General features: G+C 45.5%; 2 protein-coding genes across 4 annotated transcripts; both read left to right on the plus strand.

The window, feature by feature from the left end:
* The first annotated feature begins 7,631 nt into the window (after window positions 1–7,631).
* On the plus strand, window positions 7,632–19,500 carry LOC115200248 (RGM domain family member B-like). Of its 2 annotated transcripts, none has more exons than XM_029763153.1 (3): window positions 7,632–8,423; window positions 14,219–14,736; window positions 18,430–19,500. In XM_029763153.1, the coding sequence occupies exons 1-3, from the start codon at window positions 8,303–8,305 to the stop codon at window positions 19,168–19,170; spliced, it is 1,380 nt and encodes a 459-aa protein (XP_029619013.1). In that variant the 5' UTR covers window positions 7,632–8,302; the 3' UTR covers window positions 19,171–19,500. The 2 variants fall into 2 exon arrangements, with proteins under 2 accessions (XP_029619013.1, XP_029619014.1); XM_029763154.1 differs by having other exon boundaries at window positions 7,638–8,420.
* An 11,841-nt stretch (window positions 19,501–31,341) lies between these two features.
* On the plus strand, window positions 31,342–50,006 carry erap2 (endoplasmic reticulum aminopeptidase 2). Of its 2 annotated transcripts, XM_029763156.1 has the most exons (21): window positions 31,342–31,417; window positions 32,844–33,401; window positions 33,544–33,713; window positions 33,960–34,098; window positions 42,959–43,093; window positions 43,239–43,359; window positions 45,120–45,274; window positions 45,587–45,700; window positions 45,828–45,959; window positions 46,111–46,242; window positions 46,333–46,401; window positions 46,549–46,724; window positions 46,826–46,905; window positions 47,401–47,584; window positions 47,728–47,884; window positions 48,305–48,489; window positions 48,650–48,811; window positions 49,005–49,145; window positions 49,405–49,486; window positions 49,637–49,782; window positions 49,813–50,006. In XM_029763156.1, the coding sequence occupies exons 2-21, from the start codon at window positions 33,048–33,050 to the stop codon at window positions 49,829–49,831; spliced, it is 2,853 nt and encodes a 950-aa protein (XP_029619016.1). In that variant the 5' UTR covers window positions 31,342–31,417; window positions 32,844–33,047; the 3' UTR covers window positions 49,832–50,006. The 2 variants fall into 2 exon arrangements, with proteins under 2 accessions (XP_029619016.1, XP_029619015.1); XM_029763155.1 differs by having other exon boundaries at window positions 49,637–50,006.
* The last annotated feature ends 2,993 nt before the right edge of the window (window positions 50,007–52,999 follow it).

Consider the following 52,999-nt stretch of genomic DNA (forward strand, 5'->3'; position numbering starts at 1 on the left):
CACCAGCATTCAAAAGTGACCAAAACATCAGCCAGGAAGCATAGGAACTGAGAAGTGGTCTGTGGTTACCACCTGCAGAACCACTCCTTTATTGGGGGTGTCTTGCTAATTGCCCATAATTTCCACCTGTTGTCTATTCTATTTGCACAACAGCATGTGAAATTTATTGTCAATCAGTGTTGCTTCCTAAGTGGACAGTTTGATTTCACAGAAGTGTGATTGACTTGGAGTTACATTGTGTTGTTTAAGTGTTCCCTTTATTTTTTTGAGCAGTGTATAACACACACCAACCTATAACACACACCAAACTATAACACACACCAACCTACAACACACACCAAACTATAACACACACCAACCTATAACACACACCAACCTATAACACACACCAAACTATAACACACACCAACCTATAACACACACCAACCTATAACACACACCAACCTATAACACACACCAACCTATAACACACACCAAACTATAACACACACCAACCTATAACACACACCAAACTATAACACACACCAACCTATAACACACACCAACCTATAACACTCACCAACCTAAATCACACCAACCTATAACAGACACCAACCCTAAAGCACACCAACCTAAATCACACACCAACCTAAAGCACACCAACCTATAACACTCACCAACCTAAAGCACACCAACCTATAACAGACACCAACCCTAAAGCACACCAACCTAAATCACACACCAACCTATAACACACACCGACCTATAACACACACCGACCTATAACACACACCAACCTATAACACACACCAACCTATAACACTCACCAACCTAAAACACACCATCCTATAACACACACAAAACATAACACACACCAACCTATAACACACACCAACCTATAACACACACCAACCTATAACACACACCAACCTAAAGCACACCAACCTATAACACACACCAACCTATAACACACACCAACCTAAAGCACACCAATCTATAACACTCACCAACCTATAACACACACCAACCTAAAGCACACCAACCTATAACACACACCAACCTATAACACACACCAACCTATAACACTCACCAACCTATAACACACACCAACCTATAACACACACCAACCTATAACACACACCAACCTATAACACACACCAACCTATAACACACACCAACCTATAACACACACCAACCTATAACACACACCAACCTAAATCACACCAACCTAAATCACACCAACCTAAAGCACACCAACTGTCACGTCCTGGCCAGTATATAAGGTTAATTGTTTTGTAGTTTGGTCAGGGCGTGACAGAGGGTATTTGTTTTATGTGGTTCGGGGTGGTGTGTTTGTGTAAAGGGTGTTTGATTTAGTATGTCCGGGTTTTGGTTTATGTCTAGGTAGTTCTATGTGGAGTCTAGTATGTCTGTTTCTATGTCTGGTGAATTGGTGTTGGGACTCTCAGTTGAAGGCAGGTGTTTTCTATCTGCCTTTGATTGAGAGTCTCATAAATGAGGGTGTGTTTGTGTTTGTGTTTTGGTGGGTGATTGTTCTGTGTTCAGCCCTAGGCTTTGCCAGACTGTTTAGTTGTTCGTTCGTTTTCGTGGTTTGTTGTTTTGGAGTGCTCTTTTTTGGATAATTTAAATAAAAGTCAAAATGAGCATACACGTACCTGCTGCGTATTGGTCTACATTTTCAGACGACGATTTCGTTATATCGTCGGAAGACGAAGACGACAATCGTGACAGAATCACCCACCTCAAAAGGACCAAGCAGCAGAGGAAGGAGCAGACGGCGTTCGAGTTGGACTGGCGGGAGAAGTGGACTTGGGAGGAAGTTCTGAACGGGGCCGGACCTTGGCATCAGGCTGGGGAGTATCGCCGCCCGCAGTGGGAAATAGAAGCAGCCAAGGCAGAGAGGCGGTGGTACGAGGCCAGAGTGGACGCGCTGAAGGAGATGCACGAGAGGCACCCCCAAGAAAATTTTGGGGGGGGGCACACGGGTAGTTTGGCTAGGCGAAGGAAGAGCCGGAAGCCAGCTACCCGTGGTTATATGGAGGAGCGTATGAGGTTGGGAGCGCCATGTTTCGCTGAGAAGCGCAATATCTCACCCATACGCACGCACAGTCCGGTGCGAGTTATTCCAGCCCCTCGCAGGTGCCGTGCTAGAGCGGGCATCCAGCCTGGTAGGAGGATGCCTGCGCAGCGCATCTGGTCGCCGGTACGCCTCCGAGGACCAGGCTACCCAACTCCCGCTCTACGCACGGCTACCATCAAGCCCCTGCACAGCCCAGTCTGCCCTGTACGAGCACTCGCTCGTGCAGGGCTACTCGTTCCATCGAAGCCAAGGCTGGGGGTTGTGCAGGGGGTAAGATCTAGACCGGCTGTGCGCCTCCATAGCCCTGGGTTTCCAGCTCCTGTCTCTCGTGCGGACCCGGAAGTGCGTCCACCCAGTCCGACTCGTCCTGTTCCCGCTCCCCGCACTAAACGGCAAGTGCGTAAACCCAGCCTCGCCAGTCAACAGTCGTCGGAGCTGCCCGCCAGTCAACAGTCGTCGGAGCTGCCCGCCAGTCAACAGTCGTCGGAGCTGCCCGCCAGTCAACAGTCGTCGGAGCTGCCCGCCAGTCAACAGTCGTCGGAGCTGCCCGTCAGTCAACAGTCGTCGGAGCTGCCCGTCAGTCAACAGTCGTCGGAGCTGCCCGTCAGTCAACAGTCGTCGGAGCTGCCCGTCAGTCAACAGTCGTCGGAGCTGCCCGTCAGTCAACAGTCGTCGGAGCTGCCCGTCAGTCAACAGTCGTCGGAGCTGCCCGTCAGTCAACAGTCGTCGGAGCTGCCCGTCAGTCAACAGTCGTCGGAGCTGCCCGTCAGTCAACAGTCGTCGGAGCTGCCCGTCAGTCAACAGTCGTCGGAGCTGCCGTCAGTCAACAGTCGTCGGAGCTGCCCGTCAGTCAACAGTCGTCGGAGCTGCCCGTCAGTCAACAGTCGTCGGAGCTGCCCGTCAGTCAACAGTCGTCGGAGCTGCCCGTCAGTCAAACAGTCGTCGAGAGCTGCCCGTCAGTCAACAGTCGTCGGAGCTGCCCGTCAGTCAACAGTCGTCGGAGCGCCGCAGTCAACAGTCGTCGGAGCTGCCCGCCAGTCAACAGTCGTCGGAGCTGCCCGCCAGTCAACAGTCGTCGGAGCTGCCCGCCAGTCAACAGTCGTCGGAGCTGCCCGCCAGTTCAACAGTCGTCGGAGCTGCCCGCCAGTCAACAGTCGTCGGAGCTGCCCGCCAGTCAACAGTCGTCGGAGCTGCCCGCCAGTCAACAGTCGTCGGAGCTGCCCGTCAGTCAACAGTCGCCGGAGTGGTCAGACTGCACTGAACTGCCGGAGTGGCCAGACTGCGCTGAACTGCCGGAGTGGCCAGACTGCGCTGAACTGCCGGAGTGGCCAGACTGCGCTGAACTGCCGGAGTGGCCAGACTGCGCTGAACTGCCGGAGTGGCCAGACTGCGCTGAACTGCCGGAGTGGCCAGACTGCGCTGAACTGCCGGAGTGGCCAGACTGCGCTGAACTGCCGGAGTGGCCAGACTGCGCTGAACTGCCGGAGTGGCCAGACTGCGCTGAACTGCCGGAGTGGCCAGACTGCCCTGAACTGCCGGAGTGGCCAGACTGCCCTGAACTGCCGGAGTGGCCAGACTGCCCTGAACTGCCGGAGTGGCCAGACTGCGCTGAACTGCCGGAGTGGCCAGACTGCGCTGAACTGCCGGAGTGGCCAGACTGCCCTGAACTGCCGGAGTGGCCAGACTGCCCTGAACTGCCGGAGTGGCCAGACTGCCCTGAACTGCCGGAGTGGCCAGACTGCCCTGACCTGCCGGAGTGGCCAGACTGCCCTGACCTGCCGGAGTGGCCAGACTGCCCTGACCTGCCGGAGTGGCCAGTCAGCCCTGACCTGCCGGAGTGGCCAGTCTGCCCTGCCCTGCCCGAGTGGCCAGTCTGCCCTGCCCTGCCCGAGTGGCCAGTCTGCCCTGACCTGCCCGAGTGGCCAGTCTGCCCTGACCTGCCCGAGTGGCCAGTCTGCCCTGACCTGCCCGAGTGGCCAGTCTGCCCTGACCTGCCCGAGTGGCCAGTCTGCCCTGACCTGCCCGAGTGGCCAGACTGCCCTGACCTGCCCGAGTGGCCAGACTGCCCTGACCGTCCTGAGTGGCCAGACTGCGCTGAACTGCCGGAGTGGCCAGACTGCGCTGAACTGCCGGAGTGGCCAGACTGCGCTGAACTGCCGGAGTGGCCAGACTGCCCTGAACTGCCGGAGTGGCCAGACTGCCCTGAACTGCCGGAGTGGCCAGACTGCCCTGAACTGCCGGAGTGGCCAGACTGCCCTGAACTGCCGGAGTGGCCAGACTGCCCTGAACTGCCGGAGTGGCCAGACTGCCCTGAACTGCCGGAGTGGCCAGACTGCCCTGAACTGCCGGAGTGGCCAGACTGCGCTGAACTGCCGGAGTGGCCAGACTGCGCTGAACTGCCGGAGTGGCCAGACTGCGCTGAACTGCCGGAGTGGCCAGACTGCGCTGAACTGCCGGAGTGGCCAGACTGCGCTGAACTGCCGGAGTGGCCAGACTGCGCTGAACTGCCGGAGTGGCCAGACTGCGCTGAACTGCCGGAGTGGCCAGTCTGCCCTGAACTGCCGGAGTGGCCAGACTGCCCAGACTGCCCCGAGCTGACAGACTGCCCAGACTGCCCCGAGCTGACAGACTGCCCTGACCTGCCGGAGTTGCCAGACTGCCCTGACCTGCCGGAGTGGCCAGACTGCCCTGAACTGCCGGAGTGGCCAGACTGCCCAGACTGCCCCGAGCTGACAGACTGCCCAGACTGCCCCGAGCTGACAGACTGCCCTGACCTGCCCGAGTTGCCAGACTGCCCTGACCTGCCCGAGTTGCCAGACTGCCCTGACCGTCCCGAGCTGCCAGACTGCCCAGACAGCCTGGAACGGCCTGAGCCGGAGCCGCCTCCAATATAGGTGGGTTGGGGAGGGGGGGTGTAGCACAGTGCCGTCGTTGACGGCAGCCACCCTCCCTTCCCTCCCTTTAGTAAGGGGGAATTTTCTTTTGGGTATTGTTTGGGGGTAATTTTTTTTGTGTTAAGGTGCTTCTGGGGTAGCACCTTTAAGGGGGGGGGTACTGTCACGTCCTGGCCAGTATATAAGGTTAATTGTTTTGTAGTTTGGTCAGGGCGTGACAGAGGGTATTTGTTTTATGTGGTTCGGGGTGGTGTGTTTGTGTAAAGGGTGTTTGATTTAGTATGTCCGGGTTTTGGTTTATGTCTAGGTAGTTCTATGTGGAGTCTAGTATGTCTGTTTCTATGTCTGGTGAATTGGTGTTGGGACTCTCAGTTGAAGGCAGGTGTTTTCTATCTGCCTTTGATTGAGAGTCTCATAAATGAGGGTGTGTTTGTGTTTGTGTTTTGGTGGGTGATTGTTCTGTGTTCAGCCCTAGGCTTTGCCAGACTGTTTAGTTGTTCGTTCGTTTTCGTGGTTTGTTGTTTTGGAGTGCTCTTTTTGGATAATTTAAATAAAAGTCAAAATGAGCATACACGTACCTGCTGCGTATTGGTCTACATTTTCAGACGACGATTTCGTTATATCGTCGGAAGACGAAGACGACAATCGTGACACCAACCTATAACACACACCAACCTATAACACACACCAAACTATAACACACACCAACCTAAAGCACACCAACCTATAGCACTCACCAACCTATAACACTCACCAACCTATAACACTCACCAACCTATAACACACACCAACCTATAACAATCACCAACCTGAAGCACACTGCCCTATAACACTCACCAACCTATAACACACACCAACCTAAAGCACACCATCCTATAACACTCACTAACCTAAAGCACACCAACCGATAACACACACCAACCTAAAGCACACCAACCTATAGCACACACCAACCTATAACACACACCAACCTAAAGCACACCAACCTATAACACTCACCAACCTATAACACACACCAACCTAAAAAACACCAACCTATAGCAATCACCAACCTAAAGCACACCAACCTATAACACACACCAACCTAAAGCACACCAACGTATAACACTCACCAACCTATAACACACACCAACCTATAACACACACCAACCTATAACACACACCAACCTATAACACACACCAACCTAAAGCACACCAACGTATAACACTCACCAACCTATAACACACACCAACCTATAACACACACCAACCTATAACACACACCAACCTATAACACACACCAACCTATAACACACACCAACCTATAACACACACCAACCTAAAGCACACCAACCTATAACACTCACCAACCTATAACACACACCAATCTAAAGCACACCAACCTATAACACACACCAACCTAAAGCACACCAACTTAAAGCACATCAACCACTGAGCAGCTTTTCCATACTCTGGCAAACACAGGCACACACTTACACCCATACGCATACATATACACACACACACACACACACACACACACACACACACACACACACACACACACACACACACACACACACACACACACACACACACACACACAGCGTGACCACACTGACCAGCAGTGATGTTAATGTGAACAGAGATTCCCACTGGTGTCTAACTGTTCCAAACACCTGGCACATTCTGGCTGGACTAAGGGAGAGGATTAACACCCACACACACACATGCAAACACACACACACACCCTAGAAGAGTAGGAGAGAGAGAGAGAGAGAGAGAGAGAGAGAGAGAAGGGATGACAGAAAAAGAGAGGTGAGAGGGAGAATCATAAAGCAGAGAGGAACAGTTGGAGGGAATTCTATTTTTTCAAAAGATGTTTCATATGCAGGCTCAGCATTCCAGACATCAACAATGGAAATGAGATGCTGTGAAGGTGTGTAATATTCTCCTCTGAGCTAGTCTCCATAACAAATCTGTTTGGGTCTCAGTGGGACTCCAACACCCACGATGCCTCTGTCTCACCTGTCAGGAGATGAAAGACATTGTACACCTTGCTGTGGCATAAATCGGTTTGAGCATGTTTAATAGTGTCATCATAATCATGACCATTAGGGCTTGTAAAACTTCACTTTGTCTGTAGGTCTTTGTCTTACTTCTGGAAATGTATTGCATCAATAAATAATGTTTTTAAAATAACATGCACTATTCCTCTCCCTCTCCCTCTTTCTCTTTCTCCCGCTCTCATTCCCTCCCTGTTTCTCTTTCTCCAGGGAAGCCAAGGGGCTCTATTAGAGGCAGGTTTTGCGTCAATGGTATGGTTCATTCGCTAAGCGAACAGAGGAAGCAAAATCTGTTTCTCCAGCAGGTGGCGATTTTTATTTTATTTTTTCGCTCACCAAGCGAAGAGTTTGTGTATGGGAGGTGATGAAGAGTGTCGAATTTGGTTAACGAAACTTTGAATGTATTATTTGATACGTGAGGCTTATTTAATCAAATAGAATATCGCAATACTTAGCTTATTACGAGTTTACTGATATAAGTAGGACACGTGACATCCCGGCAACTTTGATTTAAAAAAAAACGCACTTTATATCGGAGTTGTGCCCGTTTTCACACACGTATCTGTCCTCTCATTGGCTAGAATGTTTCCAACTGATCTTGCCTCCTCCCGACTGCCTTCTATTTTAAATACGTTTGTTTTCATTGTTAGAGGGGCCACTTGAGTATCTGGTCAACAATGGATCATTTGTGGTATCCATCTGGGAAAAGGCTATATGGTCACTCCTGACCTGCAAATTGATATTTAATTTCAGAATCGGTTAAAATTTGGTTATGGTTAGGGTTAAGGGTTTGGTTAAAGTAAGGGTCAGTTTTAGATTTTAGTTAGTCGTTTGCAGGTCAGCAGTGCCCTTAAGTCTCTCCCATAGATCTGACGAACAGAGGAGAGGGGCAGGATTCTGAGGTGAGGTAGAGAGAGACAGAGAGGGGAGCTGAGGTTGATCGCTACAACAAGACTCAACTCAGTCAGGACAGAATACGCTGCTAGAGACACACTGCGGGGTCTGGGAAGGAAATCAGTCGCAGGGGACGAAGAAGGAGTGAAAGTGTTTATGTTGCTGGATGGACTTGTATTTTTATATCGCAACTTAGTTTTTCCTCTCCTTTCCTTTCCACCGCCCTAACGGATCGCATTCCGCGGAGCAGCTGCGCTTAATGCCCCTGCGCACTCGAGGAGGAGAAGGAGAGAAGAGGCCTGACTTCTCGGAAACCGCTCCGCCGCCCCTCACGCCTCTCCCCCGTGGCTGTCTGTCCCCTCTTCCCTCCTGGCCCTGTATGGACCGGGATGGGGAGAGCCGGATGTTGTTACCGCGGGGCTGAGCGCCTCGCATCCCCACCGAGGGTGCCCCGCCTGCGCCCGTTGCTGGTGCTGCTCCTTGCTCTCTGCTACGGGGCTCACAGAGGTGGTAACTATATAACTTCGGATGTTGTTCATTCTCGGTAGCCTAAATCGAGACCTAGTACCCTGTACGCCGTTCACTTCAGCGCGAGCGCTGCGAATGTGCCATAACAGTTATAGGCTAATGAAGAATGAATAACCAGTTAATAATGATACAACTAAGAATGTCCCACTGGGCACAGACGTAAATTTATCCTCTATTCCACGTTGGTTCAAACCATGTTGATTCAACCAGTGTGTGCCTAGTGGGGTGGGATTGGAATGAGTCTTCCATGTGGCTTAAGGGGAGTCTAATGGTGTGTATATCCTATAGGACTGTAGCCTATGGGAGTGTATTGCAATTGGACCTCCTGTCCTCTTCGTGTTATTGTTTGGTGCCTCTCTCTTTCTCTCTCCTGCGGACCGCAGTAACGCAGCAGTTAAAAGGTCTCCCGTGTTTCTCCAGAGTTTCTCCCGCGGTGTCTCTGCCGTGGGACGCTAATGGCTGATAGAGAAAGGAAGGGTGGCTGTGCAGATATCTTGGTGGAAGGTCCTCAGCAGCCAGGCTAACAGATTATTGTTGACACGTTTTAAAATAATAGAGGTGTATAATAATAATATTTGGAATGTAAATTATAATTGTGTACAGTTATGTCACAGAATTATACGCTTTACTTTTACTTTTAATACACAAAGGAAATAGTAGAATATAATAGGACCACATGGAGACTCTAGAATAGAATAGAACAGAACCTTATTGTGACAGTGTAAATAATCATTTGTTATTAATTTAATTACTTATATCAATAAAGGTAAAAAGAAATAAATATAACTATATAATCTAGAATAGAATATAACAGAATACAATCATACAGAAACTCTAGGATATAGAGAAATATAATAGAATCAAAATGATGTAATAAAGTAGAATAGACAGAGGAAAGCTCTTTGGGTGCTGGTAGGCTAGGCTACTTGAAGCCGTTGTGCCCATACAGAGAGCCATGTTCTGGGCTGGCACTGCGACAGCCCACCACCCCTCTGGATTTCCCCCAGACCCCAGGCCCTGCTGTGCAACTCGTGCTCAATGACTGTGTGTGTGGTGTGAGTGTGTGCAGCAGGTAATTAGTTTAACACGGTCCCAGACAGCTGGACATGACACTGTCTGTGTACAGTTCTCTGCAGTAGGAGGATGAGGACTGGTTAAGAAGCATGAAAAGCACTGTGATGCTCCCTGCCAATAAGAATTACAATTTAAAATAATCGAATCTATTTAGAAGGTCCTATTTCACTTTTGTAAGTTTGTTCATGACACCATAAAACACCATTGATAGTATAATTCCATTTAACTGATTCAACTTTTAATTGATCAGCATGTCCTGTCTCATTGGGGATGTCAGATGTTGCAACGAGGAGATATATACAAAAACAAAACAACAATTCTTGTGAAGAAACAGTGACTTGGTGTGTTTTATGGTGTTGTTGGTGTGTGTAGCTAGCTTGTAACAAAACTTGGTCCGTGGGTTATTGGGCTGATGGTGTGTGGTCTGTGACTGTGTGTTGATGGTGTGTGTAGCTAGCTTGTAACAAAACTTGGTCCGTGGGTTATTGGGCTGATGGTGTGTGGTCTGTGACTGTGTGTTGATGGTGTGTGTAGCTAGCTGGTCTGTGTGTTATTGTGTTGATAGTGTGGTGTGTGTCTTGCTTACTGGTAACAAGGCTCCACAGCTGTCTCATGGTGCTCATGACCAGCGGATGCAGCAGACCAGCCAGGGAGCTATGACTTCTGATCCTGATATTATGTTGCAGCGTCATTACCGCCAGCCGTCCACACTATTTACCGTTATTCAGCCCTGTGTGTGTGAGCGAGAGAGGGGACTGAAACGGAAGTGTGTGTCTCTGAAGCGGAGGCCAGAGCAGCTGTGTATTGTGCCACAGTCAGTCACAGTTATCAGTATGTTCAGACCAGACTCACTGCACAAAGACCTGTGTGATCAGAAAGACCTGTGTGATCAGAAATACCTGTGTGATCAGAAAGACCTGTGTGATCAGAAAGACCTGTGTGATCAGAAAGACCTGTGTGATCAGAAAGACCTGGAGACTTACAGTACATGTGTTTGGCATAGAGGTTTAATCTCAAGATTCAGCCTGAGAATGAAACTGTTTAGTTGTTCACTGTATCTGTGAGTAACTCTCGTGTGTGTGTGTGTGTGTGTGTTTGTGTGTGTGTGTGTGTGTGTGTGTGTGTGTGTGTTTGCTGCAGGGGTTTGAACCAGAACAGAACATTGAAAGTGTGTGTGTGTGTGTGTGTGTGTGTGTGTGTGTGTGTGTGTGTGTGTGTGTGTGTGTGTGTGTGTGTGTGTGTGTTTGCTGAGGAATCGTGTTAGTATTTAACACAATGAAGGGAGATTCTCATCCGGAGTGTGAGTTGGAGGTGTTATGTTGTGGACCCCCCTCTAATACTCAGCACACTGCTGCCACCACCTGGTTGGCCCGGGTACTGACACACACACACACACACACACACACACACACACACACACACACACACACACACACAACCCTCTCACCACACAGCCTTGAGAGAGTGAGAGTGTTGGTTTTATGCAAACATTCTTCTTTCTGTTATCCCTTCATCTTATGGTTCAGGGCAATCATACCAGTATAACCATGGATGTGTTTGCTTTACCTCTGTATGCACCATGGGAACTGGGCATATTGTTAGCATAAGTTCTGTATGACGTGTGTGTGAATAGGCCTATATTGTGTGTGTGTGTTTGCTGCAGGGGTTTGAACCAGAACAGAACATTGAAAGTGTGTGTGTGTGTGTGTGTGTGTGTGTGTGTGTGTGTGTGTGTGTGTGTGTGTGTGTGTGTGTGTGTGTGTGTGTGTGTGCTGCAGGGGTTTGAACCAGAACAGAACATTGAAAGTGATCTCTAGTGGTTCAGAACAGAACATTGAAAGTGATCTCTAGTGGTTCAGAACAGAACATTGAAAGTGATCTCTAGTGGTTCAGAACAGAACATTGAAAGTGATCTCTAGTGGTTCAGAACAGAACATTGAAAGTGATCTCTAGTGGTTCAGAACAGAACATTGAAAGTGATCTATAGTGGTTCAGAACAGAACATTGAAAGTGATCTCTAGTGGTTCAGAACAGAACATTGAAAGTGATCTCTAGTGGTTCAGAACAGAACATTGAAAGTGATCTCTAGTGGTTCAGAACAGAACATTGAAAGTGATCTCTAGTGGTTCAGAACAGAACATTGAAAGTGATCTCTAGTGGTTCAGAACAGAACTGTTCAAATCTTGAGAAACGGTAAATAATTGTATTTTTTGTTCCAAAAAATATTCCTGGTGTCTAGTATATCATTGTGTAGATGATTGGAGTTATGATGATAGTAATAGCCTAAACACATTCCAACCCATCATCATGCTCAGTGCTTCAAGACAAACCCCCTCCATGTCCACCGCTTTCTCCTGCTCTCTCCCCACCCGTGGAATTTCAATCACATCTCTGCCTGCACTTATCTGTCCATCATACATGTAAACAACTAGCTTACCCGTTCCATAGCAAGATGCTCTATCCATGCTAATTGGTGGGTGGTAAATGAATGAGCTAAATGTAGAAACTATGTTGATTTCCCAGGGAACAGTGAACAGTTACTTTTGTTTGGTTGGAAACGGTTCAGAACTTTGTAATGCTGGTTAGAACACTGGAACGGTACAAAATAAATAGGGGTTCTACTCAGAACGGAATGATTCCAACCCCTGGTGTACTGGTGTCTGTTAGTAAATCATGCCGTAATCAGGTGAGCTCTGACAGTGTGTGTTGTTGGCAGCGGAAGCAGAGACAGTATTCTCTCAGAGATAGGTATAAGTGTGTGTGTGTGTGTGTGTACGCATTAGAGAGCCTCTGCCCTAATCTAATAGTTGCTCTCTGTGTCTGATGCATTAGGCCTGGCATCTTCTCCTCGTATCTCTTCTTTTCCTCTCTCTCCCTCTTCTCTAAGCCTTAACAGGCCTCTCTTTTCCAAGCCTATATGAACTACTGCTGCAGTGCATTGACCAAAATGCTGCACTATGTAGGAAAACATTATCGCTGGCTGAACCATCTCTAGATGGCCTTTACTGCTGTTTAGATGTAATCAGTGAATCATTCCAACGTGTTTTCTTTTCCTCCGTTGGCTAGAGGCCGGGGGCAGAGGTCACTGCAGACTCCAGCCTGACACTGAGAGCTCTGAAGAACTTCTAGGTCATAGAGTTGGCTAACACACTGCAGACTCCAGCCTGACACTGAGAGCTCTGAAGAACTTCTAGATCATAGAGTTGGCTAACACACTGCAGACTCCAGCCTGACACTGAGAGCTCTGAAGAACTTCTAGATCATAGAGTTGGCTAACACACTGCAGACTCCAGCCTGACACTGAGAGCTCTGAAGAACTTCTAGATCATAGAGTTGGCTAACACACTGCAGACTCCAGCCTGACACTGAGAGCTCTGAAGAACTTCTAGATCATAGAGTTGGCTAAGACACTGCAGACTCCAGCCTGACACTGAGAGCTCTGAAGAACTTCTAGATCATAGAGTTGGCTAACACACTGCAGACTCCAGCCTGACACTGAGAGCTCTGAAGAACTTCTAGATCATAGAGTTGGCTAACACACTGCAGACTCCAGCCTGACACTGATAGCTCTGAAGAACTTCTAGATCATAGAGTTGGCTAACACACTGCAGACTCCAGCCTGACACTGAGAGCTCTGAAGAACTTCTAGATCATAGAGTTGGCTAACACACTGCAGACTCCAGCCTGACACTGAGAGCTCTGAAGAACTTCTAGATCATAGAGTTGGCTAACACACTGCAGACTCCAGCCTGACACTGAGAGCTCTGAAGAACTTCTAGATCATAGAGTTGGCTAAGACACTGTGGTCTGCAGCCACCCTCAGCTTTTAGCACTTCTTCATGATGCTGTCTCTGAGCTCTTAAAGATGCACTCAGGAGTTTTCTTTCCCATGTGGGGGCATTATTTTTGAGGCAATATCATAAACATGGCAGTTTGGAGAAGGACAAGCTTTATCAGGCAGCAGAGAATATTATGTAACAGTTATCAGATGTGGATGTGTGCGATCTGTTATTCTTTCACTCTCTAGCTCAGTCTTATCTCTGGCTCTGTGGGAAGGTCTGCAAGTCTCTGTCTCAGTCTCTCAGCGCGGCTCTTTGTTCTGGTTTATAAAAGTCATAAAGTGGTGTTACTGTACACACACACACACACACACACACACACACACACACACACACACACACACACACACACACACACACACACACACACACACACACACACACACACACACACACACACACTTCACACACTGTAGCCTGTTCTTTCTCTGCTTTATTGGTCTAATCTGACCAGGCCGATAGTGTTGTGTGTGTTTATTTGTGCCATAGAGATCAAAGCCTCCTTCACACCCCTAACCAACCTGACTCTGTGTGTGTTTGTCTGTGTGTGTGTGTGTTTGTTTGTGTGTTTGTGTGTTTGTCTGTGTGTGTATGAAGACGAGAGCTTCCGTGAAGATGTAATGTATGTCATACCAACGACTATGACTTTCTGTTATAGCCACATATCATCTGTACCACATGTTCTCTGTCTTTGGTACCACGAATGAACATGGATATTCTATATGACATTAATAGCCTGTCAATAGATATGGTATTGCTACCCTGCCAGGGCACTGGTACTGTATTAGTGCTGTCATAATAGAACTGAAATACTCTTATAGTTGTACTATAGTACTGACAGTTAGTATGTGTGTGTTTCTCCAGGTCATTGCCAGGTGGCCACCCCTCAGTGTCGTATCCAGAAGTGCACCACAGACTTTGTGTCCCTGACGTCTCACCTGACCCCAGCGCTGGATGGCTTTGACGTAGAATTCTGTAAGGCTCTGAGGTCCTACAGCGCCTGCACCCAGAGGACAGCCAAGTCCTGCAGGGGCAACCTGGTCTTCCACTCTGCCGTCCTGGGCATCTCAGACCTCATGACCCAGAGAAACTGCTCCCGGGACGGGCCCACCTCCTCCACACACCCCGAGATGCAATCAGAGCCCTGCAACTACCACAGCCGCACCCAGCACGCTCTCACACACCCTCACACACACACTCACACACCGCCGGGGTACCTGTTCTGCGGGCTGTTCGGGGACCCCCACCTGCGGACGTTTAAGGACAGCTTCCAGACCTGCAAGGTGGAGGGGGCGTGGCCGCTTATTGATAACGACTACTTGTCCGTGCAGGTGACCAACGTTCCAGTGGTAACAGGATCCAGCGCCACGGCGACCAATAAGGTGAGGGGACCTCATTACTGTATATATATATAAAATCTCCTTCCTACATACTTCAGAAAGGGTGCTAGTCCACAAAGTAGAAAGCGATACACTTATAGATACAGGAAGATTGTTTTGTTTCAATATAAAACATAAATAAATGTACTAAAAGTATTATTTGGAGCATGTTCCATCTTGTAGTAGAGGAAAGGTATGAAACACACAGAACAGACCCTACTATGGAGCCCTGAGGTACTCCCTCTGTAAGACGTCTGATAGATGAATGTTCTGACCCAGCTCTCCACTGAAGCAGCAGGACTCTGAGGATGTAGTATACAGTGAAGGCTGGGACGGAAGAAAAGAGGTTGAGGTTGGCGTACAGAATAAACAAGCTGCTTGGTATGAAGAGCTGTGCAGCTGAAGCCAGAGCTGTTCTCATTGAGGCAGAAAACACACACACACACAGTCTCACTCACAGGTGCGAGGAGAGCAGAGCAAACAGTTGAGTCTTGTGACCAACACTTGTGACTAACGTGGTGTTGGAATCCTAACTTAACTAATAGCTGCTTATAGCATGACCCCTAATACCCTGGAATGAGGAGCGTGAAAGAAACCACTGTGTGTGTGTGTGTGTGTGTGTGTGTGTGTGTGTGTGTGTGTGTGTGTGTGTGTGTGTGTGTCAGCAGTGGGCCCAATAACTTTCACACACATATGGCCTGAAGCAGGTTACTGTCGAGAGCGAAGGGCACCATACCATAAACAACAAAATACACACACACACACACACACACACACACACACACACACACACACACACACACACACACACACACACACACACACACACACACACACACACACACACACACACACACACACACACACACACAGGCTGAGAGTGTTGTTAGATGTCATTAAATCCATTTTGTGCCTCACAAAGGCATCTCTGTGGTGGCCAAGTGGCCATGCAGTCCCCCCCACCCATCCAGGTGATAGTTATACTGCTACTGCTCTGACCCTGTGTCAGGGCTCACTATTAGTCAGAATTATTAACACACACACACACACACACACACACACACACACACACACACACACACACACACACACACACACACACACACACACACACACACACATTGATGTGTGACTGTGCCTGCAACAGGCCTAATGGCTGCCCAGACCTCATCTCTGTCAACCGGACAAAGCAGTCATTCATGCTAATGCTAATCCTATGACTGTGTGGCTATGGCCACAGCCTTGTAGATAGAAGGACCTGGCTAGGGCTAACACCATGCCACTGCGTCTGCCATCCCTCAGCCTGGGTGGGTTTGCTTAGCTGTGTCTGCTAATCACGACTGGTTAAAAAGTCATTTGGTCATTGCTAAAATGTATTCTGTGGAGAGTTAATGGCATGAGTGTAGCAACAGGTAATCTAGTGGTTAGAGTGTTGGACTAGTAACCCAAAGGTTGCAAGATCGAATCACTGAGCTGACAATGTAAAAATCTGTCGTTCTGCCCCTGAACAAGGCAGTTAACCCACTGTTCCTAGGCTGTCATTGAAAATAAGAATTTGTTCTTAACTGACTTGCCTAGTTAAATAAAGATCAAATAAAAAAAATTGTTTGTGTTTGTGTAAGAAAGAGTTAGGCTGAGCCCTTTGACAAATATGATTTCAGAGAATGCCAAGAGTGTGCAAAGCTGTCATCAAGGCAAAGGGTGGCTACTTTGAAGAATATTAAATATATTTGTTTAACACTTTTTTTGGTTACTAGTTTTGATGTTTTCACTATTATTCTACAATGTAGAAAATAGTAAAAATAAAGAAAAACCCTTGAATGAGTAGGTGTGTCCATACTTTTGACTGGTACTGATATTGTAGTATTTTACAATGAGTGTTCAAAACATTAAGGACACCTTCCTAATATTAAGTTGCACACCCCCTTTTTCCCTCAGAACAGCCTCAATTCGTCGGGGCATGGAATCTACAAGGTGTCGAAAGCATTCTACAGGGATGCTGGCCCATGTTGACTCCACACGGGAAACTGTTGAGCGTGAAAAACCCAGCAGCGTTGCAGTTCTTGACACAAGCCGGTGCACCTGGCACCTACTACCATACCCCGTTCAAAGGCACTTAAATATTTTGTCTTGCCCATTCACCCTCTGTATGACACACATACACAATCCATGTCTCAATTATCTCAAGGCTTAAAAGTCCTTCTTTAACCTGTCTCCTCCCCTTCAGCTACACTGATTGAAGTGGATTTAACAAGTGACATCAATAAGGGATCATAGCTTTCACCTGGATTCACCTGGTCAGTGTATGTCATTGAAAGAGCAGGTGTCCTTAATGTTTGTACACTCAGTGTACAGTGGCAAGAAAAAGTAGGTGAACCCTTTGGATATAGCTGTATTTCTGCATAAATTGGTCATCAATTGGCAGACAGATAGCCTAACATTCTCCTGCAAAATGTCTTGATAAACTTGGGAATTTATTTTTCCATCGATGATAGCAAGCTGTCCAGGCCCTGAGGCAGCAAAGCAGCCCCAAACCATGATGCTCCCTCCACCATACTTTACAGTTGGGATGAGGTTTTGATGTTGGTGTGCTGTGCCTTTTTATCTCCTTTTTATCTTTCCAAACAACTCAACTTTAGTTTAATCTGTCCACAGAATATTTGTCCAATAGCGCTGTGGAACACCCAGGTGCACTTTTGCAAACTTCAGACATGCAGCAATGTTTTTTTTGGACAGCAGTGGCTTCTTCCGGTGTCCTCCCATGAACACCGTTCTTGTTTAGTGTTTGACGTATCGTAGACTCGTCAACAGAGATGTTAGCATGTTCCAGAGATTTCTGTAAGTCTTCAGCTGACACTCTAGGATTCCTCTTAACCTCATTGAGCATTCTGCGCTGTGCTCTTGCAGTCGTCTTTGCAGGACGGCCACTCCTAGGGAGAGTAGCAACAGTGCTGATCTTTCTCCATTTATAGACAATTTGTCTTATCGTGGACTGATGAACATCAAGGCTTTAAGAGATACTTTTGTAACCCTTTCCAGCTTTATGCAAGTCAACAATTCTTAATCTTAGATCTTCTGAGATCTCTTTTGTTCGAGGCATGGTTCACATCAGGCAATGCTTCTTGTGAATAGCAAACTCAAATGTTGTGAGTGTTTTTTATAGGGCAGGGCAGCTCTAACCATCACCAATCTCGTCTCATTGAATGGACTCCAGGTTAGCTGACTCCTGACTCCAATTAACTTTTGGAGAAGTCATTAGCCTAGAGGTTCACATACTCTTTCCAACCTACACTGTGAATGTTTAAATTATGTATTCAATATAGACAAGAAAAATACAATAATTTGTGTGTTATTAGTTTAAGCAGACTGTGTTTGTCTATTGTTGTGACATAGATGAAGATCAGATCAAATTTGCTGACCAATTTATGCAGAAATCCAGGTAATTCCAAAGGGTTGACATCATTTTTTTTGCCACATTAGTGTTGTATGTCAGTGTGCAGTCAGTGTTCTCTTTGCTGCCTAGAATTGGGGTTTGAATAAAACAAGTTGGGAGGTCAGTATCCTTGCTGTGTTTGGATTGCAAGATGAACTTTATAAGATATTATAAAGTGTCTGGCAAACCTGTTTTAACCTGTTTCATACAAAAATCAAAGTTATTGTGTGCCTGGTCACTTTATGATGTTTGTGTGTCCATAGATCACCGTCATATTCAAGCCCTTTGAGGAGTGTACAGACCAGCGTGTGTACCAGGCAGTAACAGATGACCTGCCCGCTGCCTTCGTAGATGGTACCGTGAGTAGCGGGGCCCCTGACCATAACCTTAACGGAAATAACGGTGATTCTACCGGGAAAGTACAAGCGCTGTGGATCTCAGAGCATAGCCCCGGTCGCCACGTGGAGCTGCATGCCGGCTACATCGGCGTGACGATTATCGTACGGCAGCTGGGGCGCTACCTGACCCTGGCGGTGCGCATCCCGGAGGAGATGGCCCATGCCTACGACGTTACGCAGGACCTGCAGCTCTGCCTGAACGGATGTCCGACCTCAGAACGCATCGACCGGGGGGGTCACCTGCCTCTCCCTCTACCACATCCAGCGCTGGGTTTACAGCTCCAACAGCCACACGGCCAGGGCCAGTCCTCACACACACACTCCCACACGGCTCCCTACAGCGCCCCCCAGGGGTTCAGTATGGAGGGTGCGCGGGCACGCTGCAGGGAGCAGCTTGAGGTGCAGGATATTTATTTCCACTCGTGTGTGTTTGACCTCCTGACCACCGGGGACGCTAACTTCACGGCAGCGGCGTTCAGCGCCCTGAAGGACATGGAGAGTCTCCACCCCCATAGCGAGCGCTGGACGATCTACCCACCCAGCTCAGCCCACACCTCTCAGCCTATCACATGGCTCCTACTGCTCACGCTCTGTGCGCTCGGATAGGCACTGGTATAGCGTGTGTGTGTGTTTGTGTATGTGTGTGTGTGTGTGTGTGTGTGTGTGTGTGTGTGTGTGTGTGTGTGTGTGTGTGTGTGTGTGTGTGTGTGTGTGTGTCTGTGTGTGTGTGTGTGTGTTTGTGTATGTGTGTGTTGGCATAGAGCTCCTAGCTGAGCTGTAGGATAAAGTTCCCTCTTGATGCAGATCTAAGTTCAGTTTTGTGTTTTCGCCCTAATGGTTATGATTGGGGAGGGTAACCTAAGCTGATCCTAGATCTGTGTCTAGGAGAAACTTCTAACCAGAGCCCCTCTGGAGATTTACCCTTTTCTTCTTCTTGACTGAACACCCCGAGGCATATTACTGCCACAAAGGAGCTGCAAGCCCACAGGTCCAAGCCCCCAGGTCCAAGCCCACAGGTCCAAGCCCCCAGGTCCAAGCCCACAGGTCCAAGCCCCCAGGTCCAAGCCCACAGGTCCAAGCCCCCAGGTCCAAGCCCCCCAGGTCCAAGCCCACAGGTCCAAGCCCCCAGGTCCAAGCCCCCAGGTCCAAGCCCACAGGTCCAAGCCCCCAGGTCCAAGCCCATAGGTCCAAGCCCCCAGGTGGATTCTGAACAGATTCCATGACACTCTTGTACTATTCCCAACTCTGCTATGTGGGATCTAGCAGGCCTTGTGGAGATTAGGACCTATCTATATGTGAGGATAACACATATAAAGGAAGACCCAAATAAACACTCCCAACTTGTGTGTATATTGTAGAAACACACTCCAGACTGTAGATAGTGTGTGTGAGTACCGTATCCAGGTAGATAGTGTGTGTGAGTACCGTATCCAGGAACGCTGAATGGCGTTGACTTTTGGTTGTTATTTTGGCTTAATTTTGTTGTGATTGTTTTTTTTATACCTCAGACAGAGGAAGTTGATTTAACAGAAGCACTTTATTTATTTTTTGTTGCTAAATCCATACCAGTGTTCCCCCTCTCCCCTCTCTACCCCACCCCCTCAACCTTTCCCCCTACATGACACCCCCCCCCCACCAACAGCCCAAGCTGTGGATTTCATCTGCCATTTTCTTCACTCACAGTGCAAATCTCAAATGACACCTGATTTCCTCAATATGCACTTTTCACCAGAGGGACATAGGGAAACATAGGGCATGGTCAAATGTAGTGCATTATATAGGGAATAGGGAGCCATTTGAGACAATTAACCAGCTCACTAACACAGTGAGATGGAACCTCTGTATTAAAGCCGACATTCCAAAGGCAGTTGAGTTGATTTAGCCTCTGTTCTATAGTAAATACATTTTTCTGTTGAATGTATTCTGTATGGTACCAGAGTAGCTGTTAAGAACAGTTTCACACACCATTACCGTTTAATGTTTGGTTTTTCATTTACATTTTACAGTATGTCTGCAAATACAGGGTGTGTGTGTATGTGCTTGTGCGCAAGTTTGCGTGTTTTACCTGACTTGTCGTCTGAGGACTGAAAAGTCAGTCACCCTCAGCAACTCTTTTTATGAACATATTCCCTGTTTGTTCACACTGGTGTAATGACTATAACATGCTCTGACTACGTTTTCTTTACAGCTGGTGGTAACAATCCGTTACCAAACAGCTTTGACTCTCAGCTTTTCTATGTTGTGGTTTTCTCTTTCTATGAGTGTTCAGTTTGCTTTCAAAGACAAACGCATACAGCGATTCACCATACAAGTTCGCCAGTGTTCATACGTTCGAACATGATAATCACACATCCCCTCCAAACAACCCTGACCCCTTCCTACACATCTGTAACTCTTAGTAAACCTGCTATTGTAGATCAACTCTATTTTGGGCTGCTCCCCAACTGGACACATGGCTGAACTGTAGTAAACTGTAGACCAGGGTTGCACACTTTAGTTCCAGCCCAGCACTAACACACCTGATTCAGCTACCCAATATATTGATGATTGGTTGATTAAACCAGGTAAGTTATAGCTGCGCTGGAACAGAAGTCTGCGCACAATTCCCTACAGTAATAGTGTTGCCTACAGGCTGTAGATGGAGCACTGGGACTCCCACAGGCCGAGACGACGTCGCACACTTACAGATAAATCTACAATGCAGTGTCTGATGGAATATACTGTACATGCCTATTGCGCTCATATACAATTACAAAGCAGTATCTGATGGTAAATGAATGCTCAGTCTGCTTCTGGCATTGTGAATTATTAAGTTGTGTGTGAGTGTCCGTGTGGTGAAGAGTGACTGCTCAATGTTGAAATATGTAACTTATTTATAAACAGTGTCTGTTAGAGGAAGGTACGCTTCAAATTCTGGCTGTTTCAGATGGGATTGTACTGCCACCTAGTGGCGCTCCGTTGCTATGTCAGTGTTTTAATGGATGCACTAAAGAAAACTTTGGGGAAAAAATGAAACGTGTGCAAGTGTTTTATTTAAAAAAACAGTAAATGAAAAAGAGACCCATTGTTTCTTTTTCTGATTATTTGTTGTTGTTGTAAACAATGAGAAAAGGGAAATCAATCTACAGGCCAAATAATTTTGTTCTCAAACTTATTTACATTTTATTTACTTATTTTACGTTATTTCACATTGTCTCTGGTCTTAGTGTTTCTAACTGACAGAGAATTAGGTCAGCGCATAAGCCAATTGTCTCTGTATGTGTACATCTGTCTGAGGTGATCAGATACTGCAGGTTTGTTCACACAGACACACACACAGCTACAGTAACTGTCACCCTAACATTCACAGGGACACCTGCAACCTCCAGGTTTCTGAGAAGCACGCCCAAACTCATGAACACACACATGCACAGCTACTCCAGGAAACGCCCTCCACAGACCCTAGCCATTACTGGACAATGTCCTCTGTGGTGGTCATCATGGTAGAGGTCAGAAGTCATCCTTTCTGTGGACCATGGTCTCTCCTCTAAAGACCGTATAGAAGTAATCCTCTTCATCTACTGGCCATCTGAAAAAGGGAAACACTAACGTTACTATTACAGCCAACAGTTAATGTTATACAGTTGAACACCTTAGCCAAATACATTTAAACTCAGTTATTTCACAATTCCTGACATTAATTCCTGACATTTAATCCTAGTAAATATTCCCTGTCTTAGGTCAGTTAGGATCACCACTTTATTTTAAGAATGTGAAATGTCAGAATAATAGTAGAGAGAATGATTTATTTCAGCTTTTATTTCTTTCATCACATTCCCAGTGGGTAAGAAGTTTACATACACCCAATTAGTATTTGGTAGCATTGCCTTTAAATCGTTTAACTTGGGTTAAACGTTTTGGGTAGCCTTCCACAAGCTTCCCACAATAAGTTGGGTGAATTTTGTCCCATTCCTCCTGACAGAGCTGGTGTAACTGAGTCCGGTTTGTAGGCCTCCTTGCTCGCACATGCTTTTTCAGTTCTGCCCACACATTTTCTATGGGATTGAGGTCAGGGCTTTGTGATGTCCACTCCAATACCTTGACTTTGTTGTCCTTAAGCTGTTTTGCCACAACTTTGGAAGTATGCTTGGGTCATTGTCCATTTGGAAGACCCATTTGCAACCAAGCTTTAACTTCCTGACTTATGTCTTGAGATGTTGCTTCAATATATCCACATAATTTTCCTCCCTCATGATGCCATCTATTTTGTGAAGTGCACCAGTCCCTCCTGCAGCAAAGCACCCCCACAACATGATGCTGCCACCGACGTGCTTCATGGTTGGGATGGTGTTCTTCGGCTTGCAAGCGTCCCCCTTTTTCCTCCAAACATAACAATGGTCATTATGGCCAAACAGTTCTATTTTTGTTTCATCAGACTAGAGGACATTTCTCCAAAAAGTACAATCTTTGTCCCCATATGCAGTTGCAAACCGTATTCTGGCTTTTCTATGCCGATTTTGGAGCAGTGGCTTCTTCCTTGCTGAGCGGCCTTTCAGGTTATGTCGATATAGGACTCGTTTTACCTGTTTCCTCCAGTATCTTCACAAGGTCCTTTGCTGTTCTTCTGGGATTGATTTGCACTTTTAGCACCAAAGTACGTTCATCTCTAGGAGACAGAACGCATCTCCTTCCTGAGCAGTATGACGGCTGCGTGGTCCCATGGTGTTTATACTTGTGTACTATTGTTTGTACAGATGAACGTGGTACCTTCAGGCATTTGGAAATTGCTCCCAAGGATGAACCAGACTTGTGGAGGTCTACAATTTTCTTTCAGAGGTCTTGGCTGATTTCTTTTGATTTTCGCCATGATGTCAAGCAAAGAGGCACTGAGTTTGAAGGTAGGCCTTGAAATACATCCACAGGTACACCTCCAATTGACTGAAATGAAATTCGAATCCAAGATGGTGTAGGAGTCAGACGTCTTTATCCTGTTGTGTCCCTTGTATATATCTTTTTACATCTTTTTCTTTGCATATCTTTTAAAAATATTTTCCTAAACCTCAACGCCAGTTATTATTTTTTTCCCCATATCCCCGGATTCCTACCTGTAACGATTGTCGTCTGGAAAGGACCAAAACGCAGCGGGTTGTATACTCATCTTCTTTTAATAGGAGAAAGAAGGAAAACCAAACCAACACGTATACAAAAATCACAAAAATGATGAACGACGAAATACAGTCTTGTCATGCATAGACAGCTAAACAAGCACAACCTCCCACAAATCACAAACACACCCTAATATATAGAAATCTCAATCAAAGGCAACTAGACAACCCCTGCCTCCAATTGAGAGTCCACACCCCAATTAACTAAACATAGAAACAGACTAACTAGAAAGAACATAGAAATAGACTAACATAGAGCAGTGACCAAAAAACCCGGAAATAATAAATCAAACACCCTACTACATAAACCATCACCCCGAAACACATAAACAAAATACCCTCTACCACGTCCTGACCAAACTACAATAGCAAATAATCTTTATACTGGTCAGAACGTGACACTACCGCAAACTCTGAACATTTTCATCTAGATCTTCGCAACTAGCTAACCGCAATCCCGGGTGATTACTCCTGGCTAGCGTTTCCATCCCGGAGCAAGCACCAATTAGCCTGAAGCTAGCCCGGCCAGGGCTCCTGTGATACCACCGAAGCCCACTCCTGGGCTACAATAGCCGGACCCCTTCTACTGCCGGTACGGGGCACGGAACCCCGCCGATCCTCTACAACTGGAATACCGACATAATCTGCCCGAGGATTCCTACAGGCCCCTCAGGCGCGACGTCCACTGAAGGCCCATTCTGCTAACCGCGGCCTACTAGCTACCTAGAGCTACTTGGAACCCTACTAATTCCACGACTGGTCTATCAACGTCACCGCACGAAGAGGCAAAAACAGACTTACCTCCATCGCGACGTCCCCCAAAGGCTAACTTGCTATCCCCGGTCTGCTAGTTCTGTATTACTAGCTAAGGCTAGCTTTTTCAAACAGAAATTTGCATCCTGTAGTACTAACTCTTAAAAAGTTCTGGGACACTGTAAAGTCCATGGAGAATAAGAGCACCTCTTCCCAGCTGCCCACTGCTCTGAGGCTAGGAAACACTGTTTACCACCGATAAATCCACTATAATTGAGAATTTCAATAAGCATTTCTCTACGGCTGGCTATGCTTTCCACCTAGCTACCCCTACCCTGGTCAACTGCCCGGCACCCTCCACAGCAACCCGCCAAAGCCCCCACCATTTCTCCTTCACCCAAATCCAGATAGCTGATGTTTTGAAAGAGCTGCAAAATCTGGACCCATACAAATCAGCCGGGCTAGACAATCTGGACCCTCTCTTTCTAAAATTATCTGCCGAAATTGTTGCAACCCCTATTACTAGCCTGTTCAACCTCTCTTTCATATCGTCTGAGATTCCCAAAGATTGGAAAGCTGCCGCGGTCATCCCCCTCTTCAAAGGGGGTGACACTCTAGACCCAAACTGCAACAGACCTATATCTATCCTACCCTGTCTTTCTAAGGTCTTCGAAAGCCAACTTAACAAACAGATTATCGACCATTTCGAATCCCACCATACCTTCTCCGCTACTCTCAAGGTCCTAAACGACATCATAACTGCCATCGATAAGAGACATTACTGTGCAGCCATATTCATCGACCTGGCCAAGGCTTTCGACTTTGTCAATCACCACATTCTTATTGGCAGACTCGACAGCCTTGGTTTCTCAAATGATTGCCTCGCCTGGTTTACCAACTACTTCTCTGATAGAGTTCAGTGTGTCAAATCGGAGGGCCTGTTGTCCGGACCTCTGGCAGTCTCTATGGGTGTGCCACAGGGTTCAATTCTCGGGCCGACTCTCTTCTCTGTATACATCAATGATGTTGCTCTTGCTGCTGGTGATTACGCAGACGACACCATTCTGTATACTTCTGGCCCCTCTTTGCACACTATGTTAACTAACCTCCAGACGAGCTTCAATGCCATACAACTCTCCTTCCGTGGCATCCAACTGCTCTTAAACGTAAGTAAAACTAAATGCATGCTATTCAATCGATCACTGCCCGCACCTGCTCGCCCGTCCAGCATCACTTCTCTGGACGGCTCTGACTTAGAATACGTGGACAACTACAAATACCTGGGTGTCTGGTTAGACTGTGAACTCTCCTTCCAGACTCATATTAAGCATCTCCAATCCAAAATTAATTATAGAATCGGCTTCCTATAGCGCAACAAAGCATCCTTCACTCATGCTGCCAAACATACCCTCGTAAAACTGACCATCCTACCGATCCTCGACTTCGGTGATGTCATCTATAAAATAGCCTCCAACACTCTACTCAACAAACTGGATGCAGTCTATCACAGTGCCATCCGTTTTGTCACCAAAGCCCCATACACTACCCACCATTGCGACCTGTACGCTCTCGTTGGTTGGCCCTCGCCTCATACTCGTCCTCAAACCCACTGGCTACAGGTTATCTACAAGTCTCTGCTAGGTAAAGCCCCGCCTTATCTCAGCTCACTGGTCACCATAGCAGCACCCACTCGTAGCACATGCTCCAGCAGGTTTATCTCACTGGCCACCCCCAAAGCCAATTCCTCCTTTGGTCGTCTTTCCTTCCAGTTCTCTGCTGCCAATGACTGGAACGAACTACAAAGATCTCTGAAGCTGGAGACTCATATCTCCCTCACTAGCTTTAAGCACCAGCTGTCAGAGCAGCTCACAGATCACTGCACCTGTACATAGCCAATCTGTAAACAGCCCATCTATCAGCGCATCTTTCTACCTACCTTTATTTATTTATCTTGCTCCTTTGCACCCCAGTATCTCCACTTGCACATTCATCTTCTGCACATCTACCATTCCAGTGTTTAATTGCTATATTGTAATTACTTCGCCACCATGGCCTATTTATTACCTTAACTCCCTTATCTTACCTCATTTGCACTCACTGTATATAGACTTTTTGTTTTATTTTGTTCTACTGTATTATTGACTGTATGTTTTGTTTATTCCATGTGTAACTCTGTGTTGTTGTATGTGTCGAATCGCTATGCTTTATCTTGGCCAGGTCGCAGTTGCAAATGAGAACTTGTTCTCAACTAGCCTACCTGGTTAAATAAAGGTGAAATAAAAATAAATAAATAAAATTAGCCTATCAGAAGCTTCTAAAGCCATGACATCATTTTCTGGAATTTTCCAAGCTGTTTAAAGGCACAGTCAACTTAGTGTATGTAAACTTCTGACCCACTGGAATTGTGATACAGTGAATTATAAGTGAAATAATCTGTCTGTAAACAATTGTTGGAAAAATGACTGGTGTCATGCACAAGATGTCCTAACCTACTTGCCAAAACTATAGTTTGTTAACAAGAAATTTGTGGAGTGGTTGAAATAAGAGTTTTAATGACTCCGACCTAACTGTATGTAAACTTCTGACTTCAACTGTAGATCAATGATGTCTGAAAATAAATAGTCAGGGGATAGAGTTAGGAGTGGAGCAGATTTAAGGGTCAGGTAATCTCAGTTGAGTCATGGTGGACACACTATGCTCCCAAGGGGTCAAAGAGGTTTAATTAAAAAAAAGTCAACCCTGGTTAACCCAGAACTAAAATCTCAGGCCATTTTGGATCAGGGGTTAGAGGTAAGGGTTGGAGGTCAGGGGTTAGAGGTCAGGGTTGGAGGTCAGGTTTACGGTCTCACCACTTTCTAACAGCACATGCTGTGATCAGAGCATTAAAGATGGTGGTCTTTAGGAGGAGAAGCCTCAAGGCCTGTAGAGTCACCTGATCAGTCCATAAGCCATTGGCTGCAGAGAGAGAGGAACACAGCTGTAATAAATGTTTGTTTGTTTCAAATGAATGTTCTAACTTAATTCACTACCTCAATGGCAGTTTAGTTCTTGACAATGCTTACACTTACCTTGAAACACACTGTTGTGATGTTCATAGCAACTCTCTTCGTCTTCATCTGTAGAAAAAAGCTGTTCACCATCGCACTCTTTCAACAGAACTAGAATATTGTATACCAGGTTATTTGAAAGAAAGCACACACACACACACACACACACACACACACACACACACACACACACACACACACACACACACACACACACACACACACACACACACGCACACACACACACACACACACCCAAGCCCTACCTGTGAAGGTGGCATGGTGTGTCCTGATGACTCTGGCATGGCGGCGGTGACTGACAAAGCAGCTGTACGATGCCCATTCGCTGGTCGCCACGGTTACTATGGCCACGGCGCTGCGGCCACTGTCCTGTTCCTCCCCGGCCACACTGTAGGGAGCACTGGCAGGACTCACTAGATTACCATGTCAGAGAGAACAGAGGTGTCAATTCACTAGACTGTCATACTGGAAAGGGCAAAAACAGCAAGAATTTCTAAAATGTAACATCTAGTCTAGTGTGTGTGCTGATGTGCCTACCATCTCCAGGTGACCTCCAGCTGACCTCCAAGTGACCCCTCCCCAGGTCAGTGATGACACACACCAGCAGCGTCCAGCCCACCCTCTCACCTGCCAGGTGCACTGGTGGGGCCAGAGAGGCCAACACATCACCATGTACTAGGACTGTGGTAGGATGGAGGGGGAGAAGGAGAGGAGAAAACTACTGTAAGTCACAGTGGGTATGGGCATGATAAAAAGAGAAGGATGAAGAGCGTGAGAGTGAGCTGTAACACAGTCTCTAATGGTCTCAGGCTCTACCAGTCCTTCCTTTAGTTTGTTACTCAATATATTTACATCATCATTTAAGCTATTGAGAACAAAAAACTGTAGTTGATTATGCATGAGGATACTAAAGATCACTCTTGAGAGCAGCAAAAGGTGTGCTGGCAAATGACCTAGTGGCCTTGTGGATGGAATATTATTCATATTTTTCATAATTTCATAATTCTTTTTAAATGCCGAAAATCCAGTGTTTCTATGTCAAACAGTTTCGTTATATTTCAGTGTTCTGTGATGTATCTAAAGTGTAATATTGGGATGAAAACTCAAAATGTAATACATTTCAACTCTCTATCTGACATGGTACAGGTGTCTTCTTTTTTAAAGCCCATAACCATGTGTGTGAGGTGTATACGTTTGTTTCATAGTAGATTTGTTTAAGACTTAACAAGAATCACTCTGTGTGACCCTGATTTAGCCCAGAACAGTAAAAGGTTAAAGACTATTAGTTAGTTAGGTAGTCAGGCAGTTTTTTAGTTAGTCCGTTTTTACTCACCAATCCAAAGGTAGAGAATAGTGAGGCAGAGGAGAATCCTATGTCGTTCTTTCATGTCTGTGGTATGTCTATGTTACGGATGAGCATCCTCCTCTATGGAGCCGTTATGCATGCGTGTGAAAGTGTGTGAGAGAGTGCATGAGTTGGGAGAGTGTTTGAGTGAGTGAGTGTGAGTCCTTTTGTTAGTCAGTAGCGTTCTACAGGGTGGAGACATTTCACAGCAGTGCATGAGGGGGATTATCAGCCCATAGTCATGTGATCTCACCCGCCACGGAATCTCCCCACAGATTGAGAGGGAGATTGAGAGAAAGACAACGAGAGAAGGACAGCGAGCGAGACCATTTCACCTCTGCTCTTTCACTGTGTCATTTTAACTGTATCAAGTCGTGTGTCTTGATAAAGTGTCTATAGTTCAGAAGTCCATAGGATCTTAATGTAGTGTACAACAGGGAGTTCTCTGATTGTGTCTTCTACTGTGTGAGTAGGCCAGTAGTCTACCAGTAGTAGATCAGTAGTAAACAGGTAACCACAGAGGACACCTGGAGCTCTGGGCTGTTAGATCTGAGGTAAGAGTCTGATCATATCAATCATCCCCAGAGTACACCTGCACATACAACCGCAAGCACACACACACACACAAACACATCTCATGCTCTACAGAAGCCTGGTGTTCTGGAACAAAAGAGCATCACTTCATGAACCCCATGGTACTGTCAGGAGGCTAGTTTAGCACTGTGGATGAGATACATGGAAAGTATGTTGTCTTGCAGCGTGTGTATACAGGAGAGATGGTGGGTTTGGATATAGTATGTTAGTCTCCAGTATGTAGTGTGAGTTCTTGTGGAGGTCATGTGGATTAACCACCTGTTTTCCCCTGCTGACAGGCTAAATACGGGCACAGGTACAGTATATATATATATATATATATATATATATATATATATATATATATATATATATATATATATATATATATATATATACACACAGTACCAGTCAAAAGTTTGGACACACCTACTCATTCAAGGGTTTTTTCTTTATTTTTCCTATTTTTCCTACATTGTAGAATAATAGTGAAGACATCAAAACTGTGAAATAATACATATGGAATCATGTAGTAACCCAAAAAGTGCTAAATTATATTTATATTTGAGATTCTTCAAAGTAGCCACCCTTTGCCTTGATGACAGCGTTGCACACTCTTGGCATTCTCTCAACCAGCTTCATGAGGTAGTCACCTGGAATGCATTTGTTGTTCATTTGTGGAATTTCTTTCCTTCTTAATGCGTTTGAGCAAATCAGTTGTGTTGTGACTTGGTAGGTGGGGTATACAGAAGATAGCCCTATTTGGTAAAAGACCAAGTCCATAATATGGTAAGAACAGCTCAAATAAGAAAAGAGAAACGACAGTCCATCATTTCTTTAAGACATGAAGGTCATTCCGGAAAATGTCAAAAACGTTGAAAGTTTCTTCAAGTGCAGTCGCAAAAAGTATCAAGCTCTATGATGAAACTGTCTCTCATGAGGACCGCCATAGGAATGGAAGACCCAGAGTTACCTCTGCTGTAGAGGATAAGTTCATTAGAGTTACCAGCCTCAGAAATTGCAGCCCAAATAAATGTTTCACAGAGTTCAAGTAACAAACACATCTCAACATCAACTGTTCAGAGGAGACTGCGTGAATCAGGCCTTCATGGTCAAATTGCTGTAAAGAAACCACCACTAAAGGACACCAATAAGAAGAAGAGACTTGCTTGGGCCAAGAAACATGAGCAATGGACATTAGACCAGTGGAAATCTGTCCTTTGGTCTGATGAGTCCAAATTTGAGATTTTTGGTTCCAACCGCCGTGTCTTTGTGAGATGCAGAGTAGGTGAAAGGATGATCAGCTACAATAGTCATTTACAACATTTACAATGTCTACACTGTATTTCTGATCAATTTGATGTTATTTTAATGGGCAAAATGTGCTCTTCCATCAAAAACAAGGACATTTCTAAGTTACCCCAAACTTTTGAACGGTAATGTGTGTGTATTTTAATGTGTGTAATTTTCAGGCTGATGTTAGGACTATATATATATATATAGGACTATATATATAGGACTATATATATATATATAGTCCTAACATCAGCCTGAAAATTACGAAGAAATACACATACAAGTTTGTTTTACTATCCTTGCTGGGATCAAACAATTGATTCCCATTCAAAATCCTATTTCCCTAACTCTAACCCAACCCTAACTCCTTAACCTAAACATAATCCCTAGCCCTAATTGTAACCCTAAACCTAAAATAGCTTTTCCTTGCGGGGATCGGCAAAATGTCCCCACTTGTCCAAATGTTCCTTGCTTTACTATCCTTGTGAGGACTTCTGGTCTCCACAAGGATAGTAAAACCACTCACTCACTCACTCACTCACTCACACACACACACACACACACACACAAACACACACCTTCTGTACTCGCGATAGAATATGGGGGCGGGAGCATGAAAGAGAAAATGAAAGCAGAGTCAAAGAGCAAGGGAAGGATGATGAAGCTAACATGAGGTAAACGAATACAAACATGGAATTAACCTCCATTCTAGACCTCCCCAACTCAGGAAACAACTGGGGTGCTAAGGCAACATGATTACTGCTCTATCGTGATAGTGCTGAACTTACTAATGTTAAAACAAAGTTATTTTGCTGTTTTGCAGGGCATGATTCTGTGTGTGGAGTGAGTTTGCGCAGAGATGGGCAGTTTTTCTGTTACATGTATTTGAAATATGTATTTCAATTACTTTTAAGAATTTTGTATTTGTATTACACTGGGCTGAACTACACTCCAATGTATTTTGTTAAAAGATACTTTCAAGAGCTGTATTTTGTATTTTCAAAATGCCGTTTTTGTTCACCATTTGGTGGCCCCCTTTCACCCTACATTGGTATCAGAAGTCTGATGGCACTATGGTGTGATGAGAGCGTCCGCTAAATGAACTAACTATAAATGTACATATATTTAAAAATGAACAATTGCAAAGCATGCTGAGTATTATTCTACTGAGCTCCGCCCCAAACAAAGCCAATAATTAATACCTAGTGTATTTTGCAGTTCATTTTGGTATGTTCATTTTCACATATACACTTACATTTCGACCGTTTAGCAGACACTCTTATCCAGAGTGACTTACTATTTACAGTCAGTGCATTTAACTAAGGTAGATAAACAACAACATATCACAGTCATAGCAAGAATACGTTTCTGTAACCTTTACTGAGAATGTTGTTGCTGTTTGGGCCGGCTACTTGCAAATGTATTTCTGTGGCTCAGTTGGTAGAGCATGGTGTTTGCAACGCCAGGGTTGTGGGTTCGATTCCCACGGGGGACCAGTACGGAAAAATAATTTTTTTTTATTTTTTTTTAATGAAATGTATGCATTCACTTCTGTAAATCGCTCTGGATAAGAGCGTCTGCTAAATGACTGTAAATGTAAATTTTAAAATAGAAAATACATGTATTTGAATTAAATACATTAAAAATACTTGTATTTTGTAGTTTATTTTGATACATTCATCTTTATGGTATTTTGTGCTTTAATTTTGTAATTGTATTTGGTCATTTTTGCCCATCGCTGAGTGTGCATTTGTGTGTGTCTATTCCAGTTTGAACTCAGTAGCCGTACCAGATTACAATGAAAGCCCTGGACAGCTATAGTGTAACTGTTCAACCAACTATCTCTTCCACTCACCATGTTATTTGTTGACATGTAACACACTGGGCTTGCTGTCTGGGCTGTAAGCGTGTGTATCATAGCATAGAATAGATAGTAACCTTTAACGACCTGACCAAAATGTGAGCTGTTCAGCTTCTTGGATTTATAAAATCAGACAGAATCAATACAACATATTAACACCTCACTGTGTGAGATCCTAGATGAGATTCACTGTTGCTGTTTTTAAATAACAATAACATAGCTTCTTCTTCTGTCTTCAGGTTCGAGAAAGAGCTGCTGAACATTTCAAGTCAATTCTACTGGCCTGTTGCTGTAAGCTTTGACTACACTCCTCCTGAAGTCTAATGATTAACAGATATCTACGTTCTGAAAACAAACGGAATGCCAGTACACTATTTGCTGCCCTCGAGTGATCTTTAGTATCCTTATCTTTACAGTAGTCAGCCAACAACTTTTCCACCATAATGTTCTGGGTCAGGTTCTTGGTTCTGGCCCTCCTGTCTCTGGCTGGTGTGACCCAGACCTCCTCTAGCCCAACCCAGGCCTCTGAGCCCCCTAACCCCACTGAGGAGCAGCCTCCCTTGAATACGGGAAGCCTCTCATTCCCTTGGAGCCACCTCCGTCTTCCGGAGTACATTGTTCCGCTCCACTACCACCTCCTGCTCCACCCTAACCTCACCATACTCAGCTACATCGGTACTGTCAGAATAGAGCTCCAGGTTCAGAACAATACCAACTGGGTGGTGCTGCACAGCAAGGGGCTTCGTATCACTACGGCAACTGTGCTGGACCAGAACCTGGCTCACCTGTCAGACCAGGTAAGCTACTCCCTTAGCACTAAACTATCATGCCCAGTTTCTAACAATATTCCCACTTCTGCCTTCTCTGACAACTCTGTCTAATGACTACCATGTGTGTGTTCCTGTTCGTGTGTGTGTTCCTGTTCGTGTGTGTCCTCAGGTTCTCCCTGTTCTCCACAACCCTACCCATGAGCAGGTTGCCATATTCTCTCCCAGAGCGCTCACTGGTGGGCAGAAGTACTTCCTGTTTCTGGAGTTTGGGGCAGATCTAGGAGATGGCTTCTATGGCTTCTACAGGAGCACCTACAGAACCAGCACCGGAGAGACACGGTACGGAATGTGTGTACTTGTTTGCGTGTGTGTATATATGTGTGTGTGAGGTATACTAAATGTACACGGGCTCTGTGTAGGCTACCTCACTCTCCATCTCCATGTGGGGGAGAAAGGCTGACACTCCTCATATAAACACAGAAACTACTTGTATGTGGAGAGACATCACATGAAACTCCTTGTATTTTCTCTTTCTCTCCCGCCATTCCACCATCCCTCCTATCTCCCCTACCTCTATCTCTCCAGGACCCTGGCCTCCACTCATTTTGAGCCCACCAGTGCTCGGATGGCATTTCCCTGTTTTGATGAGCCTAGTATCAAGGCTAATTACTCTATCAGTATCAGGAGGAGCCCAGCACACACCGCTCTGTCCAACATGCCTGTAGTGAGTAAACACACACACACACCATGGTGGAGATGTAAGACAACATGGTGGCAGGCAGATCATAGTGTGTTAGTGTACAGTGCCTTCAGAAAATATTCACACCACTTGACTTTTCCCACATTTTGTGTTACAGCCTGAATTTAAAATAGATTAAATTGAGATGTGTTTTAAATTGGCCTACACACAATACCCCAAAATGTCAAAGTGGAATTATGTATTTCGACATTTTTACAAATGTACTACAAATGAAAAGCTGAAACGTTTGAGTCAATAGGTATTCAACCCTTTTTTTATGGCAAGCATAAATAAGTTCAGGTGTAAAAATGTGCTTAACAAGTCACATAATAATTGTCAAGTTGTGTCTGGTTCACACTGCAGCTCTTTGCCCAAACTTGAAAAAGGCCTTTAAGGACTGAAGGACGCAATGGACAACTCAATTTTCTTCTAACTTCTTTTATTTCTTTAGTCAGTTAGTTAGTTAATTAGTTCTTTAGTTAGCTTGATAATTAGTTCATTAGGTTGATAACCGGTTGAGTCTCCAGAATCCTAAATGAGCTGAATGTGTATGGATGAGTCTCCTCTTCCGTGAAGGACTTCCAGTGAAATGCTTTTCCACCAAACATTTCACCACCTGCTATCACAAAGGTGCACCAGTATATATGTTCCCCAGGGAAACACAAGCTAATGATGGGTTCCACAATGCATACACTCTTTCGCCCCCTGCTGGTGTTTTATCTTTGAAATCAGTTGAAAATCTGAACGCCTTGAATATCAATACCTGTCTTTTGACGCAACACCTCCCACTTGATCTCCTGGTTCTTGAACCCAAGGAGGTCACATCGGCTCCATCTTCGATGGCTTTACTTCTGCTCTTCTACAGGTAATAACACAACCAATCGCCTGACGTCCCTGTGAAGAATTGTAGCAGGGATTTTGGTTGAACGTTTCTTTGCTTTGTCTCCACAAACATGCTTCAAAGTTGAGATGGGATAACTTGGGAAGGTTCGTATATTTGCATCTCTCACAATGCCCTCCTTGTCAGCGTTGACATTGACGACCCTACCAAGCTTATACTGACTCCTCAAAGCGTTCTGGTCTGCAAGCCAGACGACGTCTCCAACGGCCACGTTTTGCTGCTTTGTGTGCCACTTACTCCTCACAAACAGGTTAGGTTCAGCCAACTGACTCCACTTCCTCCAGAGAGGAAGTGGAGTCAGTTGGCTGGACCTAAGAGTTAAGAGTCATTCTGCTTGAATTACTCTTAACCGTTTGTAGGAGTAGTCTTCAAACTCAAAGCTTCCTAAGTCTCCCCTAGGTCCAGTCCTTCCAAGCAGAAGAGAATTAGGGCTGATGTATTCTATGCAGTCCTCCCGGCTCTGAGTCCTGGCATCTATGGGCCTTTCATTGGCAAGGTTAGCAGCCATGAACATAAATGTTTGAAACTCACTCCATGTGAAGAGTCCTTCGCCTCTCATATTGTGCAAGGCCCGCTTCACAGTGCGAACAGCTGCTTCTGCAGCACCATTCCTGTGAGGGGAGTCTGCTGGGTGGATCTTCCAGCTCCACTCTGTTCCATGCTTTGAAGCTTCATTTTCAAGCTCAGATGTAATTTGTTGATCCAGGAAGTGGTAGAGCTCTTTGAGGGCAGGTCTGGCACCCACAAAGTTCTTTCCAGGATCTGACCAGAGTTTCTTTGGATGCCCTCTCAGTGCCGTGAATCTTTGGTAGGCCAGTAAGAAGCCTTCAGTTGACTGGTTACTGACAACATCTGTGTGTATAGCTCTGGATGCCATACAGCAGAAGACAATTCCCCACACCTTGAGCTTGACTTTCTTTTTCACCTCGTCCTTGACTTCATATGGTCCAAATAAGTCCACTGTTGTATACTCAAATGGTCTGTCTGGTGTTATACGCTCGGGTGGAAGGTCACTCATGATCTGTTGGCACTTTCTGGCCCTAGCCTTTCTGCACACCACACAGTTGTCAACTCTCTTTTTAGCCAGCTTCCGGCCTTTTATCACCCAGGCTTTCTTCCTCATCCGGAGGAGTGTACCTGCTATTTCTTCATGGTTTGCATCATGAGCCTCTTGGGCTAGGAGAGTGGATATCCATGCCTCATATGGTAGAATTGGTACAGCAGTCTCGTCCTCATCAAAGATCTTGAACCTCCCTCCACAAACCAAGAGCCCAGTCTCTTCATCTCTGTAAACAGCGAGTCTGTTGAGAGTGGTGCCTTGAAAGGTTATACCTTCTTGAGCTGCAAGGAACAGGTCTCTTAGTGCATCTTCACACTCCCCAACAGTGAGTACAGCTTGTTTGCCTCTGGACTTCCAGTTTGTTGAAAGAATTTCCTCCCACTTTGGTTTATCTGAGGCTGAATTCCTGGTCAACACTTCTTTCCATTTCGTTGCAGCTCTCCAAACCCAGGCAATGACTCGGATCAGCCTGGTCAGGCTGCTGAATTTCCTGATGTCAATCAGTTTTGTTACCGCAGAGCCAGCTGGTGGTCTTCGGATCTTAGTCTTAAGTTCATCTGGGTTATTTTGCCTGCTTTGCTGTGCATCACTCTGACTTTCCTTCTGAACTCCCACTTCAGGAAGTACATCATTCTTGTTTCTCTTGGCCTGCGCTCTGGTCAGTGCTGCAGAGAAATATTTCCTTTGAAGTTTGTTTATGCCTTCCTTGGCATAAGCTGCAATTTCTTTGGCTGACTTCTGTGGCCACTCTTCCATGGGTTGCCGCAGGAACGCTGGTCCATTTTGCCACATGGAATCTTCTTGGAGGTCTTCCGGGGCTGCCCCCCTTGTTATGATGTCAGCACTGTTCAGGCCTCCCGGGATCCACCACCAGTCTTCGAGAGATGTGGATTTCTGGATCTCTCCAACTCTGTTCGCGAAGAAAGATTGATACCCATAACTGTCTCTCTGGATAGCTCCCACCACAGTTTGACTGTCCAGCAGATGGAGCCATCGTTCAATTTCTATACGACTGTGTTTTTCAACGTACTTTCGAAGTCGTGCTGCGCAGACAGCACCGCAGATTTCAGCTTTCACTGCCTCCCCCTTTTGGTCCAAAGGTGTGAGTTTTGCTTTGGACTCAACCAACCTGACTTGGATGCCTTGCTCGGTTTCCCATCTGAAGTACACTACGGCTCCATAGCTCTTCTCACTTCCGTCAGAGAATGTTATTCCCCAAGGTTTACCAATCCAGTTGACTGGTGTGAGGCTTCTGTGGAAGGTGATTTGGCTAAGACGTGTGTACTCCTCAAACAGTTTGATGGCTTCTTCTCTCAATTGTTCAGACAGAGGTTTGTCCCACGTGTTTCGGGTCAGAGTTTTGCCTCCAGCTTCTTGAAACGCCTTTCTGACAAGAATGGCGCCCTTTTGTTTGGCAGGTGTGACGAGGCCTATTGGGTCATACAGGCTAGCTACTTGGCTTAGCAGTTCTCTTCTCGTCAGTGGGTTTGGAGTTTTCCCTCTCACCTCTTCTTCAAGGAGATTTTGTCCAACTCTCATCTTCTTTTTCCTCTTTGAGAAATTGATTGAAGTCATAAGGTACAGTTTGTCCTCTTCAACAAGGTATCCAACTCCAAGGGCTTTATTGTCTCCTTTCCTCATCTGGTTTGGGAGAATAAGTACTGTCCCTGACACCGCTCCTTGTTCTCCTGGTACGATCTCCTGCCTCCCACTTTGGCCTGACCGGACCCAGGGTTTGAGGAAGAATCCGCCTGTCCTCAGGATCTCTTCAACTCCTTTGGTGTCCTTGTCCAGCTTTTGTAAGTCATTATGGGAAGTCAGGATGTCATCGACATAGGCATCCTCTTCAAGGATCCTACGTTCCTCCTCCAGGTGAGCGAACATGGGCAGTTTTGCTGTCTCTCTCATGGCCAGTTGTGCAATGCACCCTGCTGGTCGATCGCCAATGTTGACTCTGGTGATGGCATACTCTTCAATCTCTTCCTCCTCAGTGTTTCTCCAGAGAAATCTGTGGAGATGCATCTCCAGGTTTTCTAACCACACCGAATTGTACATCTTCCTGATGTCGCCAAGAGCAGCATGGACACCTCTTCTGAACCTGAGTAGTACTGCTCGGATGGGATTGAGAACATCAGGCCCTTTCAGCAGCAGGTCATTCTTGCTGACCCCTTTAAACTTCTGGCTGCTGTTCCATACCAGTCGCACAGGTGTTGTGACAGAGTGTGGGTTTGGCGCCACCAAGTGGCTGACATACCATACTGGTCCTTTCCAGCTGGCGATCATCTCTTTGGTGAGTTTCTTTGCTGCTCTTCTCTCCACCATTTCATGCACTTGAGCTGTGTAGGCTATTTTCCACTCTGGCTCTTTCTTGAGTTGTTTTTCTGTTCTTAAGAAGGTGGCTTCAACCCCACTCCTGTTGTAAGGAAGGGAACTTGGATCTTGAATCCAGGGGTATTTTGTGTCCCAGTGCGGTTTATCGCTGTGAGCATCTGCTTTGATGTAGGTGAGGCCTCTCCTTATGATCTCCAGCTCCCTTTCCTCACTCAGAGTCATTTCCTTGCCTCCTGGTTGACAATTGCCGCACCGGCATCCTCCACACTTCGGTTCGCAAGCTGCTCCAATGCTATCCCATTTCCACCAATCCAAGAACTCTCTGCGAGCTACTGTGCTTTTGGTTTCAGCTGTGAACTCTTGTGTTTTAGTTATCTCTTGATACTTGACAGCGGTTGCTCTCATGGATCGAGCAAAGTGCGTTCCAGACCTGTGCGCGGCCATATCGACTTCTTCAAACAGATCTGGATGTGCTCCACCAACAATCTTTCCTAGCGGGCTCTCCCATAAGACAAGGTCTCCAATCACCTTCACTCTTTGCGGAGCAAGTCTTCCTTCGCGGTGGCTTATCAGTAGCTCAATGCTCTCCGGTCTCCTCAGATCTCCTAGACTGACTTCTGGGAAGAACTTCTTGAGTTGCTCAGGTTTGATGACTCTGTGGATGTTGGCAATTTCATTCAAACCATAGCAGACAAGCTCATGGGCTCTTTCTGTGCCTCTAGGCATTTTGACCCTCACTCTGAGGAGATATCTTCTGGTTTTAACCTTCATGGCCATCCCCCCAACTCCATGGACGACTAAAGTGATGTTTTCACTTTGAAGATTTAATCTCCTGGCAGCTCTGTGGGTGATATAATTTGTGTCTGATGCCAAGTCGATCAGGGTTCCAATTTTTTGTCCTGCATTGGCAGTTACCTCGAGCAGCATTAGAATAACTGGCAATTCTTCTACTGCACTTGACACAATCTCTCCAAGCTGGATCTTTTCACCACAGTTTGTCTTTGCGGTGATGTTGGTGAACGCTCTCTTGAATTTGTCTACCATCTCTGGGGAGAGTTTAGATACAAATTCTTCCTGCTCCTCAGTCCGCGTTCTCACATTGAATTGTCTTCTTTCTGAGTCACTCCTCCTGAAGTCTCCCTTCAGGCATAGAAAGAAATGGTGGTCTTTTTTACAGTTTCTGTTCCTGCACAGGTATGTCTCTTTGCATTCATCATCTTCTCCATGACAGACCAAGCACCTCTTGCAGGCCCCCAGCTTTTCTACAGCAGCCAACTTTTCCACTGGCTTCAGTTCCTTGAAACGCTTGCAAAATAATATTTTTTCTCTGTGCTTTTCATCACCACACACAACACAGCCTCCTTTCGTTGTGGACCGCGTGGACGCATATTTCCTCTCCATGCAAGCATTTCTCTTTTCTGGCCTTTCACTCACTCCCAGCTGCTCCAGTTTTTCAAGAATTTCCTCTTGTGTTTTCAGGAATTTAAGAAGGTTCTCAAAGTGATTATCTGGTGTGACATTATTCCTCGGATTAACCATGAAGACAAGCCACTCCCTCTTGATGTCGTCAGGTAACTTGCTTTCTATGGATCTGATCACTAGAGGGTTGTTGATGGCTCCTGTGTTTCCAAGCTCCGTGAGGTCATCCAGGGCCTTCTCTATAGTTTGGATCATGTCGATAACTTTCCTAGGCTGATTTGCCCTTAAAGCAGGAATTTTCTCCAGATCCTCCATTATCTCCAAGGCAATTGTAGACTTGTTTCCATATCTGTTCTCCAGCACCCTGAACATGTCCTCAGCAGTGTTGTAGGAAGACAAACGGAGGCCTCTGCATATCCTCTCATCTATACTGTCAATGAGTTGGATCCTCTTTACCTCGACTGAGCCTGTTGGTTCCCCCTGCTTTTGCAGACTCTCCCAGTCTCTTCTCCATCGATGGAAGTTCCTTTTATACCCACTGAACTTGGGTAGACAGATTGGCTTTATCCTCAGTGTCGGTTGTGGAGCTGCCATGGGCACCTGCGGCACTCTCCCTCCGACTCTCTCCTCTTCTGCAATTCTTTGTGCTGTGAGAAATCCTGCCCTCCTTGCTTCAAGGTTGTTGCCGAATGCCTTCAGATCCTTTACTCTCCCTCCGAGCCTTTCCTTTTCTGCCACCGGAATCCACATCTCCCACTCTGCTAGGCTTGCGATTGCATTTTGGACTTGTGTTTTCACCCTATCCCACCGTAGCTCAAAGCCATCTCTGTTTATAGCGGTAACAGGTATCTGAGCAACTCCATCACAGGCTGTCTCGGCTTCATGGATTGCAGACTTCACCTCATTTTCGCCATATCTAGGCCATAGATTGGACTGGACCATCTCCCTGACCTCATCCAATCGTGCTTCGCATTCTTGGAACGTCTTCTCAACTTCATTCTGCTTCTCCTTGCTCAGTTCAGCTTCTTCACCCTCATCGGTTCCAGCTTCAATGTCTGCCAGAAGGCCAGCCCTGTACTCGTCATTTGTCTCACTGACCGTCCTCGCCTCCGACTTGAGCTTCTTGAACTCCTCTTGTAGTTCTCTTTTAGTCATGTGCTTTGCAACTCTGCTGAGGAAGTTCGCCTGCTTGGTAAAAGTGCTTTTAGCTAAAGTTCTTTTTTGCTTCAGCTCCTTCACTGTTATTCCAAGAGCTTCCTCCGCCATGTTGAGATGTCAGTCAATACTCCTCTCTGCGACGACAGCTTTCCTGACTTCAGGCCGTTAATCCTTTTGTCTTCACTGCTCAACCGGTTATCAACTGTCAAGTTGTGTCTGGTTCACACTGCAGCTCTTTGCCCAAACTTGAAAAAGGCCTTTAAGGACTGAAGGACGCAATGGACAACTCAATTTTCTTCTAACTTCTTTTATTTCTTTAGTCAGTTAGTTAGTTAATTAGTTCTTTAGTTAGCTTGATAATTAGTTCATTAGGTTGATAACTGGTTGAGTCTCCAGAATCCTAAATGAGCTGAATGTGTATGGATGAGTCTCCTCTTCCGTGAAGGACTTCCAGTGAAATGCTTTTCCACCAAACATTTCACCACCTGCTATCACAAAGGTGCACCAGTATATATGTTCCCCAGGGAAACACAAGCTAATGATGGGTTCCACAATGCATACACTCTTTCGCCCCCTGCTGGTGTTTTATCTTTGAAATCAGTTGAAAATCTGAACGCCTTGAATATCAATACCTGTCTTTTGACGCAACAATAATTTACATGGACTCTATGTTCAATAATACTGTTTAATATGATTTTATAATGACTACCTCATCTATAATTATCTGTAAGGTCCCTCAGTTGAGCAGTGTATTTCAAACATAGATTCAACCACAAAGACCAAGAAGGTTTTCCAATGCCTCACGAAGAAGGGCACCTATTGATATGTGGGTCAGATATTGAATATCCCTTTGAGCATGGTGAAGTTATTCATTACACTTTGGATGGTGTATCAATACACCCAGTCACTACACAGATACAGGTGTCCTTCCTAACTCAGTTGCTGGAGAGGAAGGAAACCGCTCAGGGATTTCATCATGAGGCCATTGGTGACTTTAAAACAGTTACAGAGTTTAATGGCTGTGACAGGAGAAAACTGAGGATGGATCAACATCATTGTAGTTACTTCACAATACTAACCTAAATTACAGAGTGAAAAGAAGGAAGTATGCACAAAATAAATGTATTCCAAAACATGCGTCCTGTTTGCAACAAGACACTAAAGTAATACTGCAAAAAATGTGGCAAAGCAATTCACTTCTTATCCTGAATTCCAAGTGTTATGTTTGGGGCAAATCCAATACTACACATTACTACACATATTTTCAAGCATAATGGTGGCTGCATCATGTTATGATTATGCTTGTAATCATTAAGGACTGCAGAGTTTTTCAGGACAAAAAATAAACGGAATGGAGCTAAGCACAGGCAAAATCCTAGAGGAAAACCTGGTTCAGTCTGCTTTCCACCAAAACACTGGGAGATGAATTCACCTTTCAGCAGGACAATAACCTAAAACACAATGCCAAATCTAGACTGGAGTTGCTTACAAGAAGACAGATAATGTTCCAGAGAGGCCAGGTTACAGTTTTAACATAAATCAGCTTGAAAATCAATGGCAAGACTTGAAAATGGTTGTCTATAAATGATCAACAACCAATTTGACAGAGCTTGAAGAATTTTTTAAAGAATAATGGGCAAATATTGTACAATCCAGGTGAGCAAAGCTCTTAGAGACCTACCCAGAAAGACTCACAGCTGTAATCACTGCCAAAGGTGATTCTAACATGTATTGACTCAGCGGTGTGAATACTTATGTAAATGAGATATTTCTGTATTTCATTTGAAGTAAATTAGCAAACATTTCTAAAAACATGTTTTCACTTTATGGGGTATTGTGTGTAGACGGGTGAGAAAAAATGTCATTAATCAATTTTGAATTCAGGCTGTATCACAACAAAATGTAGAATAAGTTAAGGGGTATGAATACTTTCTGAAGGCACTGAACATTACAATGTGTGTGTGTTTTCCCTCTAGGAGCAGACAGAGGTCCTGGATGATGGACTAATGGAGGATCGTTTTGCTGTGAGTGTGAGGATGAGCTCCTATCTGGTGGCCTTCATCGTGTGTGACTTCAGATCTGTCAGCGCAACAACTGCCTCAGGGGTCAAGGTAGGTATGACTGGGGGCAGGGGTCAAGGTAGGTATGACTGGGGGAAGGGGTGTGTATGTGTACATGTATGTACGTGCAATGTGTGTGTGTGTGTGTGTGTGTGTATGTGTGTGATTTCAGAACATGATGTTAATAATGTTTCAGGTATCTGTCTATGCTGCTCCTGAGAAATGGCAGCAGACCCATTACGCTCTGAAGGCTGCAGTCAAACTACTGGAGTTCTACGAGAAATACTTCAATATCAGCTACCCACTACCTAAACAAGGTACTGAAATATATCAATATCAGCTACCCACTACATAAACAAGGTACTGAAATATATCAATATCAACTACTCACTACCTAAACAAGGTACTGAAATATATCAATATCAGCTACCCACTACATAAACAAGGTAACTAAATATATCAACATGAAATACCCACTACCTAAACAAGGTAACTAAATACTTCAACATGAAATACCCACTACCTAAACAAGGTAATTAAATATATCAATATCAAATACCCACTACCTAAACAAGGTACTGAAATATATCAATATCAGCTACCCACTACCTAAACAAGGTACTGAAATATATCAATATCAGCTACCCACTACCTAAACAAGGTACTGAAATATATCAATATCAGCTACCCACTACCTAAACAAGGTACTGAAATATATCAATATCAACTACCCACTACCTAAACAAGATACTGAAATATATCAATATCAGCTACCCACTACCTAAACAAGGTACTGAAATATATCAATATCAGCTACCCACTACCTAAACAAGGTACTGAAATATATCAATATCAACTACCCACTACCTAAACACTAACAGAATACAATCACCCACCAAACCCAAAGGAAAAACAGGCTACTTATGTGTGACTCCCAATCAGCAACAACGAACTACAGCTGTGCCTGATTGGGAGCCACACACGGCCAAACCAAAGAAACAAACCAACATAGAAAAATAAACATAGAACGCCCACCCAATGTAACACCCTGGCCTAACCAAAATAAAGAACAAAAAAACCCTCTCTGGCCAGGGCCATAGAGAAGGATATTATTTTTACTAGTATAATGTGTGTTTCTCAGTTTTATGTCATTGGTGTTATCACATTGAACGTAACTGAATACAAAAATATCAAGTTCCACATTTCAAGTTTTATTAATCGTATGTAAGGTGAACACATGGTTTACACCGTCCAACAACATGCTTACTTGCAGGTTCCTTGTCTACAATGTAACAACAATAAGAAATAATAAAATATAAGAATATGAACATAAAGTAAATGGCTTTACTGTGTGTGTGTGTGTGTGTGTGTGTGTGTGTGTGTGTGTGTGTGTGTGTGTGTGTGTGTGTGTGTGTGTGTGTGTGTGTGTGTGTGTGTGTGTGTGGATGAGTGTATATCTGGATGAGTGTATATCTGGATGAGTGTATGCGTGAATGAGTGCAAATATACAAGGGCTTTGAGCATTCTCTCCAGTGGCAAACTGTTATTGGGGGAGGGATATTAAAAAAATGTATTAGCTAATCACACCCTTTTAGTATATCATCAATTTGAGACTTCCATCCCTCTGATAAGTTAGTGTGTGTAAATCTGAAGTTTCACTTGGTATTAGTCAATTGAAATGAAGTGGAAATAACATTGTAAGCAAAATGATTAATCACATCACTTTAGTAAATGTCTTTTAAAGGTTTGATGACCTTAGATTTGAGCATTTAAGGCCTGCATTTCAGAAAATCCTAATTTATCTAAAATGTCTCATTGGTGTTACCATCATCGATCTTACAATACCTACTGGTGTCACAATGTTATCATAATGGTACACATTATTTAAAGTCATTAAGCTATCATATTGGTTATTTTAGAATGGGAAGATGTACCCAAATACATTTAAATACAAATCTAGAAAAATGAAGTAACATTTTTCCAAAATGCCTTGCCCAAAGGCCACCGTAATTCAAGAACAACACCGTTGCTTAAACAAGACAATCATTCTTAAGTTACTGCCTGCCTCCCCCTCCAGACCTGGTGGCTATCCCAGACTTTCAGTCCGGAGCAATGGAGAACTGGGGTCTGATCACCTTCAGAGAGACCAGCCTGCTCTACAACCCCACCACCTCCTCAGCCTCTGATAGGCTCTGGGTTACCAAGGTGATCGCCCATGAGCTCGCCCACCAGGTAAGAGTCAGACAGGTTAAGTTCACAGTGTAGAACAGGAAGTAGCCAGTCATGGCAATTTGATTTTATATGATATGACTACAATGACATGAAGAGGGATTAACAGTGATGGCATGAACCTCTGGAATCTTCAGGAAGTTTACCTGAACTAGAAGACAAATGGAACTCCTCTCTTCTCTTGACATCTCTCATTGTCTGTCCTCGCCTGCCTGCCTGCCTGCCTGCCTGCCTGCCTGCCTGCCTGCCTGCCTGCCTGCCTGCCTGCCTGCCTGCCTGTCTGTCTGTCTGCCTGTCTGCCTGTCTGCCTGTCAGTGGTTTGGGAACCTGGTGACCATGGAGTGGTGGAACGACATCTGGCTGAACGAGGGCTTCGCCACGTACATGGAGTACATCTCAGTGGACACCACATACCCCAAACTCAGAGTGGTATGATCCTGTTACTCACTTGTTGTACACATCCCTAGCCCGAGTTCACAATATGAATGTTTCAAATGATCTAGACATGTCCCTGAGGGAAATTCCTGTTGAAACTGTGCCTTTTTTAATCTCTTAGGAGGACTATCTTCTGGACACCTGCTTCGTTGCGATTGGTCGAGACTCTCTAAACTCCTCCCGCCCCATCTCCAGTGTAGCTGAAAGCCCTACACAGATTAAAGAGATGTTCGACACAGTATCCTACAATAAGGTAGAAAATCACGCATACACACAAGCACACGTTTTCCATTTCATAGCTTTCATCAACCCTGTCTTTACTTCAAGTGAGGGAGTAAGGATTCATGTCTAAAGTATTTGATCAGGCCCCCAGTGTTGATGTACTTTGTTGTTTGTTCCACCAGGGGGCATGTGTCCTGCACATGCTAAGACACTACCTGACTGACCAAGTGTTCCAGAGTGGAATCATGCGTTACCTTCGCAGGTACAGCTACAGCAACGCTCGCAACCAGGACCTGTGGGACAGCCTGGCCAACGTTCGTAGATCAATCAAATGATACATCATTTTTTGATCACTGCAGGTTGCTTTAGTGTGTAAATGTGAACTGCTGTGTTGTTGTTCTCAGACATGTCCAGAAGAGGAGTTCACCTCTGGAGGACACTGCTACAGCAACAGCCAGGCAGCTAAGAACGCAGTAAACACACCTCTCTTTACATAACAGTACATTACATTACAAGACCAACAGTCTGACCATTACAAACAGGTACTCTGTAAACGTCTCACCACTGATTTAACTGTGTGATGTTTACCTGTGGGTGTGGTTTTGATGTGTGTGTGTCAGTACCTGTACGCTGGGGAGCACCTGGACCTGACGACCATGATGAACACCTGGACGCTGCAGACAGGTGTGCCCTTGGTAACGGTTGCTAGACAGGGGTCTCGTCTGGTGCTGAAACAGGAGAGGTTCCTGAGGACCACACATCCGTCTGATCCAGCATGGCCCAGCCTGCAGCAGGGGTAAACATACACATACACACACACTCTCACTCTGATGGTCAGGTGTTGTGAAGTCATATTCCTGCACCTCATCCCTCCCCTCTCTGATCTCTGTGTGTTAGGTACCTGTGGCACATCCCTCTGACATACAGGACTGACACCTCAACTAGCATTCACAGACACCTCATGACTACACTCACAGGTAAGACACCTACTGACCACACTCACAGTTAGGACACCTACTGACCACACTCACAGGTAGGACACCTACTGACCACACTCACAGGTAGGACACCTACTGACCACACTCACAGTTAGGACACCTACTGACCACACTCACAGGTAGGACACCTACTGACCACACTCACAGTTAGGACACCTACTGACCACACTCACAGGTAGGACACCTACTGACCACACTCACAGTTAGGACACCTACTGACCACACTCACAGGTAGGACACCTACTGACCACACTCACAGGTAGGACACCTACTGACCACACTCACAGGTAGGACACCTACTGACCACACTCACAGGTAGGACACCTACTGACCACACTCACAGGTAGGACACCTACTGACCACACTCACAGGGAAGATAATTGCTTTCTCTCTCCTCAGTGTGGAGCTTGCTGTGGAGTTGATTGACTGGTTGTTTCACTAAATGATTGATTGCTGTGTCTCTTCTCTCCTCAGACAGTGTGGAGGTGGGGGAGGAGGTGGGCTGGGTGAAGGTGAATGTGGACATGGCTGGTTATTACCTGGTCCACTACGATGGTTCAGGCTGGGACGACTTGATACAACTACTGAAGAACAACCACACAGCTCTCAGCTTCATGGACAGAACACACATCATACACAACGCCTTCCAACTCACCACGTAAGAGACCTGTGTGCGTGTGTGTGTGTGTGTGTGTGTGTGTGTGTGTGTGTGTGTGTGTGTGTGTGTCCATGCGATTATGTGAATAGACAACACAAACACTCTTTTGTTTCTGACATCATCTCTCTATAATATTTCTATAGAGCGGGTCGGCTGTCACTCGATAAAGCCTTGGACCTTATTGGCTACCTGCGATCAGAGAGTCACACTGTGCCCCTCCTCCAAGGGTTGGCCTACCTGGAAGCCTTCTACAGGATGGTGGAGAGGATGGACATACCTGACGTCACACAAAACCTCAGTGTAGGGCACATACACAAACACATAGAACAGTAAATACATCTCAGACATTCTGCTTCAATTACATAAAGTTTCAGTTGTGTGTGTGTGTGGTCTGATGTCTTCTCTGTGTGTGGTCTGATGTCCTCTCTGTGTGTGGTCTGATGTCCTCTCTGTGTGTGGTCTGATGTCCTCTCTGTGTGTGGTCTGATGTCCTCTCTGTGTGTGGTCTGATGTCCTCTCTGTGTGTGGTCTGATGTCCTCTCTGTGTGTGGTCTGATGTCCTCTCTGTGTGTGGTCTGGTGTCCTCTCTGTGTGTGGTCTGATGTCCTCTCTGTGTGTGGTCTGATGTCCTCTCTGTGTGTGGTCTGATGTCCTCTCTGTGTGTGGTCTGATGTCCTCTCTGTGTGTGGTCTGATGTCCTCTCTATGTGTGTTTCTGCAGACGTACATCCTGTGGTATTTCCGTGGTGTGATTGACCGTCAGACGTGGAGTGACAAGGGCTCTGTGTCTGAGAGGCGGCTGAGGTCGGAGCTCCTCTCTCTGGCCTGCCATCTAGGAGACCTCCCCTGTCTGGAGCAGGCCCAGCGCAGCTTCACACACTGGCTGGACTCCAACAGCACACTCAGGTCTGTCTTTCTTACTGTCTGTCAGCTATTTGAGAGAGTAGTTACATCCCATGGACAGCAACATACAGAACTTTGTTCAATCCCTGACCCAATCAAAGGTGCAAACTTTTCCTGACTGCAGAAGTAAACCATGTCCTGTCTGTGCCTCTCCCTCCACCAGCCTGCCTGCAGATGTAACAGAGACAGTGTTTTCAGTAGGGGCCCAGGAGGACAGTGGCTGGGCGTCTCTCCTCCACATATACACTCTCTCCCTCTCAGAGACACACAAACACAAGATCCTCTCTGCCCTGGCCAGCAGCAGAGACACAAACAAACTACACAGGTACGTATAGTCTTCTATACTCTGTCAATTCAATTCAATATATGACCTTACATTCTGTGTGTGTGTGTGTGTGTGTGTGTGTGTGTGTGTGTGTGTGTGTGTGTGTGTGTGTGTGTGTGTGTGTGTGTGTGTGTGTGTGTGTGTGTGTGTGTGTGTGTGTGTGTGTGTGTGTGTGTGTGTGTGTGTACCCCAGGTTGTTGGAGCTGGGTCTAGAGGGGGAGGTGATCCGTACCCAGGACCTGGACTCCCTCATCGTCATGGTAGCCAGGAACCCCAGGGGACATCATCTGGCCTGGAGCTACGTCCAGAAATACTGGAGCACCCTGGTGGACAAGTAGGTGGTAGAGAGGGAGAGGGAGGGGGCTGGTAGAGAGGGGATGGAAGAGACAGGCACAGGGAGAGGGAGAGAGAAACTAACACTCAGGAGGAGAGATAGGTGGAGTCTATCCCTGTGGTAGAGAATGAGAGAGGGAAAGGGAGAAATGAACTGATAAACTGGCACTGGTGAAAAAGTAGGTATTAGTCGACCAGCAGTCCCATAGCCTGGGTGCTTTAGCCAACCTGTGATGTTTCCTCTTGTTTCTACCCTGCAGGTTCCAGTTGGGATCGTTCTCTATTAGAAACATCATCATCGGCACCACAGGCCAGTTCTTCTCAACAGAGGAACTCACTGAGGTGAGATTATTGATCTGTTAGTGGCAATATCATTCTCAACAACTAGACCCTGACCCTGGAAATGTATTGTATCAGTAGCAATGTACGAGCGAGGGTGTGTGTGTCCCAAAGCCCACGGCCATGCTTACCAAGAGTGTGTGTGTTCCCTAGGTGCGTGTATTCTTTGAGTCGATCCATGAGCAGGCGTCTCAGCTGAGAGTCACTCAGGTTGCCATGGACAACATCCAGAAGAACATCCTTTGGATGCAAAGAAACCTGGGAACTCTGAGGAGCTGGCTGAACCAACAGACTGAAGAGAGAAAGGGGGAGGGAGGGAGAGGTGTGGGGAGAGAGAGAGAGCAATAGAAAATGAGCTTGGAGTTTTTTAAAGCTTAATTAGAGCTTTGATTTTTAATTATTAATATTTGTGGGATAATTGAGTGTATATACTTTGGTCATGTTTTTCAGTTTACATCAGGGATTTGGAAATGTTTTTGTTGAATTTGGTTAAGATGTTTGATAATAAAATGTTGTGAAAGTATTATTTGAAGAGCAGTAAGTAGGCCAGGATCATGTTGAATTACACAGAGTAAGAGCAAATGAAATACAAACAGAAAACCATTTTTAGCTGTGAATGTAGGAGTGGTCTGAAAATGCTAAAACATCACAGGACAGAATGAAGCTTGGCCTCTGCATGGCCTCACACACTACAACCTCACAGCCACTAGTGGGAGCAGATGATCATTTAGTGTGAAACAGATGTGTGTAAACATATTGCGACGTACACATACAGATCTGCTATCTTAATTTGATCACTGTTATCAGCAGAACATTTTAATGTGAAGCAGAAAATGCAAATTGTAGTGTATTCAAGGTTTAAAAAGGCTTCTAAATTTAGCAATTTCCACTTTAAAATGTCAGACTTGATTTCCCCTATCAAAACATTTATCAACCCCTACAAAAATGTCCATTAATTATAATCCACATATTAATTCGCATTTCCTGTTGCTGCATGATTATTGTCCTGCTGTCAGAAGCAGGGTAAAACAGCATTCTCACATAGGTCTTCCTCTTGTCCAGGTGGGAGAGGGCAGTGTAGAGTGCAATAAAGATTGCGTCATCTGTGGATCTGTTGGGGCGGTATATGAATTGGAGTGGGTACACTGTGCCTGGGATGATGCTGTTGATGTGAGCCATTACCAGCCTTTACAAGCATTTTAAGGCTAAAGATGTGAGTGCTACAGAGCGATAGTCATTTAGACAGGTTACCTTTGTGTTCTTGGGCAGAATGGGTCAGGGAGAGGTTGAAAATGTCAGTGAAGACACTTGCCAGCTGGTCAGCGCCTGCTCTGAGTCCGCATCCTGGTAATCCGTCTGGCCCTGCGGCCTTGTGAATGTTAACCTGTTTAAAGGTCTTACTCACATAGGCTACGGAGAGCGTGATGACACAGTCATCAGGGATCAGGGATGGAGGATGGAGGGACAGGCGATGAGAACTTCATAATCTCTTCTGTGTTGTCATGGCAATAGCCAGGAAACCAGTGGATGGGCCTGAAAAATATGAAAAAGCTGTTGGAGCAGTACAGCCAAAGATTGTGGATAAATGAAGATGTCCCACTCAGACCGTTTACTATTGAATAAAAAGCAGTTCCGGTCTGCTTAATGGGGTGGCTCTCCCATAGGCACCAATGCATTAGCAGCTGGGTCTGGTCTGCTTAGTGGATGTCTCACTTCCTCTTCCGTCTCTGGTCGCAGCTTTCTCACGCTGCTAAAAGAACTTCCTGAAATCAGACACACAGTTGCAGGGCAGGAGCACTACCTACAGTGCTCTAGCAATTCAAATATCTTGGCTACACTGACCAATAATGAACTTTCAAGCAAATGCACATTTGCAGATGCATACATATGTAATGTTTCTGAAGTGCTGTGACACGCTAAACTGTGTGTGGTGACTGACTGTTAGCAATCTCTTGTTATAGAACTGATTGTTAGGATCCTCGATCCTGATTGGACAAGCAGCGTTCTTAGCCGTGCTGTATTGGCCTTTAAAGGCACACTATGCCTGCTAACAGTTCCATCTCATAAATTATCACTGCGTCTCATAACAATATCATGTACATTTTGCTGTCCAAATCATCTCTTTTATTTATCTCAACTCACACATTATTTTCATTAAGGACAGGGAAGTAGCCAAAGCTCAGTCACATGCTGGCTTTGGGCCATGGGGACATCGTCTTACTGCATGTGACTCCTGACCTCCTGTACTGTGTGTGTGTGTGTGTGTGTGTGAGTGTGAGAGAGAGAGAGAGAGGCCAGTGTGAGACAGACAGCCCCCCCGACACATGCAACTCAGAATGCTGAGTGTATGGATTCCTCTCCTAATGGACTAGTAGCCTCAGAGACAGTCAGGGTCCTACACAGAGGTCGAACTGTCTTTACATTTAAGTAATTTAGCAGACGCTCTTATCCAGAGCGACTTACATTAGTGAATGCATACATTACATTTCATTTCATGCATATTTTTTTTTTTTTTTTTTTTTTTTTTGTACTGGCCCCCCGTGGGAATCGAACCCACAACCCTGGCGTTGCACACAGCATGCTGGCGTTGCAAACACCATGCTCTACCAACTGAGCATGTTTATATGAGTATATTACTGACCTGTCTGTCTGTATCACTATTGGTTTGAGACATCACAATCAAGTTTTTTCCCCTGAGATTTGTGAAAGAATCTTCCCATTTGACACGTACACGAATAGATGTTTGCATGTAGAATAGTTTTTTTTTGTTATTCATAAAATAGAGCAAGGGTTCTGACTTTTCCTTACGAGCCTCCGCTCCTAGCCCCGCCCTGTCACAGCAGCGACCAATATAATGCTGGTAAATACATGATAGAAAACGCTGTCAATTCACTGCCCAAGACCTTCATATATATATATACAGAGAGAAAATGAAGGACAAATGGTTTGATGAAGAATGTAAAAACCTAAGAAAGAAATTGAGAAACCTACCCAACCAAAAACATAGAGACCCAGAAACTTGAGCCTACACCTTCACTATGGTGAATCACTAAAACAATACACAAATACACTACGGAAAAAGAAGGAACAGCATGTCAGAAATCAGCTCAATGTAATTGAAGAATCCATAGACTCTAACCCCTTCTAAGAAAATTGGAAAACACTAAACAAACAACAACACAAAGACTTATCTATCCAAAACGGACATGTATGGATAAACCACTTCTCCAATCTTTTTTGGCTCTATATCAAAGAACAAACAGCAAAAACATATACATGATCAAATACAAATCTTAGAATCAACTATGAAAGACTACCAGAACCCACTGGATTCTCCAATTACATTGAATCCTCTGGGTAGTTATACCTGTGTTTTCTGTCTGTCTGGGTCAGTTCTCCTTGCTTGTCAAGTTTAACAGCGTTTGTTCTGTCAGCTCCTGTTTTTTCCCAGCCTCTTTTTCTCGCCCTCCTGGTTTTTGACCCTTGCCTGTCCTGACCCCACCCGCATGACCACTC

This window comes from Salmo trutta, chromosome 9 (assembly GCF_901001165.1).
Source record: "Salmo trutta chromosome 9, fSalTru1.1, whole genome shotgun sequence".
In the NCBI taxonomy this organism is placed as follows: domain Eukaryota; kingdom Metazoa; phylum Chordata; class Actinopteri; order Salmoniformes; family Salmonidae; genus Salmo; species Salmo trutta.

Excerpts from the sequence above, each read along its gene's own strand:
- LOC115200248 (XM_029763153.1), top strand. The coding sequence starts at position 8,303 with ATGGGGAGAGCCGGATGTTGTTACCGCGGGGCTGAGCGCCTCGCATCC. Across the intron at positions 8,424-14,218 it reads CTACGGGGCTCACAGAGGTG|GTCATTGCCAGGTGGCCACC; the intron begins GTAACTATATAA and ends GTGTTTCTCCAG. Across the intron at positions 14,737-18,429 it reads GCGCCACGGCGACCAATAAG|ATCACCGTCATATTCAAGCC; the intron begins GTGAGGGGACCT and ends GTGTGTCCATAG.
- erap2 (XM_029763155.1), top strand. The coding sequence starts at position 33,048 with ATGTTCTGGGTCAGGTTCTTGGTTCTGGCCCTCCTGTCTCTGGCTGGT. Across the intron at positions 43,094-43,238 it reads CAACTGCCTCAGGGGTCAAG|GTATCTGTCTATGCTGCTCC; the intron begins GTAGGTATGACT and ends ATAATGTTTCAG. Across the intron at positions 49,487-49,636 it reads CAACAGAGGAACTCACTGAG|GTGCGTGTATTCTTTGAGTC; the intron begins GTGAGATTATTG and ends TGTGTTCCCTAG.